General features: G+C 38.7%; 2 protein-coding genes and 1 long non-coding RNA gene across 4 annotated transcripts in view; 1 reads left to right on the plus strand and 2 right to left on the minus strand.

The window, feature by feature from the left end:
* Positions 1-1,932: 1,932 nt before the first annotated feature.
* Positions 1,933-5,759, minus strand: LOC116333536 (C-type lectin domain family 4 member E-like). Its single transcript, XM_039605171.1, has 10 exons — positions 5,726-5,759; positions 5,553-5,627; positions 5,028-5,138; positions 4,258-4,335; positions 3,971-4,039; positions 3,772-3,831; positions 3,557-3,616; positions 3,246-3,397; positions 3,046-3,146; positions 1,933-2,581 (listed from the first exon to the last, which is right to left on the minus strand). Exons 2-10 carry the CDS (start codon positions 5,581-5,583, stop codon positions 2,413-2,415), a joined length of 831 nt encoding a protein of 276 aa, XP_039461105.1. The 5' UTR covers positions 5,584-5,627; positions 5,726-5,759; the 3' UTR covers positions 1,933-2,412.
* A 13,788-nt stretch (positions 5,760-19,547) lies between these two features.
* LOC120435507 lies at positions 19,548-33,581 on the plus strand. The gene is made up of 2 exons (XR_005609782.1): positions 19,548-19,725; positions 33,447-33,581. It is a non-coding gene; the product is annotated as an uncharacterized LOC120435507 (long non-coding RNA).
* A 33,182-nt stretch (positions 33,582-66,763) lies between these two features.
* LOC120435929 (C-type lectin domain family 4 member E-like) overlaps positions 66,764-72,089 on the minus strand; it is a 58,617-nt gene continuing 53,291 nt past the window's right edge. Inside the window, exons 1-9 of one of the 2 annotated variants that reach the window (XM_039606129.1) lie at positions 70,240-70,303; positions 69,714-69,824; positions 68,949-69,026; positions 68,664-68,732; positions 68,465-68,524; positions 68,250-68,309; positions 67,941-68,092; positions 67,732-67,841; positions 66,764-67,288 (exon numbers count right to left, since the gene is read on the minus strand). In XM_039606129.1, coding sequence (XP_039462063.1) covers positions 67,120-67,288; positions 67,732-67,841; positions 67,941-68,092; positions 68,250-68,309; positions 68,465-68,524; positions 68,664-68,732; positions 68,949-69,026; positions 69,714-69,824; positions 70,240-70,270 — 840 coding nt within the window. In that variant the 5' untranslated portion in view covers positions 70,271-70,303 and the 3' untranslated portion in view covers positions 66,764-67,119. Of the gene's footprint in view, positions 67,289-67,731; positions 67,842-67,940; positions 68,093-68,249; positions 68,310-68,464; positions 68,525-68,663; positions 68,733-68,948; positions 69,027-69,713; positions 69,825-70,239; positions 70,304-72,089 lie in introns of those variants that run through there. The other variant, XM_039606130.1, reaches the window with a different exon arrangement.

Raw genomic sequence — 72,089 nt, forward strand, 5'->3', positions numbered from 1 at the left:
CATTTTCAGATTTGGTTTGTTTTTGTGAAGTGTATTTTGTAAAAGGTTTGTTCAGCATTAAAGCTGCTGTTTTTAGTTTTCATTCTGTGTCTGTGACTCCTGCAATTGGGTCCTATCCTGCCTGCCACACAGCACACCATGACAGCTCCAGTCTTTATTTTTGTGAAATATTTGGACTGAACCCTCCAGACCACTCTCTTTCTTTGTCCCTTCAGTCTATTACAGTTTGTAAAGCTTTTTAAAAAACAGACTATTTTTCAATATTTTTAATCATCTTATTGTAATCAGTAAATCAAAGCCCCTTTTTAAATATTTATTGTTGTAACTAGGGATGGGTATCGTTTAGGTTTTATCCGATACCGGTGCCAAACCGGTACTTTTGAAACGGTGCCGGTGCTTAAACGGTGCTCAAACCGGTGCTTAAAGAATGGAGAACACAAAATTGGTCCAAAACCTCTCATGTTCAGCTTTTTTTTGTAAAAGATAACAATGTTAGCCTTTTCTGCAGCTATTGGGCATATATGGCATCACTCTTGGCTGGAAGCAGTGCTTAAACAATGGAAAAAACACAAACTTTGTCCAAAAACCTCTCATGTTTAACTGTTTTCCACTTTTCTTTGGGCTACCTTTTTGGCCAGGGTGAAGGGAGTATCTGCCATCAAACAAGAAGACAGCTGCATGTAACTACGACGGTGTTTGCTAGTTCATCTTACATGCATTAATGTAATAATGTGGTTAGCCTACTCTAACGTTACACACGAACAACATGAAGCTACTCACGCAGAGAGAAGAACGGCTGCTGCTGCCATCATCATCCTCATCATTTCTGCTACGCTGACAGGGCTAGGGGCCAGGACTCTCTATTGGGGGGATGTTGCTAACTCCGGGTCCGATAACAGGCACCACACCCGCAGTAGATGTGCAGTGTGAGGTCTCGCAGTAAGCTATCAAACACGGCTTATTTCTTTAAAAAAAAAAAACCGCTATGCGTCGCCAGGTGTTTCATCAGATTTGAGGTGTTACCTCCTTTGACAGTATCACAATATCAGCTTAAAGCACTTGTTGCAGGCTGCTGAGTTTGCATCTTTTGCTGTGAAGTACAGCCAGACTTTTGATCGCTTCGCCTTGGGCATTTTAATCTGTAGCTCTGCTCTAAAAAAAGAACGTACGTACCTGGCCCTGCCTACTATCCTCGGAAACGTAAAATGATTGGCTAGAATTGGCTCAGGGGGAAAAAAAGCACCGAAATAAAGCACCGAAATGTGCGCTGCTTTTCGGTCTGGTTACTACCGTTTATGTCAGCACCGGTGCCATCATGGCACCGGACACCGGTACCCATCCCTAGTTGTAACAGACCTGGAGCTTTGAGCATTTCTCTCAGTGGCCTGTTATTGACAGCAATGTGCTGTCCAACTTGTACCAAACTATCATAGTTTTGTTTAAATCAGGTGATTGTAGAGACCATGTGATGAGTTTTATGTTTCAGCTCTTCATCACTAGGTTTCTTTTGTTGCTTGTTGATGGCTACCAAAATGATCTGGTTAAGGTGCAACTTGCTAAGGAACATTTAACCGAATATTAGTGGAGATGTGTGTGTATATTTGAGTCTGAATCCATACTTTGATGTAGATTAGAGAAAATCCACCCAGTTCTTTGTTTTAAAGTCATTAAAGATGGATGCTGTACAATCGTTCCATGTTGGAAAAAGAACAGTTTGAAGAAATAATTAAAAGCCCCCAAATTAACATGATATTCATGCCAGTGATGAGTGTATGTAAACTTGACCACAAATTCTAAAAAGAAGTCTTGGCATGGTGAGCTGTTGTCTATCTTCAGTCTTTTCAAAAATAACTAATTGTGAGAACTTCATGTCTCAAAGTTTTGAAAAAATGCTGAAGGACGAATAGGAGATTTTTTTCCTGCTGCATGCTTTAACATTTGTTTTATTGTAACTGGATTCACATAAAACTACTTATTCTGAGTAACATTGAAGTCTCTTTATGTAGTTTAATTTAATTTTCTTACAGGCAAAATTTTCAGATATTGACCTGCAGCACCCATCTGCCTCATCAGTGTTTGTTTTGACTCCAGGCTCATTTGTCTTTAGATGTAGTAATTTTCTTTAATATAGGTACACAAAACATATTTGGTTTCAAAAGACTGTGCAGCAGACAGTTCAATAACACATTATCCAGGACATTACTTCTGTAAAAAAACAATTTCCCTGGTCGCATTACACTTTTAGCACATAATACATGAATAAGAAAATCAAGCACAAAATAATCATTCACATTTATTTCATTATAAACATTTCTGAATGGAAGCTTTAAATGTTTGCAGCATTAGCTTTGGAAAAATTGTCTCAATGTGTCCTTTACCTTCACGGTTTTTTTTTAAATGTTGAACTGAATTTTAGACACACACAGCCACAGCTGCTTTCTCACAAATACTTCTAATAGTTAATTTGCAGGGATAATCAAACCAAAGCATTATCTCCATATACCCCATCATTGCACAGTTCTCTCCATTATGATCTGGCCATGGCATGTTATTTGGCTCGCCATCGAACCAAAATGTCAACCTATGGGATGAAGAACAGAAAGGGCATTAACTGTAAAAGTTAAAGTTGAACTTTGATTTTGAAAATGGACAAAGTCAGAATTTGTTCAATTTTTTTTTGCCACGACTGCATGTCATAAAATCTGTTTCCTTTTTTCCACGGTTTGTGTTTTGTCCTGGTCCTGTTGTTTCTTCTCTCTCTTTGCTTTCTGCTTACGTCCTCACTGTCACTGAGTCCCGTTAATAGATGATTGCCTTTTTGTTCTTAGTGTGTTTTGATGCATGTCTGCATATATATATATATATATATATATATATATATATATATATATATATATATATATATATATATATATATATATATATATATGTGTGTGTGTGTGTGTGTGTGTGTGTGTATATATATACACACACATATATATATATATATATATATATGTGTGTGTGTGTGTGTGTGTGTGTGTGTGTGTGTGTACTGAATCAAACCTTTCATTCAGTGGTGATCCGTCCACCCACAGCCATTTGCCCTCTACTGCTGAGTCTGTCAGTCCGATCCAGAATTTTTCAGTTTTTCTCTGCAAGAATCTCTAAACAGGAACATTTGATCAAATTATTTTGTGAAACTTTCTGTTCTGGAATGATGAAACAAGAGGGTGAGAACATGAACCTGCAGCAGTGTTTTATACCTGCTCCTCACTGCTGTCTATCTTAACCAGGTCTCCTCCTTTAGTCCTACATTCAGTTCTGCTCACATTCCAGGAGGAGAAATTGGTGGAGAAGTAATAGCACTTTCCTCCATGTTGCTCCCAGCCATCTTCACATTTATAACATGAATCATCTTTGAAGAGAGATTACATCAAACACTTCATTCAGGTGGAAGAAATCACTGTTCACTACTGACCTGCAGTTACAATCTAACATACTGTTTGTGTCAGTCCATCAATGTTTCTTTAATCAGAGGATAAAAAATTTATCAAAGAAATAATACAAAACTTACTCATAGTTATATCAGGAAGTTGTGGGGTTGTAGTCGGTATCGTGCTGTGTGATTGTTTTACTGTTACAGAGAAGAGATGAAGTTTTTTTGAAATATTTGCAAAATTTTCAGCAGGATCATCTATTTTTTGATTTGACAGCAGCAGGATGCTCCTTTGATCCTGTTTCCTTAATCAGAGGATAAAAAACACGTCAAAGACAAAATATAAAACTTACTCATGTTTATTTCAGGAGGTTGTGGGCTTGTAGTTTGTATTGGGCTGCACGGTTGTGTTACTGTTATAAAAAAGAGATAAAAAAAAAAGATTTTCATAGATTTTTCAGGCAGGAGGATGGTCCTTGTGTCATGCAGCTGTATATTTGTTTATACAATTGCTTTCTGCAGATACAAATGTGTTTAAAATTCATAACGTACTAATTTTTACTTCAGGCTCCGGGCATGTGGGCTGCACTGTACTACATGGTTTGATTTCAGGAGGTCTCTCTAAAAAACAAAAAACAAATTAAAAAACAGGCTTAAAAAGAATAATTATTCATCAGGATCACTTATAAGAATGAACATAAATTAAATATTAAAATGTTGGAAAAAAAATGCTAAGCAACATTTAATAATATTAATAATAATGTGTGTTATGTGATTAAATTCCAGAGGTCACAAACAAAAGTTTAGTACAAAATTACAGTGTAGTCTCATGTTCTTACCTGTGACATCAGCTTTTACAGTTCCCTGCTTCATCTCAAGGTTTCTGAGCATGTCCCCGGTTTTCAAAAGCTCCAACACTTATTAAAACAATAAAAATAAGAAAAGACAAAAATCAATCAGTAATATTTTCGGTTTCACTTTATCTCTTTATCTACATTTGATTTTGCAGATTCCACAGCCTATGAGACGGTTGTTGTTACCAGAACCTCTTGTTTCAGTTCACCTGTAGTGCTGATTTATTCACATTTGAGCAGGCTTTGGTAGCATGCAGGTAAAGAATATGTGCATATAACCAGAGAGCAAAGTAACTTTTTTAATCTTAAAATCATTGGCTACTTAAATATTTAATTTTTAATTGAATATAATTTTTTATATACATGCTGGCCTTAACATTTAATAAAGTTAATGTGTTAAAAATAAGAAGCTAGCCAGACATTCTTCTTTCATCGACGGCTACGGGTGTGTTGCCTAAGATTCATGAAGAAGAATGTCTGAGTCACAGTTTAATTATCATTTTTAACTTAGCGTACAAATAAAAATAATAACATATTAATTACGACAAAAATCATGTGCTAAAAAGCAGCATAGTTCCTCCACAGAGTAAAACACATTCATAAGTGGTTGTGCTATCCATCCAATTTATGATTTAGGTCACAACTCAAAAGTTTTTCCTTCACAATTTTATAGTAAACATTCTGATTGTTAATAAATTTATGGTAAATCAGACACTTATTTAATTAAAGCTACATGATTAAAATTACAAACTCACAGAGATAAGTTACCACGAGAGCCGATACCAGGAGAACACAGACAACCAGCACGGCCACTCTGAGCTTTAACGCATTGTTTGATTTTGCATGTTGAGAGTGAAGAGCTTGACCTGATTCAGAGGAGACAGAAAGTGAACACACAAGTACATAAACATTTAATAAATAGTTCTAACTCAAGTGCATCTGAGGACAGATGCAAAGATATTACACTGCTTAATGTCATTTCAGTGTTTGTCTAGTACAAAAGTTTAAAATAGGTGAGAACCATAGCTGGATTAGACCAACGGGAAACATGAAACACTGCATATTACAGAACAACATGGTTGCCTTTCTTATTTTTTTCTTCATAAATGAGGTTTTTCATATTTTCGTATGATAAAACCCAGAAAATAGGCTTAAGATATTTTACCCAAAAGAGTATTGTTTAATTTCAGAACACGTTACGTTGTATGAAAACAGCATTGTTCACAAAAAGTGTGTATTTTCTCCTCCCTGTTGATTTACCACCACATTAATGTTCTTACCTTCTATGTATTTCTGTGGACGGCTCATCATGCTGAAGCTTCAAGCTCCTGACTTCAGAGTTAGTCCAACTGTGTCTGAATCACAATAAAAAAACAACAAACTAATTATTTTAATCAATTCCTTCAATATTTACTGAAAATTTAGCATCAAGATTCACCTCTGCGACCCTCACCTCAGGCTTTTCAAAGAGAAGTGAAGCACAACACCTTTCACAGCTCTCTGTTAAACCCCCCCCAACTTCCTGAAGACTTTAAAGGATGAGGAGGAGGGTCTATCTACAGCGCAGCTCATCTATTTCAAGACAAATTCAAATAGATACTAGAGCAGAACAAATTATTTCGTCAACGAAGCTTTCAAACAGCAGTTAAAAAACCTGCTCAATACTAAGGAGCTGTACGAAAACTCATTTCAGTTTGTTAAGCTACAAGCATGACAAATATTATCATTAAAACATCAATATTTGTGTTTATTTACCTTAAACACAACAATAAAATATAATAAAGTGGAACAGAAGACCAGTTACTGTATATTTAACAATAAGAATAAATGTTATGTTAGGAACTTTTATGCCTTTCTGGCTTAGATTGTTGGATATTAGTGTAATATAACATGCTAAACATTTTCTTGTGAATGAATCAAGTTGTGTTTTGATTTTTGGCAGAAATTTTGAATTTTAGTTTTTCACAATAAACTTTCAAATGTTTATGAAAAGACATTTCTGTCCTGCTTGTTTACTATTTACTACTTTACTACTTCACAGTGTAGCTTTATGCAGCTACAAGCACATTAAATGTGTTTGTCAATTATTAAGATTTCTCTCACTGCACTTTATCTACACTCCACATTTCAATAACAATTTCATTTGTCTTTCATTTAAAATTATATGATTTAGTAATAATGGCACTTTCCTCTAAGTTGTGATCCCAACTTTCTTTTAAAAAGTAATAAATGTTTTGACAAAACCCCCCAAAAAAGGACTCAGAAAAGCTAGGTAATAATGGTTGTGTGCCATCATATTAAATTGCACTGATGGTCCAAGTTTAATCCAGTTTTATAGTATAGTATAGGAGTATCCATTGTTACCTGTGATATTGCAGTTTTACACCAAACTTCAAGGTTTTTTTTTTTACTTTTTCTGTGGTTCTTGTGAGCTCAAACAACAGTTTAAGAAATTTAATGCAAATCTATAGCATTTTAGATTCACTAAACTTTATAAAAATACGTCAGATTAAAAATGAGCAATTCAAATTCTTTAGTACCTTTCTAGCATCTGTTTTAATTCTGCTTTTACATGTCACTAGTTGTATACAGGAAATTTAATCATAAAACCATCCATTCTCTTCTGACAACAATGTAGCTTTTTTTTTCTTTTATTTTTGGGGGGTGGGGGGCTGCATAGGCACAAAACATTTTGTTAATTACATTTTTACAAAGCATTTTAGTAACATATATTCAACAAACAAAAGTGTTTGTTGTATTAAGAAAATCCCTTCTTCAACTCTCTGGAGTATCATTTAAAGTTACCATAATGAATTACACAGAGGTGGGAAAACATTTAAACATTACAGTAGATGCGTTTCTGAAAGTCCTGCAACTAAGTTTAAGGTTATATATATCCTCCACGGGAGGACTTCTTCACTGCCATGTTGCTACACAGAACAGAGCAGCTACCTGAAGTCGCTCCTACAGAATTTGATCATCTTGTTAAGAGTGTTACATCCTCACTATGCACATCTTTGGATACTGTGGCTCCTCTGAAAATGAGAGCCTGAAAACCAGAAGTACTTGACTTCCTAATATAACTCTCAAACATGCAACTTAAAGCAGATAACTTGTAAACTAGGGAGGAAATGGCATCTCACTAATATAAAAGATCTTTATTTAGTCTGGAAATTTTGTTTGCTACCCTATTAAAAAACCACAGCACTGTAGTCAGACTGACAAAGAGTCAGAGCTTTGTTTTGCCAAACATTCTTTTAACCTTCAATAGTAATGCCTTCATAAATTTCTTCATAAATAAAAATAAAATTTCATTACAGCCATCAACAACCATCTCACAGACGTATCATTATATACAACTACTTTAGACTCCTTCTCTCTGATTGATCTTTCTGAGTTCATTTCAGTAATCCCTTTCTCCAAACTATCAATGTGTCTTTTAGATCCCATTCCTACAAGACTGCTCAAAATGTACTACCATTAATTAAAGCTTCAAACAGAGATATGATCTATCTATCTCTGTTAATGACCTATGTACCACAGTTGCAGTAATTAAACCTTTCATTTAAAAGCAGTTACTAAACCCAGCTATCTTAGCTAATTATAGACCAAGCCCCACCCTTCCTTTTATTTCAAAAGTTCTTGAAAGTATTTGTAAAAAAAGCTAACTGATCTTCTACAGAAGAATGCTTTGTTTGAAGAGACCATAGTGCAGTGTTTGAGATGATAATATTTTATTACAGCGATTAGAAAATGCCATAGGTACCAACGTTACTGCGCTGCAGTAGTTTCAGTCAAATCTATCTAATATCCTCTAAGTTAGTCATGTACATGGGAAGTCTTCTTTACACACAGAGGTTAATAATGGAGTTCCACAGGGTTCTGTGCTACGACCAATTCTGTTTACATTATACTTGCTTCCCTCAGGCAGTATCACTCAAATGCATAGCATACATTTTTATTGCTATGCAGATGATACCCAACTTTATCTCTCCATGAAGCCAGATAACACACACCAATTATTTAAACTGCAGGAATGTCTTAACAACATAGAGGCCTAGATGATTTCTAATTTCCTGCTTCTAAGTTCATATAAATATGAGGTTAATCTGGAATGTATTACCTTGGCCTCCAGTAACACTGTGAAGACTCCTTCAATGTGCATGTTAAACAAATATTTAGGATTGCTTTCTGGCACTTGCACAGTATTTTTTAAATTAGTAGCATCCTGTCTCAGAGTGACACTGAAAAACTACTTCATGCATTTATTACTCATAAGATTGGCAATTGTAATTCAGTATTATCAGGCTGTCCTAAAACCTCCCTGAAAAGCCTTCAGTTGATCCAAAATGCTGCAGCAAGAATACAGGCAAGGGCTAGAAATAGAGAGCATATTTCTCCCATACTGGCTTCTCTTCATTGGCTCCCCGTTAAATCCAGAATCAAATTTAAAGATTTTCTCCTAACATACAATGTCTCCAATGGTCAGGCCACTCCTATTTTTTTTTTTTTAAAGTACATTGTACCATACCAACCCAATAGAAAACTTCACTCTCAGACTGCCGTCTTACTTGTGGTTCCTAGGGTTTTTAAAAGTAGAATGGAAGGCAGATCCCTCAGCGTTCAAGCCTCTTATATGTAGAACTAGCTCCCAGTTTGGGAGACAGACACCCTCTCAGGGGTTAGGCTTAGACAGATTAGGCTTAAATCTTTTCTTTTTGATAAAGCTTGCAGATAAGGCTGGATCAGGTGACCTTGAACCCTCCCATAGTTATGCTGCTATAACCCTAGACTGCTGGGGGCTTTCAATGATTCACAGTGTTTCTTTTTCACTTACCTCTTTTCAGTCTTTGTTTATACACCACTCTGCACTAAATTATTAGTTATTATTAATTCATGGCCCTCTTCCACAGTGTGTCTTTGTATTATTGTAGGCTCCTTACCCTATTATATAAAGTTCCTTCAGGTATATAAATAAACAATTAATATATAAGATTTATAACATATTATAAACATTAAAAAATACAAATGAATTGACTTGAATAGAACAATAGGGCAATATCATAACTACTGATAAACAAAGAACCCTAGAAGCAGGGGCTTGACATTGGTTGCCATGCCGATTCATGTGGCCTGTGTCTTAGATCTTTTTAAAAAACTTTATCTTAATTTAGATTCTGGATGCATTGGTCTTGTAGGTTATCTTCACTTTTGGAGCTGAAGATTTTTTTTTGTCACAGCTGAATTAAAACACATTGAAGTCATTTTTTCTTCTTCAATTGATCGTAAATTAGATAGCTGTGAGCTGCATTAACCAAACAGGAAGCATGGCACAATGTGTATCAGACAACATGGTTGATTGCGGTAACCTCACAGTTATCACATCATCTAAGGGTAAGCCCCTCCTTTTCTTGTTTGTTTCTTCTTTATGGGTTTAATGTTACCAAATACACTGTTATAGTAAAACTCTAAATGTGGTCTCAAGTTTTGTTTTAATTTATGTGCCGAAAATATTGGTTTATTCCTACATACATTTTTAATCTCCAAAAAGCAGTTTTCACCAGACTGGAGGTTGAGGTGACCACTCAGATCTGACTGAAGCAGATATTAAGAATATTGTGTCGGTCCCGCTTTTGCTACCAAAACAGCTGTGACACATCAAGGCATGAACTCCACTAAAAACATGAAAGTGTGCTGTGGTATCTGTCACCAAGATGTTAGCAACAGCTTGTAAATTGGGAGGAAGAGCCTCCATGAATTGGAATTAATGGTCCAGCACATTCCACAAATGCTCGATTGGATTGAGATTTGGAAAATTTGGAGGGCAAGTCCACCTCAAACCCATTTTTGTGCTTTTAAAACCATTGCTGAACTATTTTTGCTTTGTATCAGGGAGCATTATCCTGTGGAAAGAAGTCACAGCCATCAGGGAATACAGCTTTCATTAAAGGGATGGTTGATTCACGTCAACCATCCCTCATCGCTTACTGCCTCCACCTGCAAGTAAGAATAGTTATACAATATACTCACCATCTACAGAGCTCCTCTCCACTACCTCCCTAAGTCAGATGCCCTCTCTCCTCAATGTGACGTCTTAACTGCCACGTTCCAGTCTGCATCTCTGGGCATATTCCCCCCCTCAATCCACATCCACCAAGCCACGTTAGCTAGGCCTCACCAGGTCAAGTTCTGTGTTTTGTTGCCTTTGTCCTTATCACACTTTGAAATTTTGAGTTTCACAAGTAAACATTGTAAAATGTTCCACTGTCTCTGCTCTGGGTTCCTGCACTTGAGTCCAGTTTTTGTACCGATCTTTCGGTTCTGTGAAACACAGAAGTTAACAGAACTCATTTACGTGACAAACCACCGACACGTCCCTGACATCTCTCTCCCCCTCTTTTGCAGTGACTTTGAGCACCACCCGAACCACAACCTGCACCCCAGATTCCCCTTTAGCTCCCGGTTCATGTCCACCACTCCTAGAGTCTGATATCCACCATAGCTCACAGCTCATGTTTGGTATTCTAAGCATTAAATCATTGTATATAAATAAAGCATTGTTGTCATATTTAAATCAGTGCCTCCGACTGTATCTGCATTTGGGTTCACTCTCTCGGCCTGGCCACCCCGCTGTACCATTCACATGCCCATTGGTGGCGCTTTAAGCAGTGGATAGGGATTAACACGGGTACCCTGACTGGTCTGCAGCTATGCAGACCCATATACAACAAACCTTGCAATCAGAACCAGCATGCATTTTTTGGCAGCTTGTTTATTTGATCACCCACATGGGCCAGCTTTCACTCCCCCTGTACATTGGTGAACCCATTGGTGAGCTACCCATGACACAGTTCCTGGTTCACCTTGGACCACTTATTATAAATAATAACTACTACAGACTGGGAACACCCCTCAAGAGGTGGAGATGGTCTGACCCAGTTGTCTAGCCAAAACTTAGACCTTGTCAAACTTACTCAAATGCTTATGGTTGCCTATTTGTCTTGCTTCCTGCTTCTGTTGTTCAATTTCTGTCTAATATATCCCACCCTGGGTGCTCCAGGCAGGAGGTGAATTTCGCAATCATAAGGATGATGCTATAGGCCATGGCACTCCTTAGGAATGAGAGAAAGATTAGGTGAGCAACATTCAGCAGATTTAGAGACTGAGTTGGCAGGGAAGATTGTAAACAGTTTGACAGTTTGACTTATACTTTTAGTTCTTTCTTCTGACCAGCTTATATGTGGTTTGTCTTTCTAGCAAGGGATATGCTAAGATAAGTGGTTGATGGTTTGGTGGAGAGTCACAGTTGCTGATCCAGCTTTGTACTACACCAGAGTCAACAAGGAGCTCTTTTTGAAGGAGATAGTTGTAGGCAACGATAAGCAGGGCTTGACACTGATTGACATTATTAGTTATATTTGTCTTGTAGGCTGTCTTAACCGTTTGAGTTAAAGATTTGCATTTGTCACAGTTGTGAGCCATACCTTTGGGTACACAATAATTTTACAGCCTTACTGTAAACATTCTCCTCCTCCTTTAATTTATGGTAAATTAGATAGCTGTGGGAACCTTAGCTACATCAACCAAACAGGAAACGCAGCACACTGTGTATCAGACAACAACATGGTTGGTTGAAGAAACCACACGTTAAATTATTGCGTAGTCTAAGAGTTAACGCCTCCTTTTCTTGTTTGTTTCTTGTTTGTTGTACTAAATATTACCAAATACACTAAAAGGTTAAAAGATTCAATGTGGTCTAAGTTTTGTTTTAACTTGGCTGCAGATAATATTGTTTCTGCAAAAACTTTTGTCATTCAGATTTGACAGCATCTCCCTCTTTCTCACCACACAAATGTTTGTAATGTCTGTGTAGCTCTGTGAACCGCTCATCATGCAGAGGCTTCAACATCCTGACCTCAGTGAGTCCCGCTGTTGCTGTATCACAAAAACACTTTCTTCAAAGATTCTTTATTATTTATTAACATCTAATGCTTTGACAGTCAGCAGAAATATCTATCTATCTATCTATCTATCTATCTATCTATCTATCTATCTATCTATCTATCTATCTATCTATCTATCTATCTATCTATCTACCTATACATATATATATATATATTCACAAAAAAATCATCTGTCAGTCCACATGTTTTTGTAATTATCACAGGATATAAACATTTTAAGTGGAAGCTGGAACTAAGAACTAAAGTCTGAAAATACCAAAGAAACACTTGAATATAAATTGAACTAACAGGTTCACTCTCTGTTCAAATAAAGGATAAACAAAATATTTGTATACAGTCTTTCAGTAAGATGAATTCAGAACTTGGAAATGTGATGCACAAAACAGAATAAACAAGTGCGAATAATAATAATTGTTGTGTGTCACCAGGTTCAATTACACCGATGGTCCAAGTTTAATCCAACTGTGCAACATAAGAGTTTCCCAGTCTTACTGGTGAGAATGCTATTTACAATTTTGCACCTCACTTCAATCTTTTTATCTGTTTCTGTGATTTTCATAAGATCAACCATGTGAAATTGAAATCCAGACAAATTAGTAACTTTTAGTAACTGTTTATAAATTTGGAGTTTACCCAGGGACAATTTTTTCGTACTTTTTTAGTTTCTATTTTCATTCTGCCTGTAGTGCTAATTTTATTCACCAATAACATTTGCGGAGGTTGTGTTTGCATTCAGGAAAATGTTACAAAGTATAATATTTGAAAAACCGGCATCTTAAAACCAGCCGCTATCCTCTGACATTTTGTGAATTCAGTCAGTTTTGATTGAATTCACTATATCCAACAAACAATTTGCTTTATAAAAAAAAGTAAATAATTTTACCTTCAACATTTTCAGACATGTGTACCATCAACTCCAGTAAATTGAAAGTATAAAACTATAATAATAACAACAGGGCAAACCTTTAATTATAAATTAGGTCTTAACTAATGAGACTAACAACACTACAAGGAGGGGCTTGGCAAATATTGCCATGTAAACTCAGATAATAGTAGATATATATTTTTATCTTAATTTAGATGCTGGATACATCTGTCTTGTAGCTTGTTTTTTTCTCTCTTTGGAATTAAAGTTGTGCCAACTGAATTAAAACAACGAAGTCATAAGCTGGCCATGATGTTTGTGCACACAGTATTTCACAACTTTACCGTAAACATTCACTTCCTCTTATTTATGGTAAATCAGATAGCTGTGACAAACACAGCTGCATGAACCAAACAGGAAACAGAGCAGACTGTGTACCAGACAACAACATGGGTGACTGAGGAAACCACAAGTTAAATTATCACATAATCTAAGAATTAGCCCCTCCTTTCCTTGTTTGTTTTTTTCTTTGCTGTACTAAATGTTCAGATACACTGAACGCGATCTCAAGTTTTCTTTTAATTTGTGTGCAGATAATATTTTATCCCTGCATACCAGCAAAAAGCAATACCCTGCAGCATTGTCCAGATTAGTGGTTGTTTGATGATCAGTCCATTTTGACTAAAGTGCCGTCTTCTTCAGCTGTCAGTTGATTTTTCACCACATGAATTTTATTACCTCCTGTGTAGCTCATCTTGGATGGCTCATCATGCCAGGCTTTGACATCCTGATATCAGAACTGGACAAAAACCTTTATTCTGTAGAATTCATCTTTTACTCAAGCTTTGACAAACCATAGAAAAAAAACTCACTTTGTATTATTGCAGATAATTCTTTTGGTAGACAGATGAGCCTTAAGACTGACTTTAAATATATGTTAGTTTTAATATAAGGTTCTTTATGTAAAATGGCTTCTGTTAAATGTTAAACATGAAGATTTGACTTGAAGAACACTTTTAGTTTCCTTTCATTTGAAACTATGAAACTAACTATAACATCATCAAGGTCACTGAAGATATGCTGGTCGACTTTTAGTCCAGAGCCAAATTTGGAAAAATCAACTTTCTGCACCTCTCTGTTCCATTTCTGTGTTTTTTGTCATTTTGAAATGTTAAGTGAACACTTGCTCCTTAAAACACACATTTTATAGATGTATTTTCCATGGATTGTGCAGTAGGAAAAAAAGTATAAGTTTCAAGATCCTTTATTTGTCACATGCATAGTTATACAAGTACAACATGCAGTGAAATGTGTCCAATAAAAGGCCGCGGGTCAGACTCGAACCAGCCGCTCTCAGCTATGTGGCATACGATTGCATGCTCGTCCATCTGAGCAAAACTTGCACTGAGTTTGAGAAATAAACAATTTCTCAAACTATATAATAAAATATTTGAACTGCCAACTGTGGTAGAATCAAATATAAATAGTAGACAGCAGAAATAAAGCAATAAGAAGAGACACACACATTAGAGAATGAGTTGCAAAGGGCTCATGAGTAAAGACTTGGTCTGAATAGAGTCCGTGTGTGAGTGGTCTGGGTTATGAGGGTCACAGACTTGCTCCTGTTACCCTTATCTCATCCTTTACTCAAATCATGGCTCAGATTAATGAGGGTGGTGGGCAGGGTGGTGTATGGGAAAATAGTGTTTGTTGACAGTCTGAATGGCACAGGGAAAGAAGCTGTTTGTGAGTCTGGAGGTGTAGGACCTGATTTACCTGAGGCACCGACCACAGGGCAGCGGGTCAAACAGGTGGTGGGCAGATTGCAAGGAGTCACCTGTAATGGGCCTGGTTTTCCTGTGACAGAAGGATCTGGTGATGGCGGTGCTAATTACCCTCAGCGCAGCCTTCCTGTTCTCAGTAGTGGCCCCTGAGTACCAAACACCCAGGGAGTAGGAGAGCATGCGCTCCACTGAGGAGCAGTTGAAAGCCAGCACCTTCTGGTCCAGGTTATTCTTCCTCAGGACATGGAGGAATCCAGCCACTGCTGAGCCTTCTTTAAGCAACTGGCTATATGGCCTATAACAAGAGGTGAAACTGCTCAATTTTGAATGGAATTTTTCAAATAAACCATTGATCTACAGTTGATCAGTTACCCGTTTTTACGTTTTTACAACTTCTCTATCCACCCATCAGCCTGTCCGTCCGTCTGTCCATCTGTCTGTGCGTCCGTAGGTCTGCCCACCCGCTTGCCTGCTTATTTGAGGCCAGGTCGCGGGGGCAGCAACCAATGCAGAGAAACCCACATCTCCCTCTCCACAGCCACCACTTCCAGGTTATCCAGGGGAAAACAGAAGCTTTCTCAGGCTAGCCGACAGATGTAATCTCCCCAGTGTGTCCTGGGTCTAACCACTGGCCTCCTCCAGGTAGGACATGCCCAGAATACCTCACCCAAGGGGTGTCCTGATCAGATGCCTGAAACACCTCAACTGTCTCCTTTTAACGAGAAGGAGTAGCGGCTCTACTCTGAGCCCGTCTCAAATGGCTGATCTCCTCACCCTGTCTGTGAGGGAGAGGCCAGCCACCCTTCAGAGAAAGCTGATTTCTGCTGCTTATATCCACAATCTCATTCTTTCAGTCACTATCCAGAACTCGTGACTGTAGGTCAGCAGTGTCAGTGTCAGCATCACAGCAGCTGTGACCACTCCCACTCCAAACTTCCCTCACTTGTGAACAAGATCCCAAGAAACTCCTCCACTTGGGGCAGCAACTTCTTCCTGACCCAGAGTGGATGCTCCACCCTTTTTCAGCTAAGGGCCATTCCTTCAGACCTGCATGGCCAGACAACCCAGAATCCTGGAGCCCCCTCGACAGGATACCCCGAGGTATGCGGTTGAATGTCTTTTTCAGTTCCACAAACTGTATTTTGTGGACTTGAACAGGGCATTGAACCCTGTTCGGCAAACTCCCACACACTCTCACCCATGCTCGTCCAGAGTTTGCGACCTGGAAGAAAACCCCATTGTTCCTCTTAGATCTGAGGTTCAATTAATGAACAAACTCCTTCCAGTACCTGTGAGTAGACATCCTCGGGAGGCTCAGGAGTGTGATCCCTATAGATGGAGCACACCCCTTCTTAAAGATGGGAACTAATACCCCAATTTGCCAGTCCAGTGGCACCACCCCAGATCTTTATGCGATATTGCAGAAGCATGTCAACCAAGACTGCTCTACAACATCTAGATCACAGGTGTCGAACTCCAGGCCTCGAGGGCCGGTATCCTGCAGGTTTTAGATGTGTCCTTGATCCAATGCAGCTGATTTAAATGGCTAAATTACCTCCTCATCATGTTTTAAAGTTCTCCAGAATCCTGGCAATGAACTAATCATTTGATTCAGGTGTGTTGAAATAGGGTGATATCTAAAACCTGCAGGACACCAGACCTCAAGGCCTGGAGTTTGACACCCCTGCTGTAGCTCATCCCCTCCATGGGGCCTGCCACAAAGGAGTTGTTTAACTTCTTCAGTAACCTTGCCCCTAGTGATGGGCGAGTTGTCCCCCTCTTCTAGCAAAGGCATGTCATTGGGATTAAGGAAGTCCACAAAGTACTCCTTCCACCTCCAGATTATGTCTTCAATAGAAGTCAAAACTTCCCCACCTGCAGTACACACCGTGTGAGTAGAGCACTACTTTCCCCTCCTGAGTTGATCGAGTAATATTGAAGTCTGTTTATGTAGTTTAAGTTTCTTACAGGCAAAAGTTTCAGATGTCGACATGCGGCATACTTCTGATCCTCATTTGTCATTAGGTGCATAACACCAGTTCAGTCACATCAAGGGATAATAGATGAATAAGAAAACATTGCACACATAATATTTATTCACATTTATTTTATTATACATGATACAGATTTTTTTCTTCTTTGAGCATTTCTGAAAGGCAGCTTTAAATGTTTGTGGTATGAGCTTAACATACTCTACTCAAGTTGTTTAAAAAAAAATACATGCTGACCTGAATTTTAGACACATACACATTTTTTTTCTTTAAACATTTCTGAATGGAAGCTTTAAATGTTTGCAGCATTAGCTTTAGGAAAATTGTCTCAATGTGTCCTTTACTTCCACTGTTTTTTTTTTATGCTGAACTGAATTTTAGACACACACAGCCACTGCTGATTTCTCACAAATACTTCTACGAGATCTTTTGCAGGAATTATCATACCAATACACTGACCCCATCCTCCCACAGTCCTCTCCATCAGGATCTTTCCCTTTCCAATCATCGGGCTCAAAAACTTCCACAATGTCAAACTAAAGGATGAAAAACAGAAAGAATGTTAAGAGTCAAGTTAAGTAAGTAAGTAAAAGCTGAACTTTGATTCTGGAAATGAACAAAAGTGTTTTTGTAATGTGTTTAGTCTTTTTATACACCACTATTGGATATCACAAAATTTGTCTTCTCTTTCCCTGTGTTTGTGGTCTGTCCTGGTCTCTGTGTGTGTTTCTTCTCTTTCTTCACTTTCCACTTACCTCCTCACTCACTTTAATAAAATGCTACTGGGATTGTCTGATTTTTGCGGTTCCTTTTTCCTCACAGTATAATGCACCTTAAGGTGACTACTGTTGTGAATAGATGATATATATGATATATATCTATCTATATATATATATACATGTATATATATATATATAGATAGATATATACATATGTATGTATGTGTGTGTGTGTGTGTGTGTGTGTGTGTGTATAATGTAGTATAATCTAATTGGATTGAATCAAACCTTTCATTTAGTGGGGAGCCATCCACCCACAACCATCTGCCCTCTTCTGCTAAGTCTGTCAGTCCGATCCAGAAAGGGATGTCATGTATCTCCATTTTTTGTTGAAGATTTTTCCTCAAGAAATTCTAAACAGGAACATTTGATTAAATTATTTTGGGAATCTTTCGTGTGATGATGAAACATCAGGGTGAGACATGAACCTGCAGAAATGTTTTATACCTGCTCTTCTTCGCTGTCTATCTTAACCAGGTCTCCTCCTTTACTTTTACATACAGTTCTGCTCTCATTCCAGGAGGATGAATTGGTGGAGAAGTAATAGCAATTTCCTCCATGTTCCTTCCAGTCATCCTCACATTTATAACATGGTTCATCTTTGAAGAGATTACAGGAAGATATATCTTCAGGTGGAACAAATCATGTTTATGTTTGTGTGATTTGGAGGCAGAAGGAGGTGCCTCTGTCCTGCAGTTACAGTTTATCTTATCATTTCTGTCAGTCCATCAACTTTATTTCAATCACAGGATAAAAAACATGTCAAAGACAAAAATCTAAAACTTACTCATGTTTACTTCAGGAGGTTGTGAGGTTGTGGTTGTAGGCTTTATTGTGCTGCAAGGTTGTGTTACTGTTATGAAAAAGAAATTTAAAAAGGTTTACTCAATAAATTTTTCAGCATAATCGTCTCTCTTTTTATTCTGGGGTAGCAGGATGCTCTTTTGATCCTGTATATGTTTTTATTCCATCTCTTTCTGCAGATACAAGTCATGGCGACAAGTTAATAACTTACTTATTTTAATTTCAGGCTGCAATGGACATGTGGGCGTCACTGTATTGCATGGTTTGATTTCAGGCAATCTCTCTGAAAAAAATAAAACAAAAACAAAACAAACAAAAAAACAGAATAGAAAATGAATGTTGGGAAAGTAAAAGTTTAGGAGAAATATCATGTTATGTGATTAAATTGCAGAGGTCATAAACAAAATTCAAAGTCCACAGTTGCAGTGTAGGAGTCTCTTTTTCTTACCCGTGACATGAATTTTAAAAGTTTCCCGCTCCAATTCAATTTTTCTGAGCATTTCCTTGGTTTTCAAAAGCTCAAACACTTAAATAAGAAAAAAAAAATGCAGCTCAGTCAGTACTGTTTTTGGCTTCACTTAATCTCTGTAAAGAATATCTGCCTTTGATTTTCCAGAGTCAATAGCCAAGGAGAAGGTCTTGTTAGTAGAACCGCTATTATTTCAGCAAACTTGTAGTCACGATTTTGTTCACATATGAGCAGGCTTTGGTAGCATGTAAACAATATATCCATATAAACAGAGAGTAGAGTAACTTGGCTGATTTTGGTTCAGCTTAAAATCTTCTTTATTTATTGATGTGTTTATTTTTGTCTTGGACATCACTGATATGTGGCAACGAAGTAGTGAATTCCTTCAGATTTGGTGTGAGTGTGATAAAGAATATTTAACAAAACTTCCTGTCAAAATTACATTCATCAGGTACTAAAACCGGTAACAAATTTCTGACATATTTTGATTATGTCATAACCTATTAGAGATATGTTATAACACAATTTTCATATTTTTTAGTTATGAATTAATATTTCATTAACTGAATGCAGTATGAATGAATCAAGTATTTTATTATATAACTAACGTGAAGGAATTTTCCGTATTAGTCATTTACAGGTATTTTTCTGTATTTCTCAACTACTGCAATGCATTGTGGGAAAAAGGACCCAAAAAAGGAGGGAAAAGTCAGAGCAAGAGCAGCCATTAGACTTCTTTCAGGCTTCATCTGGATTTTGGACTCTGGAGTTGGAGAAACTGCCTTCAAATTTCCGTGGTAAGTATTAAAACTCATGTTTTCTTTTATTAAAATAATTTTTTTCAAAAGACTCCGCATTTTTATTTAGAAAGAATTGTTAATTTATTTGTTAACTGGTTTTGGCTGTCTCCAGACAACTCAGGAATATTTTGCTGACTCATTTTTTAAATAATTGTTATTTAGGTTTAACATGACTTAAGCTTTTCATTTTAGTTAATGTTAAAAATAATTTTTACTGTGATACCACTAGTTTTGCCCTTCAGTGGCTGAATCAGTTTTCATAAATATTATAGTTAGCTGTCTGTGTCTCTCTGGGTATTACACAGCTGTGACTACTAACTAGCTAATTAGCGAAAGTCAGCGATGTAGCTAACTGGGAAAAGTGGGAACTTCATGGTATGTATAGAGAGGAAGAAATTATTTTAGGACTCTAATTGTTGCCCTATCAAATATGTATGTGCTCTTAATCTGAAAGGTATAAATACGGAAGTGTGTGGTCAATAAAAGATGGCGCAAAGGAAGGCGTGTGCCTCGGATGTAAAACTCGAACAACGTGTATGTGGTTTATTCCTCCATGAGAAGTACGAGATACCACGGTATTTCCTGCCCTAGAGAATGGAACCCGCAACAGGTTATGGGCCCAGAAGGGATGTGGGAAGCCGGTGGAACCGTCTGTGCTTCGACGGGGACGAGAGAAACTATGAATTGTGGGAAACAAAGTTCCTGGGATACCTGCGGCTACTTGGGCTAAGGGCCACCATTTTGGACGAGCCCGGCGAGTCGGATGAAGACGACAAGGACTTGGATGACAAAAATGAAGTAGAAGTAGTAGTAGAGGAGGTAAGGAAGGGGAAGTGAGGAGGTAAGTGACGGACAAGGTAAGGGACTCATGTTGTAACTGACGTCAGACGCCGGAGATTTTGGCGGAAAATTAAAACGAATGGTAGTTTAGATTTGAATAAATTCCTTTAAGCTTCAATCTTACCAAATACATTTATCAATTGTCTTACAACTAACGTTATTTGTCTAAATAATCTCCAGCACCCTGGAGAACAACGGGGAGAGTTTAGAGGCTCTCCAAGATTATATTGATCAGTGCTTTCAGGATCTAGTGATGAAGAAGGCCCAGTGTGCAGCTTCCCCTGCTAAATCTGAGACGCCATCGTCGAAAAGACTTCGCCCGGCAGATTCCCCCGGCACAACATCGCCAGCCGGCAAAGATATTGCCGACATACTGGAGTCAATCGACAAGCGATTGTCCACTTTCGACGCAAGGCTGTCCTTGGTGGAGCTTCTTCACCGGGAATTTAAATGCTTGCGAGAATCCCTGGAGTTCAGCCAGCAGCAGGTGGAAACGCTCGCTGCTGAAAATGCCACGCTAAGGGAGTCGGTGAAATGTCTCACAGAAAATGTTACCCAGCTCAATAGAGAAAATAAAAAAATAAAAGAAACAGTTATTGATCTACAAGCTCGTAGCATGCGTGATAATCTGGTATTTTCTGGTATTCCAGAAGCCGCTGGAGAGGACGTGGAGACCACGGTAAAAAGCTTCATCAAAACCCACCTGAAGCTGCCGGAGGACACGGTGAAGAACATCGTCTTCGATAGGGTGCATCGCCTCGGCCCTATTCGGGCTGCAGCCGGGAGACCACGTCCTATCGTGGCCAAATTCGGCCACTTCAAACAAAAGGAACATGTGAAAAGCCGCGGCAGGGAATTAAAAGGAACAGACTTCAGCGTGAACGACCAGTTCCCCAAAGAGATCCTGGAACGACGCAGGATCCTCTTCCCAATCCGACGCGGCTTCATCCAGAAGGGCTCCAGCGCTGTCATCGCTGTGGACCGGCTGTGCGTGGACGGACAGCTCCACCGCGACCCGACATCACTCCGTGGCTGTATTAACTTCACACCAGATAAGAATCTGCTACAGCCTTTCCCCATCCACTCACACTAACTTGCATTAACATCTGTTTAACTTACTAGTATCAAATCGCATCTTAAGTGTGATATCATATCAGTATTAACACCGTCACTCTCCGTCAATGGTTTGATTGGAATGTTTCCGGTTTTTTTTCTTTTCTTTTTTTTCTCTTCTTGTTTTTTCTTCTCTCCTTTTCCTCCTCTTGTTTTTATGCTGCTCACACTTGTCCTTGGTTTGTTTCTTTCTTCTTTCTTTCTTTCACTGCTTCGATCACCTGCTTCCACACTCATCCACAAACAACATCCTTTATTTCGACACATACGCACAGCACGATCACGCACAGTCATGCACTCAACGGCAGCACATTTACATCAGTCAGACAGCGCACACAGTCGTATAGGATACACACACTTAAGCCAAGCGTACTCATATTAGTAACTATGCACACACATAGTCAGACTCAGGAGCATCTCGCCACACATTTTTCTCTCTCTCCTCTCTTTATTTATGAACAAGTGATGTATTCTCTCCACCTGTCTAAGCGACACACACAGCATACCCCTAGTTATACACAGACATCTATGGGTGCACTAAGATTCGTTACATGGAATGTAAATGGAGCTGGCTCCAGAGAAAAGAGGTTAAAAATATTTAACCAACTCAAAAACTACAGGCAGATGTTGTCCTTTTACAAGAGACCCACAGACCTCTTAGAGGTTCGAATGAACTTAAAACACCTGAGTTTCCTAATGTGTTCTCAGCTTGTTATAATTCTAGACAAAGGGAGTAGCAATTTTAATACATAAAAATATTAATTTCACAGTACTCGATACAGTTATAGATCCAGAAGGCAGATTCTTAATCATTAAACTATCTATACTTGATAAAAAGCTATGTATTGTAAGTGTATATGGTCCAAATGTTGATGATCCCTCATTCTTTCACAGTTTTTTCAGTGCACTCTCTGAACACTTAGATGGCACAATTGTTCTTGGAGGCGACCTCAACCTTGGACTAAATGAAGAAATGGATAGGCTCAATACAGCAGGAACTCAGCGTAATTGGCAGTCCACAAATATAATCAAACAGTATATGAGCGACTTTGGTTTTTTGCGATGCATGGCGCTCCCTTCACCCCACCAGTAAGGAATATACTTTTTCTCACATGTTCATCACTCCACTCTCGTCTGGATTATTTTTTTGGTCAGCAGCTCACTGCTGAGTGACATTTCAGACACTGAGATTCATCCTATAGCTGTCAGCGATCATGCTCCTGTATCTTTAACACTAATGCACAAGAATAATACTACGCCAAGTAAAAACTGGAGATTTAATACATCTCTGCTTAAAGATGAAGACTTTATTAAATATTTTAAAAAGAGTGGACTTCATATTTAGACTTTAATGACACTCCCGGAACATCAGCTTCTGTTTTATGGGAAGCAGGAAAGCTGTGATGAGAGGTAAAATAATTTCTTTCTCATCACATAAAAAGAAAAAAGAAAACAAAAATATTCAGGAATTAGAAAAACCATCAAATCACTAGAAGAAGCCTACGCGTCCCACCAAGATCAGGAAACACTGAACAAAATCGCAAAACAAAACTAGAATTAAATGAGATAATTGATAAAAAACAAAATTCTTAGTACAAAGACTAAACACAAAATTATGAACATAGTAATAAATCCGGTCAATTTCTAGCAAACCAGCTAAAAATAAATAAAGAAAAAACAACTATATGTGCTGTTCAAGATTCATCTGGGAACACAGTATATGACCGAAACAAATAAACAACATTTTCAGGGATTTCTATAAAACGTTGTATTCACCACAAATAAACCCATCTAAAAAGGAAATTGATCAGTTTTTAGACAACATAACTCTCCCAAAATTATTAGACACTCAAGCAATGGCACTGGATTCGCCACTGACATCAGGTGAACTCCAGGAAGCCCTGATAAGTATGCCCAATAATAAGGCTCCAGGTCCAGACGGCTTTCCTGCAGAATTCTACAAAGAATTCTGGACGATTCTAGCACCAGTTTTTTACAGAACGTTGTTGGAAATCAAAGAAAATGGCAGACTACCACCAAATATGAACTCTGCAAATATCAGTCTCTTACTAAAACCAGGCAAAGACCCTGTATATCCTTCAAGCTATCGTCCAATATCCCTTATAAATGTAGACCTTAAAATAATCTGCAAAGCTCTCTCGAAGAGACTAGAGAAAATAACCCCCCTCTTAATTCATCCTGACCAAACTGGTTTCATAAAAGGTAGGCACTCATCAACTAACACACGTAGATTACTTAATTTGATAGACTACTCATACAGTAAAAATCTTGAAACTACAATATTTTCTTTAGATGCAGAAAAAGCGTTTGACAGAGTTAACTGGAAATTTCTATTTGCAACTTTACATAAATTTGGTTTTGGATCTTCTTTCATCAACTGGTTAAAAATATTATATAATTCCCCAACAGCTTGTGTCAGAACAAATGACCAGACATCCTCCAGCTTCTGTCTCCTGAGGGGCACCAGGCAGGGATGCCCACTCTCCCTTCACTGTTTGCAATTTTTATCGAACCACTAGCAGCAGCAATTAGACAGAATTCAGTAATTAAGGGCATAAAATGCAAGAACGTGGAACATAAAATCAGCCTTTATGCGGATGATGTGTTACTCTTTCTCCAAAATTCACAAACCAATATCTCTGGGGTGATTGAACTGATAAACTCTTTTGCAAGAATATCAGATTACTCAATTAACTGGTCAAAATCTACAGTCCTTCCGATTAATTGCTCCTTCCATAATTCCTCTTCTACTCCACTGCAATCGGGAAATATAAAATATTTAGGTATTAATGTTTCTCCCAAGCTTGCAGATCTAACTAAATTAAACCATATCCCACTTTTAAAGAAAGTAGAAGGTGATCTGGCTAGGTGGAAATGTCTACCCATATCACTCATGGGAAGGGTTGCCGCTATAAAAATGATGGTATTACCAAAAATAAATTATTTATTCTCAGTGATCCCAACTAAACCGCCCCGCAAGATTGGTTCAGATCTCTAGATTCATATATGTCCAAATTCCTTTGGAAAAATAAACCCCCACGTATAAGCTTAAAAACATTACAAAAGACCAAGGATAAAGGAGGATTAGAACTACCTAACTTTCAGCACTACTTAGCCAACAGGCTTCAGTTTATCTCAGGATGGCAAAAACATACCCTCTTAGATGAACCTTGGCTAGATGTAGAACAAGCACTTTGCAATAATCTAGAGATTTCAGATCTACCATTTATCAGCTCAAACATCCAACGACATGAATGCTTCAAAAGCATCAACATCAGCTCCTCTCTGACAGCATGGTGGGAGTTTCTGAAGCTGACTGAGTCTTCATTAATCCCATGCAAAGCGTACACCTATCTGGAACAACCCTGACATATTACAAAACAATAATATGATAAACTTTTCAGATTGGAGTAGTAAAGGAATCAAATACTTAGAACATATATTAGAAGGAACAGAATTTATTTCATTTGACAGACTAGTTACACAATATGGGATCAACAAGAAAAGATTTTTAGAATATCAACAAATTAAATCCATAGTAAAAAGAGATTTAAACCGGGTCAAGTTGAACTACAAACACCACCAAGTGTGGTTCAATTTCTTACTCTTAAAACCCCAAATTACTATCCAAAATATACAGAATGCTTTCTAAAACAGATGAATCAATATCACTTCCTATTGCAAAATGGGAAGCGGATTTATCAGTTAACTTTGACCAAAACTTCTGGTCTCAGATTTGCTTAAAACTTTTCATCTAATTAGAAATCCCAGTCTTCAATTAATTCAATACAAAATACTACATAGAGTACACTATACAGGTCATCGGATGTTCAAGATGGGCTTTACGTCTACCAACAACTGCTCACACTGCCAAACCAATACACGGACAATTATATCCACGCTCTTTGGTTCTGTCCACGGTTCAGAAGTTTTGGCGTGAGATATGTGAAGACTTATCAAAGTGTCTGAAATGTAACATTCCAACTTCGCCTTTAGTGTGTTTGTTGGGCAGCTTAGATAATGTCACTCCGAAAAGAATATAGCCCATATGGTTTTCACTGCCCTATGCATAGCCAAGAAAACAGTCCTCATGAACTGGAAAAATAAAAATAATCTTAATTCTAACCAATATAGAAATTATCTATTAGATCACATTAGTCTTGATACAGCCTCTGCCACCACATCAGATCAATTGCTCTGGGCTCCTTTGATCAGCTCCATCACCTAGTGGGGTGGGGGTCTTAGTTTGGTCCCACCTTCACTGTTGTGATTGGTGTGGGGTAGGGACAGGCTTAGGGCATCGGGGGTTCCCCGGGAGCATCTTCCTTGGGGGCTCAACCCGGGGTAGCGGTCATGGCCAATTAGGGGCTCTGTTGGCTCTTAGGTGACGGTTTCCTCGTGGCTGCGTGCAGCAGGGCTAGGGGAGGGTCTGTGCTGACGGACGTGGGTTACTGACCTGGTAGCCTGGCTGCCCCTGGGTGGGTCCGGGATGGGCGTGAGGTTCTGGGGGCACTCCGTCTCTGGGCTGGGGCCCTGGCCAAGCCTCAGGGGCTTGGGTCCTGGTTGGTGTGTTGCTGGGGTTGTGGGCGGGTGGGTGTATGGGGCCCAGTCCTGGCGCAGGGTGCCACCTGTGCATCGAACCACCTGGGGGGCTCTTCAACTGGTGGGGGAGGTTGTCACATCCTGCAGGAGCCTTCCTCTCTTCAGGAACTCTCTCTGCAGGAGGGGGAGATACAGGAGAGGTGGAGGAAGATCTCAGCCTGGGCGTCTATTGTCTTGTGTAGTCTGGAAGATGAGTGGATGATGGGGTGGGTGCAGTTTTCTCTGTGGTGGGGTCAGGTGGACTGTCCCGGGCTCCATGGGGCCGGGAGGCGCTGCTCCACTGGGCCCCGGTCTGGATGGGCCTGGGCCCCCTTTCCCTGGCGGGTTGCAGAGTATGGGGGTGCCTACTGGGGTCAGCGGGGAGCTGACCCCAGGAGGGGTCACTGCCCTCCCTTCCTTCCCTCCCATCTCCAGCTGCCTCCCTCTTCCCGCTCCACCACAATCACCCACACATGCAGGGCCTTGGGGTAGGGGTGTGTCACCAGGGTGCAGAGGAGACATCCCCCTCTGTCCCCTTCTGGCTGCCTCTGCCTCAATTTTATCCCACAACTTAGACATTCACATTACTCACACTCTCATTACACATACATATAGGATCTTGGGGTGGGCACGCTACACGGATTCCATTCACCATCAGGGTGTACACCTCACCCCTGGCGCCTTTGCCCACCTCTCAATTTTAAATACACGTAGACATTGAGGGCTAGCAGGAGGGGCTATGCGCTTACCTGCTGCTCTGGCAGGTAGCTCCATGCCCTCCTGGGTTTTAAATGCACCTTAGAACACACATACATCAACACTACATATGAGCGGGTGGAGGGAGGTTTGAGTCTTCCTACACCCCGTTCTCTGCGGCCTGCTGGAGCGGGGGGCTAGGAGGAGGAGTTGGCCGTCCGACTGGGGTCTGGAATGTGGGGCCTCCCTGCTGCTGCGGAGTCGGGCGGTCTGCTTCTCTCCCACCGCAGGGAAAAGGGTAACACCACCTGGGTCTGGGCGCAGTTTCCCCCTCCAGGGGCAAGGGTACCTAGACCCGGGGCTTAGAGTACGCTTGGGGAGTGTGATTGTGTGTACAGTGTCTCTCTATGTCTGTCTCCACGTTGGGTGAGTGTTGAGAGCATGAGGGTGGGAATAGATGTTTGTATCTGTGTGTGCCTGTTTGTCTGTGTCTATATGTCAGGTTGGGTATCAGACCCCACCTCTCTGGGGACATCTCAGGCCCTCCAAGGTTTGGAGGCCCATCTCCCCCCACCACTTTCCCTGCCGGTGGCAGACGCCCTCAGACATCGGTGCGTTGGTGGTTCTTTGTGTCCGGGGGGCGCCCAGGTACCCACCGGCTCACTCCTTGGCGGCTGCTTATCGGGGCATGGAGCCTGGGGCTCGCTCGGGCCACCACTGGGATGGGGTGCCTCGGCCTCTCGGCCCGGGCTCGGTCACTCAGGCACAGCTGGCTGCCGGCGGAGCTCACGGGCACATCACTGCAACCCCCTGGCTTCTGCTCCGCGGCTGCTGGGTGACCCCTCATCTGGGACTCTCCTCAGCTCTTTCTGGGATAGTGGGCGGCTGCCCTCTGTTGGTCTTCCTTGGTCTCTTGTGTTCTGGGGGCCTCTGGATGTCTGGAGTTTTGATCTCCTCCATACCTGCTTCATGCCCTGGAGGTCGGGGCAGTGGCCCCCCACACCCTCTAGCAGATCATTACATGAAGGAACCTCTTAAAAACAAGCGCGTTCATGCTCACAGGTGTACACACGGGTGATCACACACACAAACTACACCCTTTTGGGCTCCTACCTCAAAGCACACTGTGCGCTGTCGATCTCACGTGCTGCACCATAATGTTTAATATTTAGTATTTACTGTCATATTCCCATATATCATTGTGATCTTGTTTATTACTCTTGTCTTCCTCTGCTTGCTTTCTTTTTTCTTTCTCAACAGGTGATCCAGGTGATCGATATGTTTTTTTTTTTTTTTTGTCTGCTTATTCTGTTGGTTTTTGTTTTTTGCCCTTTTTCCCCGTCCCTCTTCTCAGGTGTTTTTTTTTTTTTTTTTTTTTTCTTTCCCTCTTTCTTTCTCCCCTTTCTTTCCACCAGTCAAGTCTGTCCCGTATTCAGCAAGTGAAAATAAAATAAACAATAAAAGGTGAATCAGATGGACCATTACGGCAAGGCTGGGATGGTCCATTTGGTAAAGTAAATCCGTTGGGCATCTTTCTTCGCCTTTAGACAATAATTCTGATGGCAAAAGAACCAAACGGGACAGGTTTAAAAAAAAAAAAAAAAAAAAAAAAAATGAAGTAGCTTATGCAGAGCTAATCCAGGTATTGGATGATAGAAGTCTTTCACTTGTGATGAGAGATGCCAGGGATGACGGACGGAAAGCGTTGAAGATTCTGAGAGAGCACTACGCTGGTAAGGGGACACCACGTGTGATTAGCCTGTACACAGAGCTAACGTCGCTACAGAAAACGCCCAGTGAGAGCGTCACAGACTATATGATAAGGGCTGAGACTGCCATTACAGCTCTGAGGAATGCAGAAGAGACATTAAGTGATGGACTGCTTATTGCAATGGTGTTAAAAGGGTTGCCTGAATCTTTCAAGCCATTCTCCATACACGTAACCCACAGTGACAAAGCAATGACATTTAGTGAATTTAAAGCTAAATTAAGAAGCTATGAGAGCACCGAAAAGGCCACATGTTCTGAAGATAATGTGATGAAGGCAAATAACTGGAATGCAGAAATCATATGTTACAACTGTGAGAAAAAGGGTCATATAGCACGTGAGTGTTACATAAAGGCCGAAAGGAAAGAACAAAAAGAGAAGCAGTGGTGCGGTTACTGCAAAAGCTCAATGCATAAGGACAGTGACTGTCGCCGATTTAAAGAAGATTACTGCTAAACACGTAACTGATGCAGAAGATCATAGTTTCGTGTTCAAAGCTAAAGACTGTGTAAATCAAGGGCTGAAACAGAGAGGCCTAATGGTTGACACAGGGGCTACTTCTCACATTATTACGGACATTCAGAGATTCAAAAGTTTTGATGAGACGTTCACACCTGGAAGACACTTCATGGAGTTAGCTGACGGGGACGAGGGACGAGTGGGGTCGCACTGAAGAGGGGAGATGTGGAGGTCTATCTACAAGACAGCGAGGGACGAAAGGTGAAGGCGACACTGGAGGGGGCACTTTACATTCCCTCTTACCCGCAAGATATCTTCTCGGTCCAGGCGGCGACGGCCAAAGGAGCCTCAGTAACCTTCAAGAAGGGCTGCAACCAGCTTATCCATAAGAATGGGACAAGGTTTCAGATAAGTGAATATGAACGCCTATACTATTTGAACAGTGTTACATCTGATCATCATGTTGACAACGACGAATGCAATGGCTGTCATGATGTAGAGACTTGGCACAAAATCCTCGGCCACTGTAACTATGAAGACTTGGTTAAACTAGAGAACATTACCGAGGGTATGAAAATAAAAGGTAAAGCTAAACATTATCAAGACTGTGAAGTGTGTATAAAAGGAAATTTATCCAAACCAGGAATAGAGAGCCTGATGAAAGAGCAGAAGAAGCATTAGAGCTAGTGCACACTGACTTGGCTGGACCAATAGAACCAGAAGCTAAAGACGGGTTCAGGTACACGTTAGCATTTACTGATGATTACTCAGGCACAATGTTTGTGTACTTTTTAAAGGCTAAAAGTGACACTGTAAAAGCAACTGAAAGATTTTTGGCAGACGTCGCCCCCTATGGGCAGGTAAAGAGAATTAGATCAGACAATGGAACTGAATTTACATCTAAAGAGTTTCAGACATTGTTAAATAAAAACATGATAAAGCATGAGACATCAGCGCCGTGATTCGCCTCATCAGAATGGGACTGCCGAGAGACAATGGCGAACACTTTTTGAGATGGCACGGTGTATGTTGATTGAAAGTAACCTGCCAAAGAGATTATGGACTTATGCTGTTATGGCTGCCGCAGTAATTCGTAATAGGTGTTACGTCAGACGCACAAAGCAAACCCCTTATTACATGCTGACAGGAAAGAAGCCAGACATGTCGAGGATGGGGATTTTTGGATCAGTTTGCTACGGTTACGGGCACAACAAAAAGAAGTTAGATGCGAGATGTGACGAAGGGGTTTTTGTGGGTTACGATAAAAACAGTCCGTCGTATCTAATCTACTACCCTAAAACAGGACGAGTTCTTAGACATAGGTTGGTCAAGTTCCTCACTAAAAGTGTAGTTGAGCACCAAACCCAGACTATTCAGGATGATGACGATGGAGATAATGATTTGACTCCAGGGGACATTTTGCAGTACCCCGCTAGAATGGACAAAACAGGGAATGACCAGAGATCAAATGAAAGTATGATCCTTGAACCTGAAAGTGGTATTCAGGACAATGGCATAAATGACACACAAAACTCAGACAAACAGAGTGACAGAACAGAGTCTGAACGATATCCTAAACGAAACAGGAGAAGGCCAGATTACCTGAAAGACTATGTCCAAACTGCAGAAGATGACCAAACATCGCTGACTGTAGATTATTGTTACAGGGTGATGTATAACATACCAAAGACATTTGAAGAAGCTATGCAGTCATCGAACTCTAAGTGTTGGTCAGACGCTATGGAAGATGAAATGAGATCTTTGAAAGACAATAATACATTCACTCTAACCACGCTGCCAGAAGGTAAAAATGCAGTGGGAGGGAGATGGGTGTATGTGATAAAAGAGAACCCGAATCGGACTAAAACATTTAAAGCAAGATATGTTGCTAAAGGCTATAGCCAAGGCATTGATTACAAAGAAACCTTTTCGCCGACTGCAGATATGACATCGGTGCGTATTCTGATGCAATTAGCAGTACAGTACAACTTTAAACTCCATCAAATGGATGTGAAGACTGCTTATTTGCACGCCCCAATCGATTGTGAGGTGTATATGCAGCAACCAGAAGGTTTTGAAGTAAAATCAGACACAGGTGAAAAACTGGTCTGCAAACTAAACAAATCACTATATGGTTTGAAACAATCTGGCAGGAACTGGAATAAGATGTTACATGACCATTTATGTGAAAAAGGTTACAAACAAAATCCTGTAGACCATTGTGTATATTCCAGACAGACAGTGAGTGAGACAGTGATTCTTATCATTTGGGTTGATGATGTAATCATAGCTGCCAACAGTGAAGATGCTATTGGAAACGTGAAACAAATGTTGAATGAGAAATTTAAGATGAAGGATCTTGGTGAGCTCAAACATTTCTTGGGTATTGACTGTATACAAGAGAACCATGAGATAAGACTAAACCAGACACGGTACGTCACAAAAGTCCTGGAAAAGTTTAAAATGTCTGACTGTAAGCCACGTTTTACTCCTTGTGAACTCAAAAATGACTTTGATGCACAAGGTGAATCAGTTGATTCAGGAAAATATAGAGAATTAGTGGGCAGTTTGATTTACTTAATGACATGTACAAGACCAGATTTGAGTTGGATAGTGAGTAAACTGTCACAATCTCTGTCTGAGCCAAAAGAGCATCATTGGACAGCAGCAAAACATGTGTTACGTTACCTTAAGGGGACACTAAACAAAGAGCTGTGCTATAAAAGGACAGAAGGAAACTTAAATCTTATAGCATACAGCGATGCAGATTGGGCCACAGATTTGAGTGACAGGAGAAGTACAACGGGTTATTGTTTTGTACTATCCAAAAATGGGCCAGTCATTTGCTGGAAAACCAGGAAGCAAGCTACAGTAGCTTTGTCAACGTGCGAGGCAGAGTACATGGCGATGGCCGCCACAGTACAAGAAAGCTTATACCTCTCACAGCTACTTAATGGCATGGACATGAAAAGGCACTATTCACCAGTTACTGTTTTTGCAGATAATCAAGGTGCAATTGCATTGTCCAAAAATCCTATAAACCGTCAAAGATGTAAACATATTGATGTCAAGTATCATTGTATTAGGTCTGCTATAACTGAGAAGGAAGTACAAGTTGAATATTGTGCAACAGAAGACATGGTAGCAGACATCATGACTAAGTCTGTAAGTAAAGTGAAAATGGATAAGTTTACGCATGTTTTGTTTGGAACATAAATGTTAATCTGTGAATGTTATGTAAGTATGTATATCATGTAAATGTGTCATGTACAGTGTTAAGAGCAAGTGGGGGTGTTGCCCTATCAAATATGTATGTGCTCTTAATCTGAAAGGTATAAATACGGAAGTGTGTGGTCAATAAAAGATGGCGCAAAGGAAGGCGTGTGCCTCGGATGTAAAACTCGAACAACGTGTATGTGGTTTATTCCTCCATGAGAAGTACGAGATACCACGGTATTTCCTGCCCTAGAGAATGGAACCCGCAACACTAATAAGTGCTATATCAATACCTGTGTTTTACAGTTGGCTCTACTGTACACTTTAAAGGGTTTCAGGCAAAGTTACACTAACCCTAGTTTAAGCCTCAGACCTTCCTGGCTGACGCTAGCAAATGCTAATGTTAGCCTCTGATTTGGGCTGCTAAAGTAAAGACTTTTAGCTAGCTGACCAGCATAGATTATTTCGGTGGTTAACAGACTGTAGTGGTAATATTATTGAAAGTATAGTTTCACCTCATTACATTTACAATTATGTCTATTTTGTAGCACATAGAAATGTTTAGTTAATATTTGCAGACAGACATTTTTTCCTGTAACTGTGTTTTTACTCCAACATTTGTTGAAAATGTCATTTATGAAATGCTGAGCAGCATTTCTAGTATGTGGAATATTTTTGTCACCCCACTGTGCTAATGTGATTAAATACTAATAATTATTACTAAAAAAATTCAATAATTAATCAATAATAACTATATCTTGATTGAATTATATTGTAAGCGCAGTGCTGGTGTGCAGGAGCTTTATATGCCTTGTGGGGGATGCTGACATATTATAAACTGTTATGTCTATATCAAGCTTTTAGCCAAATATAAGCAGAGATATTTGTATCTTTCTTAAAAATTCAGATCCTTAGAGATTATTTGAGAAATGGATCAACAGCTATTACTACTTGAAGCACTCTAAATCCTGCAGTGGAAAAATATCCCTTATTTCACCTTTGATCACACACTTTGGTTTTCCAGTGCAGAGCAATGGCCAAGCAAAGGAAAGACTTCCCCGAGTGAAAAAGAAGATGAAGATACAAGCTGGTGATAATCCAGAGCAGCTGGTCTCAGGAAATGAAGAAAAACCCTGATCACCTTTTCCACAGAAACAAGGTGAGTTTAATGTTGTGATTGATTTAGTTTTTCAAGGTATGTATGTTACTTCAATTATAAACTGCTTTTGTTGCAACAGAATGCTGTTATGTGTATGCAACTCTACGTGAATTATAATCCTTTGTAGGGCTGTGTGATATGACCAAAATCTCGTATCCCAATATAAGACATATCTCTCCTGATAACGATATATATCACAAAATAGTGCATTTTCTGTAAATTCTGTGATTTTGTGATTACTGTGAATTCTGTGAACTCGACTTACGTAAAGTGTTTTCAGTTGGGCGTCGTGTACCTGGAGTCGAGTGTTTTGACCGATGCATGAAACTATACATTTTTAGACATGAGTTTAAACGGCCGCCATTTTCTTTCTGAGTATTTGTTACACGGCGTGCTGCGAGGAAAAGCCTGTTCTAACGTTTGAGTCTAAGGATTATTTTGAGCACTTAACGGCTCGTTTTTGCTTTTCATTCGTAAACTCTCTCGAAACTCTTTCATGTGATTCTTGTGTAGGTGGTTAAAGAGGTTTGTCGTGTTTGAGTGGTGGTGGGGACCAGTTTGTGTCAGACTTTTCATAACCAAACCATGTCCATGCTGCAGAGGTAGCCCCTCGTTTAACAATAAGGTCCTCGATTTGTTTTGACTGGTCCATCTGCTTGGAGCTAGCTGGTTCTGCCTCATCCTTGCTGGCCATGCTGGTATTCTCTGTGCCTTCATCGGCGTGGTGACTGTAAGCGCCATTTATAGTTACTTGATGTTTTTATTTGAGGTCATTTGTTTGATGCATATTCTGAAATTTTATGTTTGAGAATAATGTATATCATTTCAGTTCATTTTGAAAAGTCTCAACAGAAACTTGAGCTTTATTGTGAAAGGTTTATGTGGAAGTCCGTCCAGAGTGTGTTTATTGTAAGTATAAGAGAAGGAGAGAACTTTAAGAAATAATATAGCCACTACAGTGACCATCACAACCATGAAAAAAATATTGCCGTAAACAGTTTATTTTGCAACACCACAAAACAAATGATAGCGTATAATATGAAACGATAGACATTTTTATATCGTCATCTGATATATATCGTCATATCGCACCATCCTAATCCTTTTTTGTTTATGTTGTTTATGTTCAAGGTAAAAAAATTATAAAATACAAACTTTTAAAAATGTCTTGTTGTTTCTCTTTTTTCCTCAGAATAAATTGCTACTAGTCTCAATGGCTGAGATGGAGAAGCAACACAGCGACACGTTAACCCGACTGCTGCAGTTCCTGTATGAACTGAGCAACTCTAAAAATCCAAGGAAAAGCTGAGTGTATTTTATTTAAAGCTCAGATGGACCTTGATGGACTAACATGCAGGCTGCATTCAGGACTTTGTCACACTGGTATATGAAGAGTGGTAACAAGAGAAATTGTGCACACACAACGTGTCACTTTATGCTTGCTCTTCTCCAGCCTCTGGTGTCACTTTGTAGTAATTAGTCTTACTATTGTCTTATTTGTTGTGATTTAGGGTGTGTGCGCACAAGCAGAGGTTTTTGTTTGTAACCGTAACCTCGTTTTCAGAGCCTTGTCTAACATTTAATGGTCGTGAAATATGTCAGACTTTTTCCTCTACTTAAACAGCTAAGAGCATTTGAACACAGTGGAGAAAAAGGTGTGCATTAAGGATTTTGAACTATGATGTTTAAGTGTTGTCACTGCTGAGGATCCTTATTCACTACGCTGCTGTTTACAGTTTAACTTTTCATCAGAACAAGCACTTCTAATTGTACTTTGCTCCTCACTGACAAAACAAGTCCAGTAAATGCACTTTTATCTTCAAGTTTGGGACAGTAATCTGTCTTAATTTATTTTGTGCTTTAGTTATCATATGGGGAAAGGTTCTGTGGTTATCTATCCGTCCTGTTCGCATAAACCCGAAGTTCAGGAACATCTTCTTTAGATCTGTTCAGTTTTATTCATGTGGCACGACTTAAACAGTCAAGTATGTTATACTGTAAGGTAAAGACCCCAAAGAGTTAATCTCGGACAAATGTTCACACAAATGTGAATTACATTCACTTCATTAATGAAGTAAATGCAATTCAGTAATCAAATGTGTTTGGCTATAACTGACTACATGTGTATACTGTACCATAAGTGGACAGACATAGATGTAAACCACACCTTAACCATTTGGCTGAGGCAAAACTACCACAAGGCAGTGATTCTAACTAAAAGGTACTCTGGATATTATTAAATGTGAACATATCGTTAAATATGACTTAACTATATTTTTGTTTGTCAGGTGTCCTGTTTGAAGAAAACACTTGGTAGCCACTTGAATGAATGTAAATAAACACATTTACATGAGGGCAACCTGATTTCAAGGAAATAAAAATGCTTAAATTTGAAAGCTTGTGAGTTATTTTGTTCATGTATCAGCTGTTTAGTCGTTTTATGACAAGATGGATGCTGTCGTTATATTTTAGTATAGTGTTTGAGTTAAGGAGAATAAAAGAATATTTAACATTAATTGTACCAATGTTGTTGTGTATGAAGTACAAATTAATTTAAAAGTTTTAATTTATGAATTTTTGAGCATATGGTGTACTAGGTTGTAATTGCATAGAAATGTACGTTTAAGGATATAAAGAACTATATTTAATGAGTTACAGTGAAAAGAAGTGTTTGGAAATAGTAATATAAACAGAAATTTCAATTTTTCTATTAACGGAAAATATCAGTTAATGATACAGAAAATATACTGTGAATAAACGGAATTTTCCGTTTTATAGCTGAAGGAAATGTCCGTAAATAGACAGAGAGTATACTGTAAATCTACAGAATTTTCCGTTTTATCATTTACAGAAAAGTCCGTCAAACTTCCGTAAAAAAAACAGAAAATGTACTGGCAGAAAATTACCAGGACATTTTCCGTTTTTCTACGGAATCTTTTTTTACAGTGTGGTAAAATCACGTGTTTTAATTTTAAATTTTATATAATTTGTATGTTTCTGCTAATATTAAAAATTAATATAATATGTTAAAAATAAATGGCAAGTCAGACATTTATCTTTTACCGACAGCTATCAGTGTGTTGCATGAGAACCACGAAGAAGAATAAGTTAAATATATGAACATAAATTACTACAAAAACTAATTTAATGTAAAGTAAAACATTATGAATTTCTGACAGGTTTTATTAACTTTAATAAATACAAATTTGACCGTCTATGTTGCTTAAGAGAGAGAGCTAAAACTAAGGACTTGATACTTATCATCACAGGAAATTAGGTGATAGTATAGCTCACTGGACATTATTAACAGCTAAATTACTGTTAAAAATGTTTTTATTTTAATTAAAATACAGGACAAATTTGTCCTGAAGACTTTTAGAATTTTAAAATAAAAGTATGATTTAGATTAATTAAAAAGTCATGAATCACAATTTTATTGTAAAGATTCTGATTCTCATTTAAATTTATGATAAACCAGACACATGAAAAGCTACATAATGCTACATGAATAGAACTTCAAACTCACAGAGATACCACGAGAGCCGAAACCAGCAGAACACAGACAACCAGCACGGCCACTCTGAGATTTAACGCATTGTTTGATTTTTCACGTTGAGAATCAAAAGCTTCACCTGATTTAGAGGAGACAGAATGTGAACCACAAGTACATAAACATTTAATAAATATTTCTAACTCAACGCAACGGGAACCTTGATATACTGTATATTAGACATCAACACAGTTGACTTTCTTATTTTTTTCATAATTTGATAAAACCCTGAACACAGGCTTAAGATATTTTAGCTACATAGGGATCATTTTCCACTACATATCACGTTGTATGAAAACAGCATTGTTTTTAAAAGGTGTAAAATTTTCTCCTCCCTGTTGATTTACCACCACATCAATGTTCTTACCTTCTATGTATTTCTGTGGACGGCTCATCATGCTGCTGTGGCGTGTCCAGCGGGGTGGCCTGGGGGGGCACAGGCCACCCCCCCAACCAGACTGGCCACCCCAGGTGCCACCCCGAAGCCAAAACAATAAAATCCAATGAAATATCAAATGTACGATTATGTTTTCACAGTGAAGCTCAGATATCCGAGTGTAAGCGAATGCAGCATCGGCTTCTGCGCTATGAGCATCATGTTAGCAAAGGTAGGAGAGCCAAGCACGAACGACAGCTCCGCAGAAAACAATTTTTCCGCGAAAGATTAACAGTTTAACATAGCTGGACTGGCCATCGAGCATGGCGGAGCTTCCACGGCGGCTAGCAGGTGGATGAGGGGAGGGAAGGGTAGGCAGGAGGAGGAGAGACTCGAGGCAGCCGCCAGTCCGAGTGTCAGGTGAACTGAACTTCAGGTAAGAAGTTATGACCTGCAGTCTATCTGGGTCAGATATAAACCAAGTTTAGGTGGAGTTTATTTTCGTTGTGCTGACTTTTTACAGTCAGTTACAATAACGCTTACTGCGTACTAGCTAGCATGACAGAGTTTCTATACAGCTGGGTGGGTGCTTTGATGTTACTGATGGTGAACTTTATTCTATTCATAAGATTAGTAGAGTTGCCAACGTCTCCTTAAAAAATGGAATCGTCCCTCATTCAGAGAAAATATTACAGGTTTTGTATTGAGCTGAGAAGAGACGCAGTTTGTCCCGTACTTAAGCTAGAATGAAAAAGACACAAAGCTGGATTTTTTTCTGTCTTTGCTGCACAGCTGTCTCTTCTTCTCTCATTCGCTCCCCCTCCCTCTCCTGTTGCTACTTCAATCATGAAACTGATAAATGATCAGCTGATCAGCTTTTCTCTTGTTTATCGCCCACTTTGCGCCAGAAAGAGGAAACCAGCAGATGTCGCGCTAAACAGCAGCAGCACGTTTAAGCTTGATCAGCTGTTGTTAGAATTTATTTAATATTAATTTCTAGTATCAGCTGATGTTTGCTGGAGCCACAGCTGTAAAGCTGCTGGTCATGATCTCGGTTTGTATATCTGGTGAGAGGGAAACATGAAGATGAAACCAGGAGATGTCCTTACTGAATCATCAGAGCTGAACAGGTGATGGAGAAACAGGTTTACCTTTTAGGTGACATGAATGAGTTGAAGGGAAGTTATCAACTGTTTCTGAGCGACAAATAACACCAGGATCCTTTTCTACGTAGCTGACAGCTGGTAACTGTGCAGGGGCGGATCTAGCAAAGTTTTGCCAGGGGGGCAGGTAGGGCATTACCGGGGAAAGGGGGGGACAAAGAAATACTTTTCTTACTTATTCTCATTTAAAATATCTCGCTTTTATTAAATAATTATCTGAATCTTGCGAACAAAGATTTTATCTGACGTAAAATGTATAGAAATCATACATATACCAACAAGACCGTGTACATCACTGTCACAACAGCGTTTGTTTTCATTCAAAGGCTTTATGGCTTTAATACCTGGTGGGCCGTTTTTTGTCCCAGTCCAGCCCTGCAGGTTAATACTGGCAGTGTCACCATGCCAGCTGACTGTATTTCATCATCAGCCAGTGTTGTTCTTTATACATCAGTATTACCAAAGTTTACCATAAGGCAGCATAGAAAGTATTTACTTGCTTTCAGGTTTCATTCAAATGTTAGTCTTTTCATTTGTTTCCCCACTTTTTTCCTGTTTCAAAATCAAACTCCAGTTTGTGAGAAGATTATCTTCTTTTTTTAATAGGCAGACAAAGTTTTGCATTGGCTAATTTGCCAATTGTATGTTAAAAATGTTCGTATTTTAATATTCAAAAATGTTTTTGCCCAAAACATATGTGCACTATATGTCAGTAAAAATACTATGCAAATATTGCTGTCCTTCAATGCTGAGTAAACACTGACAAAGCACTGATTGTATCTCTTGTACTTCATCAACGCAGTATCTAAAAACTGTGCACCGTAGTGGTTAAAACCTCATTCTAATAAGAGTCAAAAGCAAATTCAGTTATTAGGTTTATAGGGTTATTGAATGATGGTTAACTGTTGGTAGAATTTTTTTTTAACATTATCTGCCAATTACATCTGCCACCCTTCTCCAAATCTGTGCCCCTACCTGGCCCCCCCAACAAAAATTTTCTAGACACGCCACTGTCATGCTGAGGCTTCAAGCTCCTGACTTCAGAGTTAGTCCAACTGTGTCTGAATCACAAAAACAAAATAGCAAACTGGTGCTAATATGGAATCAGTTCCTTCTATATTTAAAAGAAAGATTAGCATCAAGATTCATCTCTGCGACCCTCACTTCAGGTTTTTCAAGTGAACCACAACACCTTTCACAGCTCTCTGTTAAAAAAGAGAGCTGTAAAAACTTCCTGATGACTTTAAAGGTCAGGGAGGAGGGTCTATGTACTGCTTAGTTCAACTATTTTGAAACAAATAAATAATAAATTTTTGTACATTTATGAAAACAGTAAGTGTGATAATACAATACCCCCCCCCCCCCCCCCCCCACACACACACACACACACACACACACACACATTTACAAATCTAGGTACAAATATAAAAAAAAAAAAATGTTATCTATGATCCTATTATTATTATTATTATTGTTATTATTTTGTAGTTATTTTTAGTTTCTATGCCTGACGTTACATTAGTGTATTATAACATGCTAAAGGTTTTTCTCTTGCGTGAGTCAAGTTTTATTTTGCTTCACAGATTTGTAATTTTAGTTTTTTACAATAAACTACCAAATATTTTTTAAAACATGTTTCACTGTTGCTTGTTTAACACTATACAAACATTTCAGTAAGGACAGATCATTCAAAGAATAAACATGATTTATTGATGAACAAAATATAGATAAATGTTTGGCGGTTTGCCCGCCTCAGCAGAACGGAACCCCAGCTGTGAAAGGGATTAGAGCAGGACCCCCTGGAGCCTAGACGCTGATGGTGATGATGAAGGTAGCTTGAGAGATGAGAGGTGGAGATGGGGAGGAGGTGGGTCGCACAAAAGCATCTGCAAAGGAGAAAGACAGATGCGCAGTGAGATATAAAGTACGTAGCATGAATGCTGATTGGCCTGGAAAAGGCCGGGAGAAGGTGATTGGACTAGACCAGTGATGACACAAACAGCTTGACAGTGTGGGAAAGTGGAAGTGATAAAGCTTATATTTAGCTGGCATAATCGAACTAAAATTTATTTTATTGCATTTGTGTTGACTTGGTAAAGTAAAACTGTGAATATGTTTGCTTTAAAGGCCAGTTTACAAGCTGCGGAATAAATTTTTGTTTGTATCTTTTCACATTGGAGTCACATTGGATTTTGATTTCTTTAACTGATTTGATTCTGATTCAGTTTTGAATCAGACAGTCAGAAATATTATAATTTTGATCATTTATCAGTACATATCCATATTTTTATATAAAAACAAAACTGACACTTGTGAGACTTCATCAGAGGTGTGAGCATCACAGCAGACGCCTTTGTGTCAAAGTAACTGAGGAGAAAACAGAAAAACATGAAGGAGATTTTCCTGGCCTGGCTTTTTATAGCAGATAAAATATTACTCAAAAATATTCTGCAGTTGTTAAAAAATGGAAGAAAATCATGAAACAACATATGAACATTACCTGATGCTGCTGAGAGCAAATTTACAGAGGTTTTATTGGAGACCCAGCTAAGTGTTTTGCAATTTGGCATAGTTTGTAAAAGTTTTCTTCATACTGAACAGCAGAAATTAGGCTTTCTTGTCAGAGGTCATTTTTGGAAAAACCCCCCCCAAAACAGCAGCCTACAGCGCTGTAAACAAAGACTGGTGTGCAATAAGCAAGTGAATAATGCAGAAAACAGAGATTTGAGATGGGAAACTGTTCTTGAAGTACACTGAGAGAGAGAGAGAGAGAGAGGGGGCTGTACAGGAAGTGTCATTTTATTGTGGTGAAAACAATAAAATCACAAAACAGCCAAAGTAAGAAGTGTAGTTTTCATCCTCTTTTGCTGCTGGTTCAGTGAATTTTGGTTGGAGAGTGATGAAACCTGCAGCTTCAGAATCTGTGAGATGACGGTTTCCACCACCCAACAGCATGTATATGTACGTGTCGTCGGGTGAACGGAGGGATGTGTTTGTGTCTGTGTTCACATCTTTGTGGAGAATCTGTTTACTTGCTCTCATTTGCTGTTTTAGCTGTTTGGTGGTTGTTGAAATGGTTTTGTGAGCTTTAACCTGAGATTCTAGGGTTTCTGGCAAAATACATTTATATTTAAAAACCGATTCAGGATTTAATGAATCGATATCACGTTATTTAAGCTAAAATTGATTTTAATCGGAAAATTGATTTTTTAAACCCACCCTTAGGCACACCCCCTAGGGCTGATGAGAATGACTTCCAGACAGATGGACAAACTGATGGTGACTAACCAACAGGACAAAGAACATGACCATAGTGATAGATGTAGGTATACCAAGTGATAGCAACATCAGGTAAAAGGAGCACAAGAGCTCAAGAAGTACCAAGGGCTGAGAGAAGAGCTTGAACTGTGTTTCTCTGTCCAGAAGAGCACAGTCCTAGGAGTCTCTCCCAGGCCTCTGGTTGAGGACCTGAGCTTGAATGATAAAAGACCGCCTGCAGGGTGAGAGGGGATTTTAAAAAAGTAAAATTAAAAAAATTAAAGCTGTAAACAGTGATGAGAGGGCCCCTGCACTACCAGACGCGCTTAGGTCGTTCAGTGCTGTGGTCCACTTGACTTGCAGCTTGGGTGTGCTGTGGGTCAGCAGAGTGAACACCTCTTATCCCCACTAGGTGGCGATGGAGAACACCCACTAACTGTGTGCCCTGATTTATATCATGCCTCAAACCACCAACTGAGCCGATTTTACACAGGTATCTGTACTGCTACTTAAGTAAAGAATGCCTGGTCTTTTGCCACCTCTGCATTTGCCAATGTTATGGGAATGTTCCCGACTAGCGGAGAGTGCAAAGGAACATTAGCAACATAGCTTGCTAACCCATTAATCTCTAGTAGTACAGCCTTATGCTCCAGCTTAACACAACAAAAAGGAAGGGGGCACCATCTTGTGGCAGTATTATGCAATTGTGCTTTAATTTACCAAGAGGCAGACAATTTCTTCTCCTATGACATTATGTCAAAAACAGGTCAAGCTCACATCACAGGTCTAGTCCAATCATCTTTCTGCCTGCCTTCTTCAGGCCAATCAGCCTCCACTTGGCATGCTTTAAATCTCACTGCTCATCTGTCACTCTCCCTTGCAGACGCCTCCCTGCAACCCACCTCCTCCTCTCCCATGTTACTCAGGCTCCATCCAAACCTCCATCTTCATCACCATCACTAGTGTCTAGACTGTGGGAAGTACTTCCCTAATTCTTATCACCACTGGGATTCGATTTTGCTGTCATGGCCAATCTGAATCTAATCACCAAATAGCTTAATTAATTTCTGTATATCAATAAATCACGATCAGTTGCTTCTAATGATCTCTGCTTATTGAAATGTTAGTTAATATTGTCCTAATTTAAAATGCTGCAAATGGTTCAAAATTTATGTTTTACTTGGACATGTTAAAAAAAGACTTTATTTTTTAAAACTTTGTGCTAAATACTTGGCCCTGTGTGAAAAATTCGGCCTTTGTCTCGTCAGTTCATTTTGTCCAGTCTTTTATTGTCGACTTGTGAACTCTGACTTTAACTGAGACCAGACAGGCCGCGATTTCTTTAGATCTTGTTCTGGCTTCTTTTGTGAGCTCCTGCATGAGTCGTTGATGTCTTCTTGGAGTAATTTTGGTAAGTTGGCCCCTAATTGAAAGATTCCCCACTGTTTTCTTCATTTGTGTATAATGACTCTCACTGTGGTCACTGGAGTCCCAAAGCCTAAGAAATGGCTTTGTAACCCTTTCCAGACTGAGAGATGTCAATGACTTTAAGTGATTTCTTGATTCAACAGGTCTGACAGCAATCAGTAACCACATTATTTTCAAATATTGAAAACACAATGACAAGAAGTCAACAGACTGGAGGTCTTTATTTCCATCAAGCACAATTGTTTTTTTCTGGATCAGTGTCATTCAAACTTTTCCAGGAAATCGTTTTTGCAAAAGCTTAAAAAAATAGAAAAAACCAAAATAAATGGTTGGAAACTGTTTCAGAGAAAGCACGAGAACAGCGGCTCATAATAATAATGTCAATGAAGACAAAAGATATAAGACACAAAATATTATTTAAGTACATATCTGGCATGTAACTGGTGACCTGTTGAGGGCGTACTCCTCCGCTTGCCTTCTGACACTTGGGACTACACCCCTCCCCCTCATTCTCCCCCCACCAAAGTTTAATTGATTAAGCAGGTAAAGCAATTAGAAGGATAGGTTTTTCATGTTATATTATTCAACTCTTCTCTTTAAGTTTTTCCTTGAAGTTTCTGTACTTAGGCTGTTTTGTACGCTGAACTTTGTATATACTAAATACAAACTGTCCAGTTAAGTTATTTCTTTGAGGTATAGTGCACCATTTATCAAACCAACACTTCAGGCCAGGAGCGCCACCTTTTACCTCCGTCCTGTCACAGACTTCTCCATCAGGATTTTCCTCATACCAGTTGCTGGTATGAGGAACCAGTTGTCTGGTTCTTTGTTGTTCCAGTAAATCACCCTAAGAGATAAAAACAAACAAACAATATTTGCTTCAGTAAAAACTGGTATTTTTAATTCCGGGAATAAAAAACTATTTTAACAACAGTGAAACTTATTTATCAGTGATGAGCTGTTCACCCACAACCATGCACCCTCTTTTGTAGTTAAGTGTTCTTTTCTAAACACTAATATAGACTTAAGTGTCACCTCAGCTGGTACAGTCCAACTTTTATTATGCACAAGTAGTAGTTAGCATTGCTGCCTCACAGCAAGAAGGCCCCAAGTTCAATTCCACCATTTGTACTTTACAGTACTAATGTACAGTACTTTACAATTTCACAGATAGTGTCAGAAGTTCATGTTGCAGATAGAGACCATTGTGCATTAATGCATTCATCAGAACAAATGAAAAACCCATAGTGGTAGAATATCACTTTTATCCAGATCAGTAGATGTTTAAAGTGTGGAGACTGATTAATGCTGTTTGTAGAATATACTGCAGGGGTGCAGGGAAAGGTAGGACTGACTCCCCAGGAGGGGCAATTGCAACCCTTGAATGAAAAGGTGTTTTTAGTTTTTAGTTTTTTTGCATTTTTAAAAATTTCTTGTAATACGTGTCATAATTGAGACAAATGATGCAGAATGGTTATATCCACCCTGCACTTGGACTCACAGTCACCTACACAGAAAAACTGCATTAGCAACGTTCTGTCAAAAGAAATGTGCGCAGACACAATGAACAGGTTAAGAATGATTTAGCTATAAGCAGAGTCAGTGTTAGATATGACACAATCAAAATAACTCAGCACAGCTTAACACTATGAAATCCTTTAATTTCAAAAAAGAGCCAGAGAGAGTGAAGCAGCAGCATCAGCAGGTCTGCCTCCAAATGATGTGACTCAAACTGAGATCATGTAGCAGCAACCAAAAGTTATTCCAAGCGATCCCTCATTCACCTGTAAGCTTATCAACACTAACACCAAATGACATTAAGCTTTATTGTATGTTGGCCCAGTGGTTCTTAACGGGTGTGCCATGAGGTAAGCAAGACATTTTGAGGAAGTAGGTGTTCTTCAGGGAGATGAAACAGCATTTTAAAATACCACAATGACAGTGGGAGTTAGATAGAAAAAGAAAAATGTAGGGAGTCACTGAGCCCTTTCCTCTACTCCCTCTTCACCCACGACTGCAGACCTGCTGATGGTTCCAACATCATCATTAAGTTTGCAGATGACACCATGGTGATTGGCCTCATCAGTGACAACGATGAGGCCGCCTACAGGGAGGAGGTGGATCGTCTGGCTGAGTGGTGCGACACAAACAACCTGCTGCTTAACACCGAGAAGACTAAGGAGCTCATCGTGGACTACAGGAGGAATGCTGACCCACATCCACCCATCCACATTAAGGGGACGGCTGTGGAGCGTGTGAGCAGCTTCAAGTTCCTGGGAGTCCACATCTCCAAAGATCTCATCTGGACGACCAACTGCTCCAAGCTGGTCAAGAAGGCTCACCAGCGCCTCTTCTTCTTGAGGACTCTGAGGAAGAACCACCTGTCCTCAGACATCCTGGTGAACTTCTATCGCTGCACCATCGAGAGCATCCTGACCAACTGTATAACAGTCTGGTACAGGAACTGCTCTGCCTCAGACCGGAAGGCGTTGCATAGGGTCGTGAAAACTGCCCAACGCATCGCCGGAGCACCACTTCCTGCCATAAAGGACATCTACAGGAAGCGGTGTCTGAAAAGGGCTGGGAAAATCACCAAAGACCCCAGTCACCCATCACATGGACTCTTCACCCTCCTGCCCTCTGGGAGGCGCTACAGGAGCCTCCGGACTAAGACCACCAGGTACCGGAACAGCTTCTTCCCCACAGCTGTCAGACTCCTGAACTCTGCCTCCTGACATCTGACCCACATTAAACTCATGGACTGAACATACACACACCCACAACCACCTACACACACACACACAATGGACAACTGTACCCTCAAACACACAATAATAACATGGACTGAACCACCACTCACAACCACTAGCACTTTATACAGCCTCTGTAGAAATTATCCACATATCTCACTTATCTTAACTGCACTACTGTATAGTTCTGTGTAAATAATCATTCTGTACATACGATAATTTTTAATCCTACAACTGTTCATAACTTGCATAGTTCACATTTCTGTATAACTGTATATCTCATATGTCTGTATAGTTTTTTTATTTCAGATTTCTGTATAGTTTTTCATATTTATATCCTGTTCATAGCCTGTACATACTTATAGTTATAGCATATTCATAACATACTTCATACCGTGTACATTATAACATACCATAATAGACCCATTTCTGTAATATACTTACATATCTATATTATTGCTAATATATATTGTAATATATCTATATCATGGCTAAAGCACTTCTGGATGGATGCAAACTGCATTTCGTTGCCCTGTACCTGTGACATGTGCAATGACAATAAAGTTGAATTCTACTCTATTCTGTTCTATTCTATTCTATTCTATTCTATATTGTGAATAACAATTTTTGTTGCTAGTTTTAATTAAACGTGAGCTGCAAACCAACACTCTTGCCAATGTTTTCATGTCTTGTGTGTGTGTGTGAATTGTCTTGACTTTCATGTATCTTTCATGTCAGATGTGATTTTGTATTTTATGAGTGTGAAATCGTCTCTTCACAGACTTCCTGTGGCTGCAATAAAGTGCTGAAGTCAGAAGATGGCCAGTGCATTTGTGAGCTAACAGCACAGATAAATTCTGTTTCTTTGGTAATTTAAAGCAGATCAGAAATTTTATTGCTTTTAAATAAAGTTTATGAATAAAAGTGTACAAACTCACAGAAGTAGAACGTCAAAAAGACAGCAGTTGCCAGGAGAACACAGACAACCACCAACGCCCCTATTTTTGTGGTGACCATTGACCCTCTGTTTACTTGCTCATGTTGAGGTTCAAAAACTTCATCTGTTGAATATTTAGAGGAGACAGAGGGTGGATTAATTAAATAACACAAAATAATGTAGCTGTGTACAGGTAAAAGGACACTGAAATATTCATTAGTAATGATCCAGTATTTATGAGTTATAGCAGTTACAGGTTGGAGGACCACAGCTGCAAAGAAACACTGACATGCTAAATAAGGGATAACCACATGTCGAATACATCACAAGCCCCAATCGTTCCTCTTTTTATCATTTTCTAAGTCACTTTAAACTTACAATTGAATGTCTGTCTTGGCATTTTCTCCTATCAATAAAACTTAACAAAGTCTGAATGCTTATATTTTGCAAATGTGCAGAGTAAATATCATCATCTATAGACTTGCAGCATGATGATAGATTTTAAGATATGTGCAGATGATCCTGTTTTTATTCCAGAATAAACATATTATGTTCAAATAGCTTTTATACAGAACAAAAGAAAAGTCGTCTTTACCTTCCCCCACATTGCCACTGTCTGAATGGCTCATCGTTTCAGGCTTAAAGATCCTGAGTTCAGAATTAGTCCAGCTGTCTCTGAATAATAGAAGTATTTTAATAAAGATTTATGTTTTACTGAAGCTTTTGACAATAGAAGAAAAACACAAGTATTTGGCGATATTTCTCCTGAAGCTATGTTTGCTCTTCTCTTTAGGCTGTTCAAAAGAAACACTGTGCCTCATTTTCATGTTTCACAACTTTCTCATGAATCATGATAACGGGGAGGAGACTTCATCCACAGTCTACTTCCTCATATTTGAATAACACTTTTTCACAAAATCCATTTTTATACATTTCATGGAAACTACTGTTCTTTTGTAAATTAATAAAAATACCACAAGGACCACAGCCCTGCAGGCGCTGCAATCTTCTCCAGAGTTTGATTGCAGGACTCACAACCTTCATCTCTTTCCCCTTCATAACACAAAAAACTGACATCACCAGGTATTAGGCATCGAGAGCCGCTAAATTCAAAATATGACCTTACAGTGGATAAGGAACAAAAAGGAAAAGTAGCCTTCAAAATGAAACAGGAAAAACCCAAAAGACAAAAGCCATGTAATCATTTTCCAGAGAGGATTCTCTTTTAACTTGTGGATTTTACATTTTAATCAACTATACATGCATGCATGGTTGATAACCCACTATCTTCTTCAGGTCATCTTCTTCCTTTACTGGTCTTGTGGTCTCAGCGAAAGCTCAAGAGAGACAGAGTATTCTGAAGTCTTGTCTCTCCTCTTTCACTACCAGCTGTCAATCTCACTCACACTGCATCCTGTAGTCATGTAGTCACAACTGCTCTCCAAAGTTTTCTTTTTACCATTACATTGTTGTCTGCTTATGACAACAATGAACTTGGGTGACATCCCATTTTCATCTGAAAGGTGTTTTATTGAGTTCAGGTCAAGACTCTGTGCAGACAGTCAAGTTCTTCCACACCAAACTCACTTATAAATGTCTATATGGACCTTGCTTTGTGCACTGGTGCGCAGTCATGTTGGAACAGGAAGGGGCCAGCCACAAACTCTTCCCACAAAGAGCATTAAATTGTACAAAATATCTTGGTATGCTGAAGAGTTCCTTTCACTGGAACTAAGGGCCTGAGCCCAGCTCCTGAAAAACAACCCCATTAATGTACAAACTGTAGCTGCTGCCTCTGTCCTCTAGATGGAGCTTTAATAACTGAATCAAGACCATCTGCTGGATTAAAATAGGAGGCTCGAGGCAGAGATGAGGTGCAGACTAACCAGGCCTTTATTCACCAACATTAACAGAAACCAAAATACAAGAAAAAATAAAACAATACAGCACAGTGATGTAGCAGGACAGTTATCCAAAGCGTAAGTCAACATCTGACTCAAAAATAAAATAACATGTAAGTTGCTTTGGCACTTTGCTAATGTGGCTGAATTAAAAGAACTCTGCAGAGAAGAATAGATCAAAGTTCCTCCAGTGATGATAAAATATAATTTGAGAACACCATAAGGGGTAATCTGATTACTTGTGTAATCTGATTTCACCTTTAAAAGTAATCTGATTACTTAAACTTGTCGAGGAGATTCATGCCAACACACGTTTCCCACATTAACCTGCTCTGCGGTTTATCCTCTGTGCTGGACACGCTGGTTATTCTACAACTGGTTGTTGCAGATGTGCATTGCTGCCATCTACTCTTCAGTTTTACTTAGCTCAGTTTGCATTAGTAATGATGCTTACACATACATTCAGTAAGGAAGCTCTGTATTCACTCATCTGCCTGCCTTCCTGGGTGATTTTGTGCTGTTAGTCTATTCTTTACATCACTTTTACTTTCCCATGTTGTAACTTAATTCTGTCATCTTCACTCTGATCCACTCATTTTATTACCCACCATAACCCTGCCTTCATCTCATCTCCAAGTTATCCTGGCCAAAATAAGTTCCTCATCCAAGTATTAACCTGCTTCATCTCTGCCACCACCAGCATCTAGACTCCAAAGGGTCCTTGCCTACTTCCTGCCACTGTTAGACTCTACTCTGCTATGCAGCTCCATCTGAATAGTTCATTGCTCAAACTCAGTACTTCAATAAATAATGTTCAATTCCTTAAAATGGGCTTTATTGAAATGTCTGCTGTTCTCATTTTGTCATTTTTTTTAGTGTTATTATAAATGTAGATTGGGTAACGGTAACTGTGTAGGAAACTGCACTGTTGCATGATGGATGCAACCAAAAATAAAGTCGTTTGTAAAGATGAGTCCGGAGTGTGCAATGGCAAGTTTGGTGTGAAATGGTCAGGTCCATCTATAAGGGCAAGGAGTGTTTCATGTATGTAAATAAGCCATCTCCTTTATTTCATTACAGTGTTCAGATTGTTAAAATATTATTTTCTTTAATTGTCACAAAATAATGTGTGCCCCAGTCTCCAGTGAAATGTAGTACTGGAAGAATGGTTATTCCTCCGTTCTACCACAAGAGGGAGTATGCCCTGAAATGAGCAGTCTACAAGGGCTAAACACAGTGGGCCACTCATTGTAATGTAGTGGGCCTAGCAAGAGTTAAGAGACTGGTTACAAAACGTGTAATACAGTATTATGTATGGTAATCCTCATTATGTTTGTAATCATCTTTTAATCTTGATTTCATTTATTCTACTGTAAGATGTATTTGTTGAGTTTGAAATATTTCAGTCCACTGTGACGATGGACTGTGTCTGTATATTTGCAGATTGTACACCAAAGGCTGACACATTAAGCCACAAAGGTTTTATTTAAGTGTGCAACACTTCTCCTCCCCTTGTATGGTAGACAGCTGTGTTGTGCAGACTTATAAGTGGCTGTCAGTGGTGGAGAACTCATGCATTTCTTTAGATTAGGCAGATATTTGACCATAATACACAGTGCCCAGCTTTGTGAAAAACCAACACAGCATATCAGCACAAAGACCTCATACCAGCTGTCATTCCAGTAGTGGATGGTTAGTGATTTGAAGTTGTTTTCCAGCCATAAGACCTGGGCACCTTAAACCACGAACTTCTCTGTATACTAAAGTATTCAAGAGTCAAATGTAACGCAGACAGAACAATGATCCCAGGCACAGCAGCAAATCTGCAAAACAAGGAAAAGGAAAATAATCAACATGTTGCAATGGCCCAGTCAAACTCCACACTTCAGCTTGTGGTACTGTGGTGAGAGATTAGTGAGCAGAGTGAGATTGATCGTCATACTGCTGCTTCTACTACTGCTAATATACTAATACGACTAATAATAATGAGAAGTTATTGCTTCTAAAGGTGATAATCTTTGCTGCGAATCTTCTAATCTGTTAATCTGGAACAGTATAGTTTGACATATTCAAGTCATCAGCACATTTTTACTTCCAGATGTTTGTTTTTTTGTTATTTTCTGAATGAGTGTGAATTAGGGTGACCATATTTTGATTTCCAAAAAAGAGGACACTTAGCTCAGTCATGAAGAACTTGCTTAAAGAAACATATTTAACATATTTAAACGATGCCTTCTCTGTGCGGTTAATGAATTTAGAAATAAAATATGTCATATAGGCTGTTACGGATTCAAATATTGAGGAAGAGTACAAAACAATGATAGTCCAGAAGGGTTGGGTCAAAACAATGATTTTATTTGAACACACGCGCGGGGAGATAATTACTGCACACAATCAGCATGGATCTCCACCCAAAATACACTTCAGATTGCTTTTATAATATCAGGGTATTATAACGCCCACTCTTGCATTTACAAGCTCATAATTTGCATCTCAAGAACATTATTTGCCTCTTTTACAGACAATGATCAATTATAAGAGATAAATGCAGACACAGAAGTTCCCCTTTCTGGCATCTTCTTCCAAATAAGGCGATGGTCTCAGGCCTTTGGGGTCCCCATGGACTGGTCCTCCCCTTCTGTCACCTGTTGTCAAGTAAACTCTAGTGCCGCATGTTGCTGAATACATTCAGGCCTCTGCTCAGGCCTGTTTCTAGGTTATATGTGATACATATGTGTTTTGTAAGCATGTGTGCGATCTTTCTCCAGCTCCCAGCCACTTATCCAATGGATCATCCGGACCTCACGCCGAACGAAGCTTTTGATCTTTAATTACCTGGGTGAGCTTCAACTCGTTTATAAGCAAAGAAATGCAATGTGTGTATAAAGATATAAAATATAACAATGATTATAACTGCACCTGTAATAAAGGTTAATATGGTGTCAGTATGTTTGAATGTCTCAATGCCGTCTTAAAGCTATATGTGATATGATTAGTGCAATATTAAAGCTGCAGATTAAATTGTAACAGTAAAACAATTTCTTTTCTTCCACAAGGCTTTTACAAGTCAAGAAGTGCAAAAAAAAATAATAACTTAATTCAATTCAATTCAATTTTATTTACATAGCGCCAAATCACAACAAAAGTCGCCTCAAGGCGCTTTATATTGTACAGTAGATAGCACAATAATAAATACAGAGAAAAACCCAACAATTATATGACCCCCTATGAGCAAGCACTTTGGCGACAGTGGGAAGGAAAAACTCCCTTTAACAGGAAGAAACCTCGGCAGAACCAGGCTCAGGGAGGGCGGGGCCATCTGCTGCGACCGGTTGGGGTGAGAGAAGGAAAACAGGATAAAGACATGCTGTGGAAGAGAGACAGAGATTAATAACAGATATGATTCGATGCAGAGAGGTCTATTAACACATAGTGAGTGAGAAAGGTGACTGGAAAGGAAAAACTCAATGCACCATGGGAATCCCCGGCAGCCTACGTCTATTGCAGCATAACTAAGGGAGGATTCAGGGTCACCTGGTCCAGCCCTAACTATATGCTTTAGCAAAAAGGAAAGTTTTAAGCCTAATCTTAAAAGTAGAGATAGTGTCTGTCTCCCGAATCCAAACTGGAAGCTGGTTCCACAGAAGAGGGGCCTGAAAACTGAAGGCTCTGGAATTAAATAATGGTACAGAAATAATGCCTCATCTGCATAAGAAAAATTACCAGTACTGGGTCGGTATGAGGGCTGCACTGGGACAAAAAAAATCGGCCTTTGAATGAAAACAAACGCTGCTGTGACAGTGATGTACACTGTCTTGTTGGTATATGTATGATTTCTATACATTTTACATCAGATGAAAACTTTGGTTGTAAGATTCAGGAAATTATTTATTAAAAACGAGACATTTTAAATGAGAATAAGAAAGAAAAGTATTTCTTTGAGCCCCCCTTTCCCTGTTAATGCCCTACCTGGCCCCCTGGCAAAGCTTTCCTAGACTCGCCCCTGCACAGTTACCAGCTGTCAGCCACTTAGAAAAGGATCCTGGTGTTTTTTGTCTCTCAGAAACAGTTCATAACTTCCCTTCAACTCATTCACCTAAAAGGTAAACCTGTTTCTCCATCACCTGTTCATCTGTATCTGAATTTGATTTTCCAGAGTCTAAAGCCAATGAGAAGATTTTTGTTACCAGAACCTCTTGTTTCAGTACACCTGTAGTCTTGATTTTTTTCACATATGAGCAGGCTTTGGTAGCATGCAGGTAAAGAATATGTGCATATAACCAGAGAACAAAGTAAATTTTTTAATCCTAAAATCATTGGCTATTGACCTGAATGCGTATTGCAACCACTTCTAAAGTTTTTATAATAAAACTGTATTTGATTTTTTAATTGAATTTGTATATATGCTAATATTAAAATTTAATAAAGTTAATGTTAAAAATAAGACGCTAGCCAGGCATTCTTCTTCCACTGACGGCTGCGGGTGTGTTGCGTGAGATTCATGAATAAGAATGTTTGAGTCACAGTTAAATTATGAATTTTAACTTAGCTTACAAATAAAATAACATAATAAATGACAATAAAATATTAATTACGGCAAAAATCGTGTGCTAAAAACACATTCATGAGTGGTTGTGCTATCCATCCAGTTAATGAATTTGGTCACAGCTTTTATTAACCTTAATAAATCAAATTTTGACTTAGAGCAACAGTAGAGTGCTAGAACCAAGGATTTGATGCTGATTGTCATAGCAAAGCAGGTGATAGTGTAGCTCACTGGCCTTTGTTAACAGCTGATATTCTGTTACTAATTATTTTTCTTTTAATTAAAATGCTGGACAAATTTGTCCTGAAGCCTAAATTTTAAAATGAAAGGATTTCATATGATGCAGATGAATTAAAAAGTCATAAGTTAAGTTTTTCTTCACAATTTTATAATAAACATTTTGATTGCTAATTAATTTACGGTAGATCAGACACTTATTTAATTAAAGCTACATGAATAAAACTACAAACTCACAGAGATAAGTTACCACGAGAGCCGATACCAGGAGAACACAGACAACCAGCACGGCCACTCTGAGCTTTAACGCATTGTTTGATTTTGCATGTTGAGAGTGAAGAGCTTCACCTGATTTAGAGGAGACAGAAAGTGAACAAACAAGTACATAAACATTTAATAAATAGTTCTAACTCGAGTGCATCTGAGGACAGATGTAAAAATATGTGTTTGTCTTGTTTAAAATGAAAGAAAAAATTAAAACAGGTAAGAATCACAGCTGGATTAGACCAACGAGAAACATGACAAAGTGCATATTACATAACAATAAGGCTGACTTCTTCAAATGACCTTTTTAATATATTTATATTTTAAAATTCTAAGTGAAAGGTTAAGATATTTCAATTAAAAGAGAACCGTTTCATTTCAGTACACGTTACGTTCTATTACAGTGTTGTTCACAAAAATGTATAAAAAGTTTTTCTCCTCCCTGTTGATTTACCACCACATTACTGTTCTTACCTTCTATGTATTTCTGTGGACGGCTCATCATACTGAGGCTTCAGCTGACTTCAAAGTTAGTCCAACTGTGTCTTATTATTTTAATCAATTCCTTCAATATTTACTGAAAATTCTGCATCAAGATTCACCTCTGCGACCCTCACCTCAGGATTTTCAAAGAAAAATGAAGCACAACACCTTTCACAGCTCTGTTAAAAAAAAAAAACTTCCTGATGACTTTAAAGGATGGGGAGGAGGGTCTATCTACAGCGCAGCTCATCTATTTCAAGACAAAATCAAAGAGATACTAGAGCAGAAAAAAATATTACCGCCAGAGAAGCTTCTCAAACAGCAGTTAAAAAAACAAACCTGTTCAACACAAATGTTTGAAAACTCATTTCAAACATTTCCTTAGCTACATGCATGACAAATTCTATTATTAACACATCAATAATTTCCATCTTTTATGGAAAATTTGAAATGTTTCTATAAAAACAGAAAAAAAGACAAAACAAAGCTGTTGGTCAGTCCTAACTAACTCTCTACAATCACTGTTTGTTCTCATCATTTTTGTTACCTGTGATCTCATCATTAATCATCATGCTAATTAATTTCATTTCAGCTGAAAATATATAAAGTGGAACAGGAGAGTAGTTACTGTATGTTTAACAATAAGAGTACATTTTATGGCTGTTTTTGAAAACATGTTTCTGTCTTGCTTAGCATTTGCTAAATATCTAATATATTCCTAACACAGTGTATCTTTGTGCAGCTACAAGAATGTCAAATGTTTTTGTCAATTACAGTTTCTCTCACTGTTTTCTCACAGCAGTGTCTCACAACGCCGAATGCGAGAAGCACAGCCACAGGAAACAAGAGATTTTGTAGTGACTACACATTAAAATATCACCTATAATTGATAACAGTTGGTTCCTTCTTTTCTTCTAACTTTTTTCTGTCTTGGTTTAAGTGTTATCATACATACTGATGTGTCAAGTTTTATGCACAGATATTGTTTTATTCCTGCTTTGATTTAGCACCACACTGATATATCAGACCTTATATGTAGCTCTGGGGATGGTTCATCATCTTTTTGTGGTATTTATAGCTATTTCATAAAACTTCATGAAAGACAGATGAGCATTAAGACTCACTTTAAATGTTTCCCAGCTCGTCTCTTTAGGATTTTCAGAAAAACATTTGTAAATTATTTTGTTCACTGTTTTCTAGTGAAAGAATTTCCCATTAGACTTTATAAAGTGGGGATTAGACATTATCTGCACCCTGTGCTTTAAACTTTAAAACTATGAAACTTTTTACACTAGCAGTCAAATGTTTGAACACATTTTCTCATTTAATGGTGTTTCTTTATTTTTATGATTATTTACATTGTAGATTCTCACTGAAAGCATCAAACTATGAATGAACACATGGAATTATGTAGTAAACAAAGTGCGAAGTAACTCAAAATGTTTTACATTTTAGATTCTTAAAAATAGCCACCCTTTGATTACTGCTTTGCACACTCTTGGTGGAGTCACCGGAAAACAGTCTTGAAGGAGTTCCCAGAGATGCTGAGCACCTGTTGGCCCTTTTGCCTTCACTCTGCGGTCCATCTCATCCCAAATCATCTCAATTGGGTTTAGGTCAGGTGACTGTGGAGGCCAGGCCATCTGGTCCAGTACTCCATCACCCTCCTTTTTGGTCAAATAGCCCTTACACAGCCTGGACATGTGTTTGGGGTCGTTGTCCTGTTGAAAAACTAAATGATGGTCCAACTAAACGCAAACCAGGTGGGATTGCATGTTGCTGCAGGATGGTGTGGTACCAGTGTACCCAGTGTCACCAGCAATGTACCCCCACACCATCACACCATGCATGTAAAGACCATCCGTTCATCTTTTCTGTGTTGCACAAAGACTCGGCGGGTGGAACCAAAGATCTCAAATTCTTACTCAGACCAAAGCACAGATTCCACTGGTCTAATGTCCATTCCTTGTGTTTCTTGAACCAGACAAATCTGTTCTGCTTGTTGCTTTTTCTTAGTCGTAGTTTCTTAGCAGCTGTTTGACCATAAAGGCCTGATTCACACAGTCTGCTCTAAACAGTTGATGTGGAGATGTGTCTGCTACTGGAACTCTGTGTGGCATTTATCTGGGCTCTAATCTGAGGTGCTGTTAACTTGGGATTGGTGACTCAGATGAATTTGTCCTCAGCAGCAGAGATGACTCTTGGTCTTCCTTTCCTGGGCCGGCCCTCATGTGAGATGGTTTCATTGTAGCGCTTGATGGTTTTTGTGACTGCACTTGGGGACACATTCAAAGTTTTAGCAATTTTCCGGACTAACTGACCCTCAGTTCATAAAGTAATGATGGACTGTTGTTTCTCTTTACATAGCTGATTGGTTCTTGCCATAATTTAAATTCTAACAGTTGTCAAATAGGGCTGTCAGCTGTGTACCAGCCTGACTTCTGCACAACACAACTGATGGTCCCGACTCCATTAAGAAGACAAGAAACTGCACAAATGAACCCTGACAAGGCACACCTGTGAAGTGAAAACCATTTCAAGTGACTACATCATGAGGCTCACTGCGAGAAGGCCAAGGGTTTGCAGCGCTGTCAACAAAGCAAAGGGTGTCTACATTCAGGAATCTGAAATATGAACCATATTTAGAGTTCTGTAGCAAAGAGAAAAGTTGATAATTCTGTATATCTTGCTTCATATATTTGATGTCTTTAGTATGTATCTACAATATAGAAAGTAGTAAAAATAAAGGAAAAAACATTAAATGAGAAGGCGTGTCCAAACTTTTGACTGCTGGTGTAGTTTCAGTATCATGAAGGTCACTTAAGTTCTGCTGGTCCAGCAGTAGTTGGTCTGATTTAATGCAGGAATCATTTCAGATCTTGATTTGCTTAAATAACTTGCTCATCTGTGCGGTTTATCTATTTATAGGGTTTTTATTATTGTGCATTTGTGTCTTAAAAACATTTTATAGATTTATATTTTTTATCATTTTCAACATACTACAGAATTAATTTCAAGAGAGTCAAAGCAGGTAAAAAAGTACCACGTTGTTTATTACAATTTCTCAAACTGCACATCTACAGCTCAAAGCAATATCCATTCATTTTCTGCAGTTGTTTTTTTCTTGTTATTTTATTACACTTTTTTAATTAAACAGTTTTTGGATGGAAGCTTGATAGTTTGAGGTGTTAGCTGTCAGGGTGAGCTGTGTGGTAAGACCCAAAACACAGGACTCAGAGACAGAATAATTAGGGCAGCTTCATTGGCTGTGGAAAAAAACAAACAAACAAAAAAACAACAACAAAAAAACAAAAAACTATTTTTATTTATTTATTTTATTTAATTTTTTTAAGTCGCAGGTAATTTCAAATGGAATATTTCTATCAGCCCAACACACAAAATGTTTGTCACACAGTGTGTTGCTAACTAAAGGTCGAGCTGCTGTATTTCACAATGAGAAAATAAAGAGCCAACTTCACTCAGATATCAAGAAAGATAAGAAAGACAGGACAGGAGAGGAAGAAGAGAGGTTGGATTTAAAGGTAAGGATTGCTCAGTGGGGTTTGATAAAGTGCAGATTTAAAGCTTGTAAGTCCTCATGTGTTGAAATTAGATATTGGGACTCTACATGTGACATTATGTTTTTTCAGATTATGAAACATGCTGCAAATCAGACTGAGGTAGACTAACTGTTATTTAAAGGTCTCATGAAAATCCTCTGCAGGTTAGTGCAGGATACACGGGTTAGTTTGCTGTACTGTGATGGATTTAAAGTAACGAACAGTGTGCGAGTTGTACAGTGGCTATGGTTTCATTTTCAGAGTTAATCTCTACTACGCTTGATGTAACCTAACATGAATTTTAGCTGTTGATGCTGAGATTTATTGACTGAATTTCATCTTCCCCAACTTTATACAGCCTAGAAAATAAGACAGCATAAACAGTGTAGTGTCAGTGTAGAGGATTGAAATCAGCCAGGACAACTCATGACGCATCTGCTTACAATTTGTCGAATTCTGTTGTGTACATACACAAAGAGCAGCTGATCACAGCCTGTACACCAAGGAAACCTACTGGAGCTCTCACTAGAAATTGTGAATTGTGATTATTTTACTCACACTGAGCCATTACAACTAATTTTAGGGCTCCCCCACTTGCTGAGACTGTACACATTTTCCTGTTTAGCGGCAAAATCACCGTCTAAAATGTAGACAATAGACAATAAATATAGTGTTTATTTTCCTTCTTTTTCTTCAGATACAAGCTGAGTATAATTAGAATAAATGAAGGTTAGACTAAAGTTTGCATTCCTATCTACTGATATTATTTTATCATTATGTTAATATAGCACAAGGTTCAGTTAGTTTGGACAAAAATAGAAACGTCCTCCAAAGAGCTAATTTTTACTTTGAGTACATTTTAGAGCTTGTAATTTTCCTTGAGTAAAGAAATTGAATCATTACTTCAACTTTTACTGGAGTATTTAACAGCAGTATTTGTACTTTTACTTAAGTACAGAATGTCTATACTTTTGCCAACTTTCTTTTGTTACACAAAAACAACAAAAACTTTATTTCTGGTTGCTGTATGTAGTCTTGTAGATTGTCTTCACATTTTGAAAGTTTTTTCATTTGTCACAGTTCAAACAGTCAGCCATTGTTCTTGTGTATAGTATTTTTAGTCTTACTGTAAACATTTCCCTCCTCCTTTAAATTATGGTAAGTCAGATAGCTGTGGAAACCATAGCTGCATTAACCAAACAGGAAACAACAACAAAGTTCACGGAAGAAACCACACGTTGAAGTGTTACACACCCCCCTTTGCTTGTTTGTTTCTTCTTTGTTGAACTAAATATCAAATATACCAAATACACTGATGTTAAAGGACTGAATGTGTACTATAATTCGGTCTTAATTTATGTGCAGATAGTATTGTTTTATCTTTGCATACCTGTTTTAACGTGTAAAAATCAGTTTTGTTTTTCAGATTTGACCTTTATCAGTACATGAAATGTTCGTACCCTCTGTGTAGCTCTGTGAACAGCTTTTCACGCCTTGGCATCAACATCCTGACCTCAGTTATTCCGGTGAACAGAAATGTGAACAGAAACAAGGGCTTGTCCGGAATGGCTTCATCTATGACACATGAAAAACATTGTGAATCTTCATGTTTTTAGGAAGGTTCAGACGAACAGTCACTGGATTAATGACAAACCTATGGGCAGAAATCTGTGCCATCAGAAACTGAATTTGAATAAGTTAAATTTGAATTTGAATTACTCGGATTGAATCTGAATTGTAACTTGAATGAAAGCTTTTGAAAACTGAATTTGAATTAGTCTAATTTGAAATTGAATTTATGGTTTGAAAATGAATTGATTTGCTTTGAAACTGTATTTTATCCTTTAAAAATTCAGCTCTCGAATAATTTCAGTTTCACTTCTCACCATTCAGTTTCAGTTCTACAATTCAATTTCAGTTCCAAAATTCAGTTTTTGGGACTTACATCGGTTCGGTTCAAGCGCAGATTAATAGAACTACAGACTGATAGCGTTACTGACGGAATCTACAGCGTCTTGAGCTGAATTAAGACTTCAGAAGTCATCCTTCATGTCGAATGACCAGCGGATAAACTCTCAGGTTGGTAATAAATGTATCACATGTATAAGAACAAGTGTCATGTTAACAATTGATAGCCGTACAGTAACCTTTATGCTTATTGTAGCTGCTAGCTAAAAACGCTAATTTAGCGTAGTTTGCCCTGGATTCAGCTTTGACAAACAAATATGATCGACTGTTTCTAGTAGAATTCCAAAGTTGTCATCTTGTACCCTGTCAGAGCCCTGTATGCTTGCAGAGACCCCTACAGTAAGGAAACATGCAAAACGCTGTCCAAACCTTTGTATTTTAGCTTTATTTATGTCTTACACAGCATCCCAACTCTTTAGCGAACTTAATAACTTTAGCTAAAGTGAATAGTTAGTCTAATTCATTAGTGCAGCATTACTGGATCACCTCTGTTTGAAGTGATATAATATGATATACAACTATCACTGAAACAGCAAACTTTGTAAATAAACAAACAACACTTCTCATTCTCTAAACGTTTGGCCACAGCTGTAAATTACACTATCAGTGCTTGTTCACTCTTGACAATAATTACATTTCTAAATTCTCTTTGTGCATTTACAGGTAAACAATATCTAATATTTTATCTAAATGACTGCTTTGTCTTTGAAAAGGTGAAGAGCCTGAGGCCGGTGACAGTCCAGTTCTACTCTAAGTACATCCTTACGGTGGCTCACAGGACAAGGCGACATTCCTGTCCTGCCAGAAGAGAAGAGAAACTTCAGAGTCTCCATGAAGTTCAACCACACCTGTCATATGGAATATGACAGGGGTCTCAAACTCCAGTCCTCGAGGGCCGGTGTCATGCAACTTTTCCATGCCCTCGAGGACTGGAGTTTGAGACCCTGCTGTATGGTGTTCATGCAGTTTTCTACCCCAGTTACAGCATGTCTGACTGCCTGTTCAGCATATGCAAAAATATATGATGAGTTTAAGCATGTGATGACAAAGGCCTTCCATTATGGTGTTTGTCATCACATGTCACAGACATCTGGATGATCATTTGGAATAAACAAAAAAAACAAAAACTTGTTACTTCATCTTTTATCTTTATTATTATTATTGTTCTTATTTTACATTTTTCATTGTTAGGCATTGGGTTTATTTGTAGTAGTCCTTTCCAGCTTCTCCCTCTTCCATATTACTGTGTCAGCTTGTCAGCATCTATTTGGGGTTGGGAGTGGAACAGGAAGTAAGGAACACAAAGTGCCATTTAAACCAGTTCTTATATTTCAGAAGAAGGGATTAATTCAAAAGAAATGACCTCAATGCCATATTTTATTTAGGAACCCAAGAGAGCACTTTGCAAAATAACACATTCTTATAATTTCACCCTCAGATGAGCCAAGCTACGACTGTCAGGGAAGGTGATGTAGGTACAGAGCATGTGAGAGTGGTTAAGTTGATGTCTCTTGTCTAGATGAAGGCACGATGGATCAATGGCACGGCGTAGAGATTCAGTATCTTCAGTCTTCAGTGGACACTCCATTTCTGGCACAAAAACACCTGTAAAAGATGGTCGATTTAGGAGGTGACCCAACAACTTCAGCCTGTCAAACATAGCAATGGAGTAGTATGTTTAAAAAACCCCCCAACTAATTAAGCATGCACTCAGTACCCTAAGAATTATCATGATAGTTAAACACAGTGATAGTCACATATCATATCACTTCAAACGGAGGTGATCCAGTAATGCTGCACTAATGAATTAGACTAACTATTCACTTTAGCTAAATTTATTAAGTTCGCTAAAGAGTTGGGATGCTGTGTAAGACATAAATAAAGCTCAAATACAAAGGTTTGGACACCGTTTTGCATGTTTCCTTACTGTAGGGGTCTCTGCAAGCATACAGGGCTCTGACAGGGTACAAGATGACAACTTTGGAATTCTACTAGAAACAGTCGATCATATTTGTCAAAGCTGAATTCAGGGCAAACTACGCTAAATTAGCGTTTTTAGCTAGCAGCTACAATAAGCATAAAAGTTACTGTACGGCTATCATTTGTTAACATGATGCTTGTTCTTCTACATGTAATACATTTATTACCAACCTGAGAGTTTATCCGCTGGTCATTCGACATGACGAATGACTTCTGAAGTCTTAATTCAGCTCAAGACGCTGTAGATTCCCGTCAGTAACACTTTCAGTCCGCTGGCAAAACGTAGCTCTATTGATCTGCGCTTGAACCGGAACCGGATGTAAGTTCCAAAAAACTGAATTTTGGAACTGAAATTGAATTGTAGAACTGAAACTGAATGGTGAGAGTGAAACTGAAATTATTCAAGAGCTGAATTTTTAAAGGATAAAATGCTGTTTCAAAGCAAATGAATTCATTTTCAAAATATAAAATTCAATTTCAATTTATTGATGATCATTTTCAAACCATAAATTCAATTTCAAATCAGACTAATTCAAATTCAGTTTTCAAAAGCTTTTATTCAAGTTACAATTCAGATTCAATCCGAGCAATTCAAATTCAAATTTAACCTATTCAAATTCAGTTTCTGATGGCACAGATTTCTGCCCATACAAACCGTACCTCAGACGGCCCAATGAACCGAGGAGCTAGTTTCTTTGGTTCAATTCGTAGAGGTACGTACTTGTGTTAGAGCCAGACTTTCTGGCCAACTTGATAGGTGTCAGCTGGAACACGCTGACGATTTACTAGACGTTTATTCTGTTCAGCTGACCTGAATAGAGTGCTCCGTGTGGTTCTACAAAAACTGTGACAGTGGCGCATGTTATGCTGCATGAAAGATACTGCTAGTATCCCTTCAGGGATGGACAGTGCAGGGGTAGGTTCCCCTAGGAAAGCCTCAAATGGAGAGACTCAAGTGGCTGCAGATGTCATTAAATTGCGGGTGTACTCCACCCATGCCAACTGGGAAACCCACGTAGTCTGGTTTGACGAGGCCACACACCAAAGAACCGCCTACAGCTCCTGGTTGGCCCTCTCTGCTTGGCTGTTGGTCTGCAGATGAAACCCAGAAGACAAATTAACTTGGCTCACTTTTTCCGTACAGAATTCCTTCCACACACACGAGATGTTAACTGGGACCCTGATCTGACATAATATCTTGAGGAATGCTGTGTAATCGAAAAACAAGGTCTCTTAACAGTGTAGCAGTCTCGAGAGTGGTGGGCAACTTGGGTAAGGCAACAAAGTGGTTGTTTTAGAAAAACAATGATGGTTAGAATAGTGGTGTTACCTGATGGAGGTAAGCCAGTAACGAAATCCAAAGCTGTGAGACCTTGGCCTCTTGGGCGTAGGAAGAGGTAGAAGAAGGCCAGCGGGACGGCGTCTTTTACTAGAGATGGCCTCTAAAATAGACGTTTCAAAAATAGACGTTTCCCGGGTGACAGATGAATCTGTCTGCGTGCGCCCAGTGGATGACTAAAAACACGAGGAAGCAGGAGTTGTTGGGTATTGTGGTGTGTTGCATGTGTGGCTGGCAGATTGTGAGCTGCAACCGCAGTAAATAAAATGGCTCAAAACAACACTCTCTGGACCACACCACACCACAGTGGTGCCGAAACCCAGGAGGCGGCACGGTGGGTCCTTACCAGAGCCAGGGAAGGGAGGAGCTGCCCCAGATGCTGGCTGAAATGGCGGCCACCCAGCGGGAGCAGGTGGCGGGGGCGCCGCCGGTGGAAAGAGCTGCGGGACAGGACTAGGCTGAGCGCCACCTGGGGCGAAATGCGGAGCGGGCAATGCAGCTCCAGGCTTGGTCGACACCGCTGCCGCCAACCACACCGGTGGAACCTGGTGGTGGGGAAGCGGTGGAGGAGCAACTCGGCAACTCGGCAGCCGGAGGTGGTGGACAGGACGCACGGGGCTCCTGCTGGGAGTGGTGTGTCTTGGCTGGGTCTGCCCTGAGCTGCCCCTGCTCCACAATGAAGCCCAGGAAAGAAACTGTTTGCATGTGGAAATCACACTTCCCACCTTTGACAAATAGGCAATTTTCCAGAAGGCGCTGTAAGACGACACAGATGTGGTTCACATGGTCGGAGTGAGTCTTGGAAAAGATGAGAATGTCATCCAGATAGACAAAAATGAAATGGTTAAAGTCCCTCAGAACATCATTCACCAGAGCTTGGAAAACAGCAGGTGCATTGGTCAAACCAAATGGCATGACAAGATACTCGAAGTGACCTAGGTGAGTGTTGAAGGCAGTCTTCCATTCGTCACCTTTTAGGATTCTGACCAAGTGGTGGAGGTCCAGTTTAGTGAAACTGGTGGCTCTAACATCCCGATGTTGTTATTGTTTAAACAGTTGTAGGTCCATGTGAAGTTAACAAAAATACTGTTCTTGTATATTTTTAATAAGTCTTATTTAAAATTTATTAGGTCAATTTTTACAGTATTTGAACCTTGTGTTCAGTGGTGAGCCATCAATCTACAACTATCTGCCCTTTTCTGCGGATTCTGTCAGTTCTTCTCAAATGTTACAAAGGAGTCAAAATGTTATTTCTCACAGGAACATTATTTGAAAAAGATTTTTAAAACATTCTTGAACATTTGATTAAGATCCCAAAAGGTTGATTCTGTTCATCTGGATGTAGAGTTTTCATTGCAAGAATTTGATAAAAATGTTTTCTTGGGGAAAAATAAATGCCAGTGTTATGGGTATGTTTGCTAGGAGAGTGCTAGGTGACATTCAGGGAATGTTCTGTGACTGTTTGCTGAATGTTCAATCAAACCCCTACCTGCAAAAAAAGTAGTGGCATAGCTTGTTTGTCTATTAATCTCTGTTAGTAGTACACCCATATGTGCTCCAGCCTAACACAACAAAAAGGAGGACAACACCACCTTGTGGCAATATTCTGCAACTGTAATTCACAAGGAGGCACTACGTCTTCTGTGATGTTATGTCAAAAACTGTATGTTCAACTGTTTAATACCACTTTTTAGGGCAAAATGAGATGGTGGGTCACTGTGGTGTTCAGTCTGGGCTCAGTCCAACACGAGAGAGAAGGAGAAAGCACTTTTTTTTTAATATCAGGGATCTCAAACTCCATTTGTTGAGGGATGGTGTCCTGCAACTTTTCCTTGTGTCCCTGCTGAGACTCCCAGCAGGACACGCACTACTGGCAGACATCTGTTCAAATGCCCGGGCAATAAAATCAAAGCATTATTTGCTCCTGTCACAGTACTAGGTCTGTGACCCAGTATTTGTGTGATTTGATTATTGTTGATCCATGGTTTTGGTTCTCTTGTTTTCTGTGTGTGTTATATTCTTGGTACCTTGGATTTAGGTTTCTGTTACTTTGCCTTCCCCGTGTCCGATGTCTAGTTACGCTTGTCTCCATGTTCCTTCTGCCTCCCCAGTCACTCATGTCTTTTGTCACTCCTGTCACTGTGCCACTGTGTTCTCTTTGTTCAGTGTCAAGTCTGCGTCTCTGTGTTACACTTCCTGTTTTACTTTGATGGTCCCTTGTCTCATGTCAGTGTTGCTAGTTTTGCTTCCCCTTGGTGTTGTCATGTTTGATTACTCCCAGCTGTCCTCTCCTCCCGTGGCTCCCTTGTTATCCCTCAGTGTATTTAAGCCCTGTGTTTTCCTTGCTCTTTGTCGTGTTGTACCCTCATTTTGCTGTGTTTTTCCTCTGTGTTTCTTAGTTTCTGGTTCTTGGTTTGTTTTTGTGACGTGTATTTTGTAAAAGATTTGTTCAGCATTAAAGCTGCTTTTTTTAGTTTTCATTCTGTGTCTGTGACTCCTGCAATTGGGTCCTATCCTGCCTGCCACACAGCACACCATGACAGCTCCAGTCTTTATTTTTTGAAATATTTGGACTGAACCCTCCAGACCACTCTCTTTCTTTGTCCCTTCAGTCTATTACAGTTTGTAAAGCTTTTTAAAAAAACAGACTATTTTTCAGTATTTTTAATCATCTTATTGTAATCAGTAAATCAAAGCCCCTTTTTAAACATTTATTGTTGTAACAGACCTGGAGCTTTGAGCATTTCTCTCAGTGGCCTGTTGTTGACCAACTTGTACCAAACTATCGTAGTTTTGTTTAAATCAGGTGATTGTAGAGACCATGAGATGAGTTTTATGTTTCAGCTCTTCATCACTAGGTTTCTTTTGTTGCTTGTTGATGGCTACCAAAATGATCTGGTTGAGGTGCAACTTGCTAAGGAACATTTAACCGAATATTAGTGGAGGCGTGTGTGTATATTTGAGTCTGAATGCATACTTTGATGTAGATTAGAGAAAATCCACCCAGTTCTTTGTTTTAAAGTCATTAAAGATGGATGCTGTACAATCGTTCCATGTTGGAAAAAGAACAGCTTGAAGAAATAATTAAAAGCCCCCAAATTAACACGATATTCATGCAAGTGATGAGTGTATGTAAACTTGACCACAAATTCTAAAAAGAAGTCTTGGCATGGTGAGCTGTTGTCTATCTTCAGTCTTTTCAAAAATAAATAATTGTGAGAACTTCATGTTTCAAAGTTTTGGAAAAATGCTGAAGGACGAATAGGAGTTTTTTTTTCTGCTGCATGCTTTAACATTTGTTTTATTGTAACTGGATTCACATAAAACTACTTATTTTGAGTAACATTGAAGTCTCTTTATGTAGTTTAATTTAATTTTCTTACAGGCAAAACTTTCAGATATTGACCCGCAGCACCCATCTTCCTCATCAGTGTTTGTTTTGACTCCAGGCTCATTTGTCTTTAGATGTAGTACTTTTCTTTAATATATATACACAAAACATATTTAGTTTCAAAAGACTGTGCAGCAGACAGTTCAATAACACATTATCCAGGAAATTATTTCTGTAAAAAAACAATTTCCCTGGTCGCATTACACTTTTAGCACATAATACATGAATAAAAAAATCAAGCACAAAATAATCATTCACATTTATTTCATTATAAACAGTGTCTATAATTTTTTTTCTTTAAACATTTCTGAATGGAAGCTTTAAATGTTTGCAGCATTAGCTTTGGAAAAATTGTCTCAATGTGTCCTTTACTTCCACTGTTTTTTTTTTAAATGCTGAACTGAATTTTAGACACACACAGCCACAGCTGCTTTCTCACAAATACTTCTAAAAGTTATTTTACAGGTAAAATCAAACCAAAACACTATCCCCACGTGCACCATCAACACACAGTCCTCTCCATCAGGATCTTCCCCGGGCTCATTATTTGGCTCTCCAGGTAACCAAAATGTCAAGCTATGGGATGAAGAACAGAAAGGGCATTAACTGTAAAAGTTAAAGTTGAACTTTGATTTTGAAAATGGACAAAGTCAGAATTTGTTCAATTTTTTTTTTTGCCACAACTGCATGTCATAAAATCTGTTTCCTTTTTTCCATATATATATATATACATACATACATACATATAGATAAATATGTGTGTATATATTTATATATCTATCTATCTATCTATCTATCTATATATATATACATATATATATATATATATATATATATATATATATATGTATATATATATATATATATATATATATATATATATATATATATATATATATATAATGTGTGTATATATATATATATATGTATATATATAATGTATATATATATATATATATATATATATATATATATATATATATATATATATATATATGTATGTATGTACTGAATCAAACCTTTCATTTAGTGGGGAGCCATCCACCCACAACCATCTGCCCTCTTCTGCGAAGTCTGTCAGTCCGATCCAGAAAAAGATATCTTGTTCAACATTTTTCCTCAAGAAATTCTAAACAGGAACATTTGATTAAATTATTTTGGGAATCTTTCACTCCTGTGATGATGAAACATCAGGGTGAGAACATGAACCTGCAGAAATGTTTTATACCTGGTCTTCTTCGCTGTCTATCTTAACCAGGTCTCCTCCTTTAGTCCTACATTCAGTTCTGCTCTCATTCCAGGAGGAGGAATTGCTGGAGAAGTAATAGCACTTTCCTCCATGTTGCTTCCAGCCATCTTCACATTTATAACATGGATCATCTTTGAAGAGATTAAGTCAAACACTTCAGTCAGGTGGAAGAAATCACTGTTCACGACTGACCTGCAGTTACAATCTAACATACTGTTTGTGTCAGTCCATCAATGTTTCTTTAATCAAAGGATAAAAAATATATCAAAGAAAAAATAGAAAACTTACTCATAGTTTTATCAGGAAGTTGTGGGGTTGTAGTCGGTATCGTGCTGTGTGATTGTTTTACTGTTATAGAGAAGAGATGAAGTTTTTAAAAAAATATTTGCAAACTTTTCAGCAGGATCATCTGTTTTTGATTTGGCAGCAGCAGGATGCTCCTTTGATCCTGTTTCCTTAATCAGAGGATAAAAAACACGTCAAAGACAAAATATAAAACTTACTCATGTTTATTTCAGGAAGTTGTGGGCTTGTAGTTTGTATTGGGCTGCACGTTTGTGTTACTGTTATAAAAAAAGAGATTAAAAAAATTATTTTCATAGATTTTTCAGGCAGGAGGATGGTCCTTGTGTCATGCAGCTGTATATTTGTTTATACAGTTGTTTTCTGCAGATACAAATGTGTTTAAAATTCATAACGTACTAATTTTTACTTCAGGCTCCGGGCATGTGGGCTGCACTGTACTACATGGTTTGATTTCAGGAGGTCTCTCTAAAAAACAAAAAACAAATTAAAAAACAAATTAAAAAGAATAATTATTCATCAGGATCAGTTATGAGAATGAAAATAACTTAAATATTAAAATGTTGGAAAAAAATGCTAAGCAACATTTAATAATATAAATAATAATGTGTGTTATGTGATTAAATTCCAGAGGTCACAAACAAAAGTTTAGTACAAAATTACAGTGTAGTCTCATGTTCTTACCTGTGACATCAGCTTTTACAGTTCCCTGCTTCATCTCAAGGTTTCTGAGCATGTTCCTGGTTTTCAAAAGCTCCAACACTTATTAAAACAATAAAAATAAGAAAAGACAAAAATCAATCAGTAATATTTTCGGTTTCACTTATCTCTTTATCTACATTTGATTTTGCAGATTCCACAGCCAATGAGACGGTTGTTGTTACCAGAACCTCTTATTTCAGTTCACCTGTAGTGCTGATTTATTCAGATTTGAGCAGACTTTGGTAGCATGCAGGTAAAGAATATGTGCATATAACCAGAGAGCACAGTAACTTTTTTAATCTTAAAATCATTGGCTACTTAAATATTTAATTTTTAATTGAATATAATTATATATATATGTATGCTAGCCTTAACATTTGTTAATGTGTTAAAAATAAGGAGCTAGCCAGGCATTCTTCTTTCATCGACGGCTACGGGTGTGTTGCCTAAGATTCATGAAGAAGAATGTCTGAGTCACAGTTTAATTATCATTTTTAACTTAGCGTACAAATAAAAATAATAACATATTAATTATGACAATAATCATGTGCTAAAAAGCAGCATAGTTCCCCCACAGAGTAAAACACATTCATAAGTGGTTGTGTTATCCATCCAATTTATGATTTAAGTCACAACTCAAAAGTTTTTCCTTCACAATTTTATAGTAAACATTCTGATTGTTAATAAATTTATGGTAAATCAGACACTTATTTAATTAAAGCTACATGAATAAAATTACAAACTCACAGAGATAAGTTACCACGAGAGCCGATACCAGGAGAACACAGACAACCAGCACGGCCACTCTGAGCTTTAACGCATTGTTTGATTTTGCATGTTGAGAGTGAAGAGCTTCACCTAATTTAGAGGAGACAGAAAGTGAACACACAAGTACATAAACATTTAATAAATAGTTCTAACTCTAGTGCATCTGAGGACAGATGCAAAGATATTACACTGCTTAACGTCATTTCAGTGTTTGTCTAGTACAAAAGTTTAAAATAGGTGAGAACCACAGCTGGATTAGACCAATGGGAAACATGAAACACTGCATATTACAGAACAACATGGTTGCCTTTCTTATTTTTTTTCTTCATAAATAAGGTTTTTCATATTTTCGTATGATAAAACCCAGAAGACAGGCTTAAGATATTTTACCCAAAAGAGTATTGTTTAATTTCAGAACACGTTACATTGTATGAAAACAGCATTGTTCATAAAAAGTGTGTATTTTCTCCTCCCTGTTGATTTACCACCACATTAATGTTCTTACCTTCTATGTATTTCTGTGGACGGCTCATCATGCTGAGGCTACAAGCTCCTGATTTTAGAGTTAGTCCAACTGTCTCTGATTCACAATAAAAAAAACAACAAACTAATTATTTTAATCAATTCCTTCAATATTTACTGAAAATTTAGCATCAAGATTCACCTCTGCGAACCTCACCTCAGGCTTTTCAAAGAGAAGTGAAGCACAACACCTTTCACAGCTCTTTGTTAAAAAAAACAAACTTCCTGATAACTTTAAAGGATGGGGAGGAGGGTCTATCTACAGCGCAGCTCATCTATTTCAAGACAAATTCAAATAGATACTAGAGCAGAACAAATTATTTTGGCAACGAAGCTTTTCAAACATCAGTTAAAAAACCTGCTCAATACTAATAAGCTGTACGAAAACTAATTTCAGTTTGTTAAGCTACAAGTAGGGATGCACCGATACCGATACTGGTATCGGGTATCGGGGCCGATACTGTAAAATGTGTGCGTACTCGTACTCGTAAAAGTTAACCGATACCATGAACCGATACTAATGTAGCCCGGATGGGAATTTGGGAGTGGATACTCATAATTCCCATGGACTTAAACGCCACGGTAACATAAGGTGTTCACAGTTGATGTTATGTGATGTAACTCTACCCTGAATGTAATTTGCCCTGTAATATGTCGCAAGGTAAATACAGGTAATTAGAGCAATCAAACTGTTATGTTAATCATAAAAGTATTATTTTATGGTATGTAACTCTGAAGGAGTTAAAATATTTTCAGAGTTCTCATTTTCTGGAGGCCCGTGAAGGTAGCATAAAACGGGACCTGTGTATCTGTTGCAATGGAGGAGGAGAAGAGAACGGCATGGAGAGATGAACGAGGTTAGCTGAACCAAAGTGAGAGACCCGGCTAGTTTTACTGAGGTTAACCAGCACAAAAGAGTGTGTGACTAGAAAGCTGACCGTGTGAGAGCTTCACAACAGAGTGTGGGTGAAGTGACTTTTTGTTTCAATGGTCGCACCACCGTGCTGTGTTTCCAGCTACGACCGCCGAGGCTAAAGGCTAGCCCGGACTGCTTGGCTTTGCCAAGGAGGCAGCCGCTATGAACTGTCGGAGAGCTGGACAGTGACTCGCTAACGTGCTGTAGCAGAGACAGCATCGGGTCCGCAAGGAGTGGATTTATTGTGGGACTGGTGAACGGCGATCTACCGGGCAACGGAACTGTAAGTCAGACTTTTGTGCTCTTACTGGGGAGAAGAGGATTTTTCTCCATCGTCCGGCGTGAGCAGCAAACAGGCCTGCAACAAGTGTGAATGTGAGTGTGTGGAGCCCATGTGTGAATATTGTGTGTTTAGTGGATTTATATAACGTGTTTTGGAGTGTATATTAGTGAGTCACTTACCAAAAGGTGATAACATAAGTTGGGTTGTTTAATATAATTTGAAAGGGAATTATTTCATTTATACAGTGTATTTCATTTGGTTAAGGAATTGGAATATCATTTGAGTTTAAAAAAGGGATGTGTTGTACAGTATTTGTCTCTGCCCTTACGTTCAGTAAACGTTTCGTTTGGGTTAAAGAGTTGTCTGGGGTCGTTTCTTTACTACTGGTTAAGTTTAACTTGTGTGTGGTAGAAGTATCGGTTTTTGTACTCGGTATCGGCAAGTACTCAGATCCAAGTATCGGTATCGGATCGGTTTGAAAAAATTGGTATCGTTGCATCCCTAGCTACAAGTATGACAAATATTATCATTAAAACATCAATATTTGTGTTTATTTACCTTAAACACAACAATAAAATATAACAAAGTGGAACAGAAGACCAGTTACTGTATATTTAACAATAAGAATAAATGT

The sequence above is a fragment of the Oreochromis aureus genome, linkage group 22 (genome assembly GCF_013358895.1).
Source record: "Oreochromis aureus strain Israel breed Guangdong linkage group 22, ZZ_aureus, whole genome shotgun sequence".
NCBI lineage: Eukaryota > Metazoa > Chordata > Actinopteri > Cichliformes > Cichlidae > Oreochromis > Oreochromis aureus.

Coding starts and splice junctions, on each gene's coding strand:
- LOC116333536 (XM_039605171.1), bottom strand. CDS start 5,583: ATGATGAGCCGTCCACAGAAATACATAGAAG. Junction 4,040..4,257: donor TGTAAAAGCTGATGTCACAG/GTAAGAACATGA, acceptor TTTGTTTTTTAG/AGAGACCTCCTGAAATCAAA. Junction 3,617..3,771: donor ACCTCCTGAAATAAACATGA/GTAAGTTTTATA, acceptor TCTCTGTAACAG/TAAAACAATCACACAGCACG.